Raw genomic sequence first — 72,089 nt, forward strand, 5'->3', positions numbered from 1 at the left:
GAAGTAGACCTATATTAACAACCAAGTACCCATCGTATCTTTCATGTCTTAATGATTCTAACTTACTGGTTGGGTTCCTTGTTAAATATCAAACTGGGCACATAGAATAGTTAAAAGTTACGCTTACATCAAAGATTGCCTCAGCAATCACCTCAATGTAACATGTCACCATTGTGAAATTATCATGAGTATGTATGATTTCCAAGGCAAATACATATGTTGAACTATTCTCTTTTGTCTGTATTTCAACATGGCTTCATTTTCGATTTAAGCCTTCTTGTTTGCCCATATCAGTGAAGTAATTCAGTAAGGCGTAAGAAATATCTAAAACAATTTGGTAAGATGTTGATTGTCAGTTAAAGATATTAAAAGCAAATTTCTTTACAAAACAAGAAGGTGCTCATTAGACAAGTGGTGCCAAATCTGCTAGTTATGGCAATCTCTTGGACATACAGTAATACAAATCTACAGTATTGTGCAGAAGTTGTAGGCAGGTGTGAAAAAATGCTTAAATCCCCAGAAGATCCATGGTTAGTTCTCTTAGATCTTTGGAACAACTTCCCTCATGAGTGCCTTCAAAAACTGTGTGCAAGTGTACCTAGAAAAATTGATGCTGTTTTGAAGACAAAGGGTGATCACACCAGATTTTGATTTAAAATACTCTTTTGTGCACTCAGTTTGCATTTTAAGTGACAAAAATAAACTATTAAACACTTCTATCTTTGACAGCACTTTTGTATGGCCATTGTCTGCCGTGAGTGGGTGGAGTTTTGGCCATATATGAATACTGCATTGTGGGGCCAGAATTATCACTGTAAACAGTGAATTCAGGTGATAGTGGTCCTGTGTACAGGCTGTGATGACTAGCTGTTCCTCACACAACAACTTAAGGTGAAATGTCAGTGTAGGCGAAGCAAAAAACTCCATATCCCAAAACAGACCTCTTAACTAATACAGACCCTGGACCACTAAAATAAATTCACACCTGAGACCAAACATCGAAATAAATTGAAACGATAGATGCGACCACCTAAACTAATACAGATGTAAGGGAATAAACATATATATATATATATATATATATATACACATATATGGCTTAATTGTGTATATCAACCTGTAAGGCTCTTTGAGAGGTCACATGTCCCTACCAGATTCTGCTCTAGTGCTTTAATCTGCCAGGACTTGGCATCTGTGCTGTTTGGCTATCTGGCTGAGTTTCTTGCACTCCTCTGGTGTGATGCAATAGCTAGAGGGGAGTGAAAAACCAGTACTGCGGAAGTCTTGTCAGTGCATCTCACTATTCCGCTGCATTTCAGTAACAGACCTACCTCCTGGAAAAGGACATTGCTGACAGTGGAAGACAGCAACCACTGGATCATTTTATTAGTAGTCCCAACAGAGGAAAAGCAATGGGAAAGTATATGTCTAGGTAAATTACTGTCGGCAGTGTCTGGTCGTGAATGCATTTATCCCTTCCTCTCACTGGCATCCTTGATATATGCTGACTCAGTAAAACAGGCACCTCAAAGAAAGTACAGTAAAATAATCTAGATGGATAGAACTTTCCTTTATATTAAATCCCTGGCCAAGGTAGACTTTGGGGTATAACTATCAGAAGGTTTAACCCTTTTCAATCCACTGTCTGACGTCTGAAGACATTCTGATTGAAGGCTGTACAGTTCAGATGTCAAAAGACGTCCGGCAGGGTATTCTTACTGTATGTTACTGGATGCTCTGTTGTCAGGGGCCTCTCCAGCATGTCCCATACTGCAGTACTGGCTTTAGCCAGCAGATGGCGCCATTGTATAATGGCAGAAAGAGAAAGCCCCCTAGGAAACCCTGAATCCAAAATTGGATTGCAAAGGGTTAATGTTTCTCACCTTATGAAGAAGATAGGACATTATTTAGGTATAATAATATAATATTTTAGGTATAAAAATATTGTGTAAAGAGTTAGTATCTATGTAATAGGAAAATTAAAGAATTAGGAGTACAATTTTGTAAATGTAATAGCACTAGTTGTCGTTATAATTATCATTTCCATTGTCTCAGTAAATAATTTGTTACTACTATGCTGCCTGTGGCCTCTCCATAACCAGTGTCATATTCTGCACCTGTTACATGGACCCCATGCCAGCCTCCAAAAGTAATTCAGACATGAAACCAGACCCCTTAACCTAATACAGTCCCCTGAGCAGCAATCCAAATTAAATTCAGACCCCAGACCAGGGCACAAAAATCAGTCCAGATCCCTGACCAGGCTTCTACTTACAGCTTCCCACAGATCAACATTGAAACCCAGTGTGGCGGCATCAGAAGGTAAAGAGAACCTGGCAGCAACGTATGATAAGTTATATATTTGCATGATGTACATAAAAAAACCATAAATAACAACCGATTTAAAAAAAAAAAAATATTTCTTGGCACCTTGGAAGGTCTAGACCAGTTTCATCCCTTATTAGTACACTTCTGCTTCCAGAATCCACCTACAAAATGAGGAAAAGCTCTGGAGCAGAACTACCTAACTTGGAAAGAAAAAGCACAAAGAGAAAAGATCCACTTTATAGTCATGCGGCAATAATTGGTAAATGTATATAAATACATTACCTGAAAGCGCTGTGGAATACGTTGGCGCTATACAAAGAACAAGATTTATTTATTTTATTATTTTCCACATTTTCTGGGCAATAGAGGACACAAGTGGTAATGGTATACCAAACCGTTAATTAATTTCAGATTTCAATGGTCCGTGTTTCAGTTGCTTTTTCAACGTGGTTCCGGACATGTAAATGTATGTCAAGTATCCAGTGCAGCTGAGACAACTGTTACCAAGCACAGGAACATATGAACTATTCAATCGCTTTGATTATAATGTGTGATCAAAATTAAACACCGTGAGTCATGCATATTTTATGGGTATTGTGCTTTTGGGAATAGTTTTTGTTGTTGTCATTTGTTTCATCTCAATACAAATAAACAATTTGATTGACGAGCTGATTTATTATCACGTGCCAACTATGCTGTGACTACTCGTTTGAAGTAGGAAGAAGCGAAAATACATACATTAGATCTATGGGATGTATTTACATTGTAAAATAAGTGCTTATGTGCATTTAATGAGTTATCTTTGTACACATTTTGCAACTGGACCTAAGAACTTCAAGCTGCATGGCCTATCTATATTCACAGTACAGATTTTGCCATATGATATCTTTATTGCAAGTGCAATAATTTTAATGCCAAGATGATAGGACAAGAGATCTTATTTTGCTACTACTTATTTGCTGATCAAAGTTTTTTAGACTTCTAAAAACATTATTGAGAAACGAACACTTACTGTGATGTGCCAAAATTAAGTTTTTTTGGCTGTGTTATGAATGGTTTGCAGCTTTCTAGCACATTGCCTTCCACATAGTATTTCAGTATCTGTTAGGTTTAATGGGATGGCCCCATCTCGACAACTCCTTCTTTAACTGAGCACATTCAGGCTGCCAAACCTGCTGGTATATAAAGGTAATGATGAATGGGTTTTAACCGCACTGTCTGGACAAAAGTACACTTGGTCAGCCACAGATGGAATGAATAGTAAGGTAAAATATATTTTACTGGAGAGCGTGGTGCAAGGGTAAACAGCTCCTTTCATCAGGTCCAGTTATATAACACAAACAACATACTTTCATATTTATACATCCAACCCCTCCCTTAAAAGGGGTCAATGGAAAGGGGTGTGTTCATTACATTTAAATTACCACATTTGTAAAAAAATATATATGTAAATCAGTACTCAAAAATCAAACACAGACATAGCAGTAGTATTAAAAAAACAAAGGTGTGTTAAAATACATAACAAAATATATAAATCTGAGCATAGGGCAGTTGTGCCATATATTACAAAGGAGAAGAAATGCACATACAACTGCTGGATTAGCCCTGTGGCTTAGTTGTCTGCTCAGCAAGGTCACTCCTCAGTTACAAGATACATGGTTCAAGCCTGGTATTTTAAATGTAATGAACATCCCCCTTTTCCCTTGTCTTGATCCCCTTAAGGGATGATTTCGATGTATAACTAATCAACCTGTGTTGTTTGTGCTATATGACTGGACCTGATGAAAGGAGTCATTCACTCCAGAAACATGTTGTCTAAAAAAGTATACTTTACCTTACATCTTATTGTATCCATGAATGTCCAAGTGTACTTTTTCGAGGCACTATGGTCACCCTTCCATCTTCATATACCAGTAGATTTGGCAGCTTGAAGGTCCTCTGTTAAGCAAGGGATTGTCCAGATGGAACCACCCTACTAAACCTATTATTTCTGAATCAGTAAATACTAATTTACTTGATTTTATTACAGGTATATAAAGAAATGTGAATGGTAGAAGGTCCAAATTGCTCTTTAAAAAGTCCAGTCTATCAGCAGATTGGAAACTATGCTTTTTATATTTGTGTTCTAAAATGCTATTTTGTGTCTTAACTGTATTATAGATGATGTATCAAAACCAAACATCTTGGAATGCTTAGATCTATAAGCCGGAAATATATGTTGGAAGATAAATGCTATCCCCATGAAAGAAGCTTTGTTTGTGAGTCCAGGATACAATGCTAATGTTTGTTTTTCCATTATTTTTTCTTTTTTTCTGGGGAAATGATTCCATTAATACCATTCCATGTATATATTTCCTCAGAAACTGAAAACTCAATTAACTTAACTGAAAATATCATGAGGGAATTTTTGAGTAAATAACCATTGATGTCTGTATAGAAATAATAAATCTATTTAGTGTCAGCAAAGGCACAATTAGAACATGATATTTTTCTAGGCTTCTTAGCTCAAAGTAATGACTCATAAAACATGACAAACGGGGCATTGCCAGGACAGTACATTTGGGAATGTTTCCTGCCCCAATCTTGATGTCATGTGTTACTGGTACATGACCAAAGGAGCAGAGCTCTTTGAAAACATGAGACGTGTCACATACTTCTACATTAGCATGGCTGTATCTTGATTTTATAGTAACCTGTTCTACAGAAATATGTTTAGACTTTTTCATATTACAGGCTTCGGTTCTTTTTAATTCATTATCTTATGTTGTATAATAAGTAATGCAAAATGGCTGGGTGAGCCTTTGAAATGTGCAGGCTTGTATGCAAATGAGACATACCTATGGTTCTCGGACTGGAGCATTTTTCTTTGATGTACATTTCTGACATTCTGAGATTATAAAGAAGAAAAGAACTTTAATTTTATTAAGAAATCTTAATTGAAGTTAACATAAAAGAAGTTGCATGGTGTTAATTGGTCTGTTTCAGGCATAATTTGGGCCTTAGAGACCCATGTCCCTTACCCCCTGCCAAAGTGTCAAAACTCACATCTTTAATTCAACAATCTTTGTAATAATTACCTCAGGATAAGGTAAGCTTTGATTAGGAGTCCTTTTTAGTAAAAGTACAGTACACGGCTCCTTAAGAAAAATAAAGTAGGGCTGACTAGAAAGACAAACTCATATGACAGTGATTACAGGGGAACGTAGAGAGGCAATCCATCACATGAAAGGCAGCCTTGTCATCTGTGGGTGAATTACGTCCTTTTATTTCTCTCTCTTTGCAGTGTTTGTAACAGAAAAAGTTTATTAATGTTTGATAATGAAGTTGATGAAAAAGGCTTCAGGCATCTGCATTTGGATAACCAAAAGAAATACCTATTGACTTAGCTGGCTTTTAATACATCTATGCAAGTGCCCTGTTGTGTGCCCGCCGGGGTTAATCATACTGTGTACTTCAACAAGGAGCTTCTGCCCAGTGATATGTATGTATCACAACTTTCTGCAAGGACATTTCCTTATTCTTTCTATTCCTTGAAGGGAAGTCTTGTGAAAAGCCCCTTTGTCTCAATACATGGACTTAAAACTAAGAACTCTAGTAATTAGTAGTCATTCAACCGCCAAATAAAACTAAATTTTGACTTAGGAATACTTATTGAAAAAATATCTATACAGCAGCAGAAAAGTAAGCAAATAATACATCTTAGGCACTCACTTTATTTTTCAACTTTATGAGGCAAAGATTTTACAAGCACAGGTCAAAAAGCAAATGTTGCCTCACTTTCCTATTAGAGCATGAATACACAGAATTGGGGTTTATGGATACAGCAATATAGTGTGGTCAGATCTGTAATGTAGTGTTTGGGCCACAATATGGGGACAGACATCGGCATACTTTTAGAGCAGAACAGCATTGTAATAAAGGGGTATTCTAAGGGGTCCATAGATTCCTGTGTCTGGTTACATTTTCGATATGTGATATGGAGCCTGAATATGGCTGCATTCATTGGGCATTAACCCTTTAAGAACCAGAGATTGTTTTTTCTTCATTTTTGTGTCTTCCTCCCCACTTAAACAAATATATAACTTTTTAGTTTTTTTCCATTGGTTTAGCAATACGAGAGCTTGTTTTTTGCAGCACAAGTTGTATTTTTTAATGGCACGATTTATTCTACCATTCAATACATTAAAAAACTTTTGTAAATTTCTAAGTAAGGTGAAATGGAAAAAAATGCATTTGAGACATCTTTAGGGAGGTTTTATCTGTACAATGTTCATGCTGCAGTAAAAATGGCATGGTAATTTGATTCCATGTTTAGTACAATGATGGCAATGCCAAAATGTATGTATTATTTATGTTGTACTACTTTAAAAAATAAAAAAAATATTTTTAATTAAAAAAAATAGTTCTTGTTCTGATAGTACTGTGTGAGAAGTTGTATTTTGTATGGTATGCTGTAATTTCTATTGGTACCATTTTGGGGTGCATACCACTTTTTTGTCTGCTCTTTATTCAGTTTTTTTTAAACCAGGGTGAATAAAAAAGTGCAATTCTGACACTGCATTTTTTTGTGGGAAGTAGTCACACCAACAGCACAATATTCATTCCCTCCAAGGGCAGGCTCCAACAATCGATGCAGCAGTCACAGGGGTCAGGACCAGACCAAACATCATAGAGCAAAGAAGATAAGGTGGTAGCATCAAATGGTGCAAAAGTTCAAACGAGTTTTATTCTCCTCATAACAAAATAAAAAGTTGCGACGTTTCGACCCTCCAATGTGTCTTTGTCAAGCTTGCATTTTTTTTATAGCGTTCACTGTGACGGATAAATAATGTGACATTAATAGATTGGATTTAATAGATATGGTGACATTAACTATGTTAATTTCTTTTATTGGGTTTATTTTTTATGCATATACCTGGAAAAGGTTTTTTGAATTTTTAATAGTTTTAATAGCTTTCACAATATACTGCAATACTTTTGTATACTATTTTAATACTTTTCCGACATCCTATTAGGCCCTGCAACAGGCAGGGCTTAATAGGCTGCAGCTATGATAGCCCCAGGAGCCTTTATAAGGCCAAGTCTACCATGGCAGCTAGACAGCACTCTGCATTATTGTTGCAAGGGGCTGCTGGGGGAACAGAGGGAGCCCCTTCTGTCTGTCAAGGGATATAAATGCATCTGTCAGTGCTGTCCACAGAATTTAAAGGGTTAATGTTGAGATTGGAGGTAACTCTGATCCCTGTTGCTGTGGCCAGGTGTCAGTTGTATTTGACAGCTGAGACCCACTACGTATGGAGCAGGCTCAGTTCCTGAGCCCACTCTATACTAACCCTGTGCACATCTTACATTTATTAATATTGGATTGCATGGGGGGTTAAACTAATTACCTGATCAAGTAAAAGCATGTGCACAAGAAACTCGCTAGGAACCCGGATAATTCTTTTAATGACTGTTTACAATGGAAATTTTAAATAGTTAATTAGTAATTATCTTTCAATATTTAAATTAAAGTGAGACTCCTGTACTGGAACAAAGCTTGAGAAGTAGAAATATTATCTGCCATCTTCCTTTTGCATCATTGTGCCACAAACCCTGCTGATTCCAAGGCTGCTCCTTGGTCTGTGATGACTGCAGCACTTCTCTGACTACTGCATGCACACTGGGAATTGGTAGTATATTACGAGTCTAAAAGCTTATTCACACAAGCGTATATTGGCCACCGTTTTTATGGCCAGCCGATATACACTACCATCTGATGCATTGGATTCCAATGCATCAGATTACACAGGCATATTCCTGCGGCATAAAAGCGCCCGAAGGGCATATATAGCGCCGAGCAGCAAAGATAGTCCCGAAACTATCTTTGTGCCCAGAATACTTCGGTGGCTGCATAGGCTCCTATGGGAGCCAATGACAGAGGACGGAGAAGGTAGGGAGTTTAGCAGCGTGACTTCTAAACTCCATCCCCCTTCTCTCCTCCTCTCTCCTCCCCTCTGGCTGTTTGTAATAGGAGGGGTGGGACTGGGGTGAAGCTAAGCTTAGCTTCACCGTGTCCCGCCCACTCCCAGTACAAACAGCAGGAGTCAAGGAGAGAGGAGGTGAGCCGGCGAGGGGGAGGGAAGGGGAGGCAACGGCATTGCGGCCTCGGCATATATGTGCCAGGCCCGTGCTGTCTGAACGGGTGCTCAAACGTTAGATTTGTGTGCCGATTCACGCGTTTTTACGGCGCCGGCGGGCGCACGTAAAAATGCTTACACTCATGGGAAAGAGTCCTTAAAGGAAATATTACAGGTTACCAATTGAGTTGTGGATTATTAGTTTACTAGAGAGAAGTACATGGAAAGTTCAACAATTTACCAGGTGAGTACTATTTTATGGAATATTTTTTTTGCTTAGATATTTATCCCTAGATGGAAACGTTAGGCATCATGTGGAATGCAATCATTCATAACCACACATTATGCTAAACTCCCTTTCCCTCTCTCCTCCCCTCCCATTGCTGGCTGCCGACAAGGGGCAGGGAGGGTGCTTAGCTCCACCCCATCCCACCCACTCCCATTGCAAACAGACAGAGTGAAGACAAAAGGAGGTAATCTGGTGAGGGAAGGGGAGGCAACGGCATTGCGGCCTTGGCATATATGTGCAAGGCCCATGCCATCTGAACAGGTGCACAAATGTTAGATTTGTGTGCCCGTTCATGCATTTTTACACTGCCGGCGGGCGCCCATAAAAACACCTACACTTGTGGAAAAGGGCCCTAAGACACTGCAAACTGCTCTCTGATTGATGGCCCATCTAAAGGCAGCATGAAGTGTCTAGTAGTGAGAGGAGTGCTGCGATCATCTTAGAAGACTGAACAGAGGTCCTTAAATTTTCTAATCCATTATTTAATATTGAGTATACATTGAAAATTATTTACTATTGATTGATTAAGATGGAATATTAGACATATGAGATGAACCCTCTTGTCCTGAAATTAGTGTATGGGGCAGAGATTTTACCTACAATATCTATATCATTTCACTAGTGCTCTACTAAAACATTTCAACTACCAATCTGAAGAATGATGTCATAACATAGAACTGACTTGCCAAGCTATACAAATTTTTCTAAAGTATAAATATCCACAGGGTGTGATCACATGTAAATTTTCTCAATATCTTTGTTCAGTAATTACTTATACAGTATGTTTTCTTTTAATTCTTCACCTGGAAAATTATTAATCAGTGTCATTGTGCCTATTGGTTGATACTAGCCATAAATGCACATACTATCTAAGAATAGTTAAAAAGTTTTTTTGATAAATAGTTACTCATCAATAAAATGAATACCTGTTTATTATACTTGCACTTTTTATGAGGGGTTTACACAAGCCATAGATGTAACTATCCAACACATTGAATGCAACCAGTGGTATTATGTTTCCAGCAAAGGCAGCTGATTAAAGAGATGAGGGAATTTCCCCTTCAATTAGCCATTGCAAGGTCTGTGACCTTCTGTAATTGATGTGATTGCTTAATTGGCTTTTGAAAACAGACAGAATAAAATGCTTGAAGTGCAGTTCAAAAAAGTGTAGAGAACACCTGTTTCTGTAAACTCTTGTAAAATGTCAATTGCTACTGCTACCATTACTAAGCCATTACACTATTTGTACATCTGATTTTAACTTCCAACTTCTCTATGGTAATTCACATAATTGACTAAAATTGAGTTTAAGTGCGTTATTATTTAACTGCTTTGAAGTGGGATAAGTGGAAATGTATTATTCCATCTACATTAAACAATATAATACATTGCTTGATAATAATTACTACAACAAGAACTATCATAATAATATAATTGTATATTGCACGCATGGACTACGATATTCCTGGATTAGTCATTGCTCCGTACAAAAAAAGAATAAAAGAAACTACTTTCCATAGGAATCCATTGAGTGCTTAAAAATATTTTAAAAAACTTCACTGCACTGAAGCAAATTGCTAGGGATGTATGTAGAAACTATACTAAGTAATAGCTATTTTTTTCCTCCATAGACTAAGATAGAAATTGCTTAGAAATCTATTGCAAATTTTTGAAAATCACTCAATTTTTGAATTACACTGTAGAAAAAGCTCTTATTACAAAAACTCAGGTTTAGCTCTAACCTTTTATTGTAAGGCCACAAGCACATGGCCATATTATGACTCAATGTTGTACTGAGCTGTAATACGGCGCACATAAATTTATGCATTGATTACGGTTAATTTTTTGGACTTGTACAAAATCGTGGCCTTCTCCATTTGATTCCATACGTTTAGAGTTAACTTGTGGCATCGTCAAAGAATTGTATGGGAGTATATGAGCAGCTCGAACTCGGGACATAAATGCTTATTGCCTTATCTATTTTTTATTCTGAAGCATTGCAGCATTTCAGAAAAACATGCTTTGAAGTTTAACTCGGAGCTGAGCTCCAAGTCATGGGGTTGGGCTGTGCTGGCGTCTACCTGCCCACAGCTTGCAGAGTGACAGCTCTCTCTCCTTCTATGTATAGGGTGAGAAATCTGAATTAAACTTCAAAATATCTTTTTGTGAAACGCAACAGTATTTCAGTATAAAAAATACATGGAGGCATTAGACATTCCTGTTCTGGGTTCATGATGCCCAAGGTTTAGGAAGGATGAACCTGATGACACAATCCCCCTTAAAGTGCGGATACCTGTATCTGACAGGTATCTGTTCTGGCTATCTTATTTCACCACGTGGAATCCGATTTGATCAATTTTGTATAACTAAATGCAATTTTTTTCCTTTTTAACTAAGCACAAGGTAAAATGACCTTCATACTCAGCATTACTCATTTCATAGTAAATAATCAGGAACTAATTCTGAATGATCAGATTTAATCATTATAACAAACAGAATATTAAAGTATAGTAAAAGTAGTAATAATAGTAATAGTAATCCTGATCTGAGGAACAGGTCGAAATGGGCATCCCAAGGTTTAATGCTAACCCTGCATTCTACACTTTGCCCTAGGACTGATCTTGTATTTAATACCGACAAGTATAGACTAGCAGATAGATGAAACATAGAAAATTGGTGATGAATGGTTCTATGAATAATATTCCACTGTCTGACAGATATGAGAACTACTGTACTTAGTTTGAACCTGGCATGTGTCAGTCTTGAAGATTGCTGGATACAGTGAATAATCTAAGTGACAATAATTATTAATAATTATTGAGAACTATCTTCAGTTTGAGATGGGTTGCTATCCATAGCATGTGCTCTCTTAATTGCCCTCTAAATGCAAGTAGAGATCTCAGTGGATCTGGGACATGTCATTAAATAAGTGAAGTAACACACAGAAGCCTAAGCTCTCCCACTAACCACAGGTTTCTATTACTGCACACAGACATACTTGCCTTTGCAATATAGCTTCACTTAATCTCTGTGGCATTTATTAAAAGAATTAAATGTAAACCCAAGGGATACAGAACACATGTCTGTAATATTATACTGAAGAAAACGAATTGGTTCGCTTATGAGGAAAGTGCATTAGATGTTTTCAAACATTGAGCTGTACAGCATATCCTACTGAGAATGCTTTTAACATCACCAGTCTAGTCACTTGTATCCAGTAAATGTAATGTAAAATATTATTCAAAAATGATCAATGAAATGAAATGACTCTTTCATGCTTAAATGCAGGAAAGGGAATAGGATATTTTTTTGCATAAAATAGGTAGCAGCATTTGGCAAGTACAACACACAACTTTATCCATAGGTCATTTTTGGATCATACATGTTTGGAGTATAATAAGATGTTTATCAGGTACACATGCAACATAGAAATATATATGCTATATATATGCTTGATTTGGCTTTGTAAAATGGCAACAGTATTGTCAGGCAGAGGGACACCTAAAGATAGTAGTAAATAGCAATGTCCTCCAAATTCACATCTACATTTAAAAAGTTTTTTTTTAATCCAAAGCTGGTCAGTAATAAAAAAAGTAACTCTGTAATATAGACTTTCTGTTCATTTTTGTTTTGCGCTGTTCACGCCTTTATTTTAACTGCAGTCAGCAATATAAACAATAGATGATTTCTTTCTGGTGTCTACGAACATGTAAATATATCTACATTAGGCTTCAATGCAGTTAAAGCCAATTTTAATGCGCCTAATAGCTGTTAAAGCTACAGTATAGTTACAGTAACTTCCTTATGGTGACATATACCGTAGATTCGTTGAAAATCAAAATCTTGAAAAATCCCTTTGCGTCAACCCTATAGAGAACATACTGTTCTTCCCTAATGATCAAATGTAAACACCAGCAACTTTGGTGTTGTATAAAATGCCTTCTTACCATTTAAACATGATGATTAGATATACCACAAATATGTAATTGATGAGGTCTGACTATTGAGACATCAACCAATTCCAAGAACATGGAGTGTGGAGATATGCCATAAATGTCCGAGATGAGAAGAACCATTGAAGTCAATTTTTTTGAGCCAAACACAAGTGGTCAAGTTCTACCGTGAATTCTAGGTTATTTGCATTATGTAAATTTACTTTTCATCATTCTGCAGGAATTTTAGGGTCATTAAATGCTCAGGTTTGTACGATGCACAATGAAGACAGTTTTAATGTTCAGTGAGTAAAAATATAGAGTTATTTTGAAATCTGAGATAACATATACACGAGTGCCATTTTTATTATGCAGCTCTTTCACTAATTGTATTTACCAGTGTACTACTTGGGTGTTCAGATCTCTAGGTACCATGCAAATGTGTAGCAGCTGCCCAGCCAGATGTCCAAAACCTACTATACTGTGAGGCAGCCTCTAGCATTTGACTGCCTTGGGCTTCCCTATCTGAGAGTAATGGAATGTATCATTATTAGTTTGTTATTAATAAGTGCTCTATTAATTACTTTTAATAAATATTTAGGAAACAAGGCAGCAGTTGGTGGTTTTGGAAAAATCTTAGTTAATCATCTGCCTGGACTGTGAATAATGTAGCATTTCAGAGAGCTGAGTTCAATGTGTCCAAGTGTGGGCTACATGAAGTCTGAGTCTTGCTGTGTAAAGCCTATTAGCATATGTCTCTGCAGTGGGTTTTCAATGGCAGAGCTCCAGTAATTACTGTTCATTAGTATTCATTAGTAACCAGGCTTGCCTGGTATAGAGTTCATGTTGAATCATTTCTGCTGTAACATGTTTGATATGGGCTGGATGCAGAGGTCAGTGTGCAGACATTAATTAGACCTGATAGTCAAGAAGTATTTTATTTTTTCACATGCAGATTTGAAAATAATGTTTGTTTTCCATTCTTCCATAATTTATCTTCAAAACTGAAAAATAAGGACCATAAATAGACTGATACATATAATAATAATACTAAAATTATTCCATCTCGGTGTGCTCAGCAGTGATGTTATACTTAATTGAGATGAGTTAATGGAATGTGTTTTTTTGTTATATTTATTATTGTCTCTTAGTTAGCTTTACATATATTATCTATCATTTATTACTGTATTTTTTACTGTTAGATTTAAATGTTTCCTCTATTTGCCTGTGTCTGTCTATATTGTGTCATTGTCTATATTACTCATCTATTTGGTAGTTTTAATAATCAAAATTATACTTATGATGATTATTAAAAATTATGTAAAGAATGTCTGGTTATGAATGATTGCATTCCACATGATGCCTAAAATTTCCACCTAGGGATAAATGTCTAAGCAAAAAAAATATTCCATAAAATGGTACTCACCTGGTAAATTGTTGAACTTTCCATGTACATCTCTACAGTAAACTGATAACCCCCAACTCAATTGGTAACCTGTAATATTTCCTTCAAGGGTTTTTTCCCACGAGTGTAAGCATTTTACGTGCGCCCGTAGGCACGGTAAAAACGTGTGAACCGGCACACAAATCTAATGTTTGTGCACCCGTTCAGACAGCATGGGCCCGGCCCATATACACCTACGCCGCAATGCCGTTGCCTCCGCTTCCTCCCTCCTCGCCGGCTCACCTCCTCTCTTATTCCCTCCGTCTGTTTGTAATTGGAGTGTGCGGGACACGGTGGAGCTAAGCTTAGCTTCATCCCAGTCCCACCCCTCCTATTGCAAACAGCCAGAGGAGAGGAGAGAAGAGGAAAGAAGGGGGAGGGAGTTTAGAAGTCACGCTGCTAAATTCCCTCCCACCGTCCTTCTCCGGATGCTGTCATTGGCTCCCATATGAGCCTATGCAGATGCCGACGCATTCCGGGCACAAAGATAGTTCCAAGACTATCTTTGCTGCCCGGCGTAAAAGTGCCCAGCACTATATTTGCCAGCCGAGCGCTTTTACCCCACGGGAATACACCTGTGTGATCTGATTTATTAAAATCCAATGCATCAGATGGTAGCGTATATCGCCCGGCCGTGAAAACAACGGCCAATATACGCTCATGTGAATAAGCCTTAAGAGAGAAATAACTAGCAAACAGAGCTACTCAGGTTAGCAGCTCATACGGACTGCAGGTTTTCGCCCTATAACCCATCCAAGTGAAATGTGGTCTGTAGCTACTATGATCCTCAGGTTACATCCTCAGAGTAGCCACTACTTGGTGGAGGAAACAAGCAACAGAGTCAAACAAGCCAGGGATCAGTATCTGGAAGAGAGCACATCAATGCAAAAGCATATATGATAATCAGACTTAGGTACAGAGCAGAATTAGAACCATGAAGACTACAAGATGGCAGGCAAATGGAAAGTCAAGCAAGTCAGAATCCAGATAATAAAACAGATGGAAATGCAGATTTAACAGGCACGATGTTCGGGAGAACAGAACAGAAATGTTAATCAGGTTCAGGTACAAAAACAGAACAGGTATATAGGATCAGGTCAGAAGAAACAGACAGACCAAAAAATTGAGTACATAAAAATATACAATAACTCGCAGGGTTTCCAAAGTAGAGCAGATCCATAAAATAATAATAATAATCATCTTTATTTGTATAGCGCAAACATATTCAGCAGTGCTTACAAAAACAGTGGGATACAGAAAGACAAAGTATAAAAACACAAAAACCATGGTTACATATAGTAATCAGTTATTGGAAACAGTTGGGATAAGGCCCTCTGTCCACGGGCGCTGCGAAGTCCCGCTGCAAATCTCAGCCGCGGGAGCTGCCGCCGAATCTCCGCCGGTCAGCCCTATCTGATAGATAGGCTGGCTGCGGAGAATCGGGGCAATTCGCAGCATGATTCTCTGCTCGTGGACATGGAACGGTGCTTTCCATAGCAATGCTATGGAAAGTGTCAGCCGGCGTGATTTGCCGGCGGTTTACCGCCGGCGAATACACGCCCTTGGACAGGGGGCCTAAGAGTCCTGCTCCAACAAGCTTACATACTACAAATAATGGGGTGATGCAGAAGGTAAGGGGGCTAAAGATGTGCACGCTATGGTGAGGTGGAGAGTGAGGGATGCTATACACATAGACAATGGTCAGACTAAAGCCGTGTGGTGGTTGAATCGGTAAAACTGCAGGGGGCAGTTGATGGTGGCTAGCAGGGATTGCAGTCACTAGGGCAGGAAACATATCATCAGGCTGAGTGCAGAAGGGTTTGGATTAGGAGATATGGTATGCCTCCCTGAAGAGGGGCATTTTTAGGGCACGCCTGAAGTTTTGTGAGTCAGGGATTGCCCGCATAGTTTGGGGTAGTTCATTCCAGAGGACTGGTGCTGCTCTGGAGAAGTCTTGGAGGGGGAAATGAGAGGTTCGAATTAAACGGGCACTCAGTCTGATTTTGTTAGTGGAGCTAAGGGCCCGGGCTGGGTGGTGGATTGAGATAAGGGAGGCAATGTAGGGTGGGGCAGTGCTATGGAGAGCTTCATGGATGAAGGTAGTAAGTTTAAATTGAATTCTGTATTTAATGGGCAGCCAATGCAATGACTGGCACAGGGCAGAGGCGTCAGAGTAGCGGCTGGACAGGAAGATGAGCCTGACTGCCGCATTCAGGATGGATTGGAGGGGGGAGAGTCTGGTGTGGGGGAGGCTGATCAGCAGCAAGTTGCAATAATCGAGCCAAGAGTGGATGAGGGCAATAGTGAGAAAAGGGTGGATTCTTGTGATGTTCCTGAGGTGCAGCTGACATGTTCAGGCCAGAGATTGGATATAGAGGGTAAAGGAGAGATCAGAGTCGAATATAACCCCAAGACAGTGGGCGTGCTGTCTGGGAGTTAGGGTGGTGCCACACACTGAGATGGAGATGTCAGGGTGAGGTTGGTTAGTATAGGGCAGAAACACCAGTAGGTCAGTTTTTGAGAGGTTTTGGTTTTAGGTAGAGAGAGGACATAGTGTTAGAGACAGACTATAGACAGTTGGTGATGTTTTGGAGGAATGTTGCTGTGATGTCACGGAAAGAGGTGTATAACTGGGTGTCATCAGCATAGAGGTGGTATTGGAGGCCAAATCTGATGGCTTGTCCAATAGGGGCTGTGTAGATGGAGAAAAGGAGGGGGCCAAGGACTGAGTCCTGGGGCACCCCAACAGCAAGGGAAGGGAGAAACTGAATGAGTGGTCAGATAGGTAGGAGGAGAACTAGGAGAGAGAGCAGTGTCCTTTAGGCCAATGGAAAGAAGAATACTGAGGAGGAGTTTGTGGTCATCAATATCAAATGCTCCGGAGAAATTGAGGAGGATCATATAGCAAGCCCTGCTGTTCTGTTGGTGAAACTAACTCTCCCCGCTGCTTGGTCTACTGACCTAGACTCCTTATTGACCAATCAGCTAGAGTTCTGTATTAGCTGAAAAGTTGGGTACTCTGATTAGTCGAGTGATAATGTTTCCAGAATGCTAGTTGCATGGCAACAATTAGCACAGGAGCATTGGCAGGGAGGTGTGTTATACAGACCTCCAGAATTGGAGTACTTAGCTGCAGCATGAAATAAAGCAATCCAAAAAATAATTGTCTATTTAGTAATTGAAGAATATGCAACATGGTTTGCTGAACAGACTCTGGTCCACTTGATAGCTGCTTCAGGGCTCAATTGGTCCACATTGCAGACTTCTAGATAGTGGTCTGAGACCACCCTAATTATCCAAAAATACTTACAGCTAAGTCCCAAGAAAGGCCATGGTTGGTTCAGTCAAGAGACCATCCACATGGTTATAGAGTCTATGGTATAGCAATACACTTGCTAGAACCTATTTTGTCTCTCATAGACTGACTAATATGACTCTTGCACTCTGCAGTTGGTCCCAGATACTCACAATGGATACCACTGACACTTGTTGCACTTCTCCCTGCTGCTAGTCATAGCATGTGATATGTGCAAAGCAGCCCTTATATTAGTCTCAAACTCCACCCTTGATGAAGCTAATGTGGGCCACACACCAGTTTCTACACTGATGCTGAGGTTGCATAACATGAATAATAACATAACTAGCAATTAAATGGATATTACAGTCAGTGGGTTACATTACAAGTTTTCACCCATCCACTGCATGGGTGAAAACTGATGGATCGGTGGGTGTCTGACTGTTGGGACCCCCATCAATTCTGAGAATGGAGGATCCGTGCCCCCCCATTTCACAGTTCATAGTCCCTTAGCTCATTTCTGTGGTGTAGTGGCACATGGGCCGCTAGTCACACATATGTAGTAGAGCTCCATTCTTCTCAACAGCGCAGACATATAGTTGAGCGTCATGCTCGTCTATTTTTGTCAGCCTCATTGAAATGAATGGAGCGATGTTGCGCTGAACATGAGCAGTTCCACTTGTATCACTAGGACCATTGCAGTCTAGTAAGAGTAACACCGTCTGGATGATTCCAACTCCCATTAAAGTCAATGGAAATGAAAATCGGGTTCACTAATTTGCCTTCCAGAAGGTCGCCAATGCAGCCAAAGCCCCCCAAACTGAATGCGAATATAGCCACACATCTGAGGAACATTGTGCCCCTCCCAAAACTTGGTCAAAATAGTGTACAGGGGTGTATGTGTCAATTGAAGCACACTGTAAGGACTGGCAGTTCGCGGGTCCGTTGTGCCCGCACCGCCGGTCCTGTCACACGCGCGGCTGCTGTGCGGCGCAGGGGGGCCCCGGTCCTCGTTACCTCCCCTGGCCGCCAGGCTCCGCCTCGCCGCCGGGTTGCCAGGGACGCGGTGGGTGTTGCCCCGCGTCGCGTCCTAGGTATCTTGGCAACCAAACATGTGTCTCCTGTCCTGCCTCCTGCAGGGCAGGGCGCGGGTTCCTCAGTGCTGCTGGGTGCACTCAGCTGCTGTCAGGCTCCCCACCCCAATCAGCTGCTGGGGCGGGAGCTCTGACAGCATTTAAACCTGCTGGTGTCTGCAGACCAGTGCCAGTGTTAGTTTGGGATTTCCTGCTACACCAGCATACCTTGTATTTCTGACTCCTGATACTGACCCTCTGCTTTTTGACCTGACGTTGCCTTTGCCTGACCCTCTTGCACCACGTACCCTCTCGTTGCTGACCCGGATTGTCTGACTCTCCTTGCTGTTGTTTGTTCCAGTGTCTGTCTGTTTGTTAGTCCCAGTGTTCCCCTTCCTTAGTGAGTGTAGGGACCGTCGCCCAGTTGTCGCCCTGGGGCTTAGCCCAGGGGGGCAAGTAGGAAGGGACAGGGGTTGCGGGTATTTTCAGGGACCTCCAGTTTCCCGGACCCCGAGTCCTGACAGTAACACTGGCCGAACGGAAGTCGGATCCCTACATCCGACCAGCAACCTTGAACCCCGCTATGGAGGCTGTGGCGGCCTTAGCCAACCAGGTACAGGTTCTGACGGACTTGGTCCAGGACCAGACTGCTCGCCTGCAGCATCAGGAGCAGCGAGGGGCTTCTAATATGATGCAGCTCCCTGCCACTCCTGGTACAGTTTCTGAACCCCGAGCAACACCTCCTGACTTCTTTTCTAGGGAGAGAAGTCAGTTTTTTGTGTTCAGAGAAGGCTGCAAGCTTTATTTTGACCTCCGACCCCACACCTCTGGCACAGAATACCAAAAGGTGGGTTTCGTGATGACTCGCCTGAGGGGAGAACCTCAAAATTGGGCCTTCTCCTTATCAGCTGACTCCACCACCTGACAGTCACTAGACGCCTTTTTTTCTGCTTTTGGCCAGCTGTATGACGAACCTGACCATGCTGCCCTCGCAGTCTCTAAACTCCTGGCCTTGCGACAGGGGCTGAAGGTGGCTGAGGACTATTGTTCACAATTTCGTCAACACTGCACGGAGTCTGGGTGGAATGACGCGGCCTTGAAGGATCTGTTCTTGGCCGGTCTGTCGGAGGGCCTCAAGGACCTCTTGGTGGCGCACCCGGAGCCTAGAACTTTGGAACAAGCCATGTCTCTGGCCATCTGGGCTGCCCGACGCTTGAGGGCCAGATGCTCGACTCAGACCAGCCCTGTCCGTATGTCTACATCCTCGGTGGTTCCGACCTTAACCCCTCCCTCCACAGAACCCATGGAGCTGGGAACCCTGACCCTGAAGCAACGTCGGGAATATCGTCTCAGGATGAACTTCTGTCTCTACTGTGGGGAGCCAGGTCATCGTATTGGGACCTGCGAGAAAAAGCCGCGGTCAGGAAAACTTCCGCTCCTAGGCAGTTGTCGGGAGGACTATCTAGGAGCTAAGGTACTCCCTGTAAGGTCTAAAATGTTGCTGCCCTGCACCTTAGAATTCCGGTCTTTCTACCGTGCTGGGCAAGCGTTTCTTGATTCTGGAGCTGCTGCTAATTTTGTTAATTTCGATTTTGTTGCTAAACTGTCTGAGTATTTTTTCCGTGTAGACCCCCCTATCCTGGTCTCTGGTGTCGACTCTACTCCCTTGCAGGCTGGTCTTGTAAATCTGGTTACCCTGGAGTTACAGTTCACTATTGGGGCCTTACATACGGAGTTCTGTACATTTTTCGTTATGAAGAACCTGTCTGTGGATGTTGTGCTGGGGCTACCCTGGCTAAGGGAGCACAACCCTGTAATTAACTGGGACACGTTGGAACTGGTCAAGTGGGGTTCTCGCTGTGACAGCCACGTGCGCCCAGTGGGGGTGGGTGTCTCCACCTGCGAGGGAGTTGAACTACCTGACTACCTCTCCAAGTTTGCGGACGTCTTTTCTAAACAGCTATCAGAAGCCTTACCTCCCCATAGAGAATGGGATTGTAAGATAGAGTTGATTCCAGGGGCCAAACATCCTAAAGGTCGCATCTATAATGTTCCGGTTCCGGAGAGGGAGTCTATGAAGGAGTATATCCAGGATAGTTTGTCCCGGGGGCACATCCGGCCCTCCGAGTCTCCAGTAGGGGCTGGTTTCTTCTTTGTGGAGAAAAAGGATGGGGGTCTCAGACCCTGTATTGATTACAGGGAGCTAAACAAAATCACTGTCAGGAACCAGTACGCCCTTCCGCTCATTCCTGACCTCCTCAACCAGGTCACCGGTGCCCAGTGGTTCTCTAAACTCGACCTAAGGGCAGCTTACAACCTCATTCGTATTCAGGAGGGGGATGAGTGGAAGACAGCATTCAATACGCCCCTCGGTCACTTTGAGTACCTGGTCATGCTTTTTGGGTTGTGTAACGCCCCTGCTATATTTCAAGGGTTCATGAACTCAGTTTTTCAGGAAATCATGGGGGTGTTCGTCGTAGTGTATCTAGATGATATTCTGATCTTTTCCTCCAACTGGGAGACACGCCAGGTACATGTTCAAACGGTCCTGACTCGACTCAGGGCTAACCAGCTGTTTGCTAAGCTTGAAAAATGTGTTTTTGGGGTGCAGAAGATAACCTTTTTAGGGTATATCATTACTCCATGGGATATCCAGATGGATCCGGGGAAGGTGAAAGCCATCACAGAGTGGGCCCAACCAGTCACTTTAAAGGCCCTCCAGCGCTTCTTGGGCTTCGCTAATTATTACCGGAAGTTCATTAAGAACTTTTCTGTGGTGGCTAAACCCTTAACGGATCTCACTAGGAAAGGGGCAGAGGTCAGTACCTAGTCTCCAGATGCGCTGGCGGCCTTTGCTACCCTGAAAGCTGCCTTTTTCTCCGCACCTGTTCTTGTCCAACCAGACCTGTCGTGCCCGTTTGTGGTGGAGGTGGATGCCTCTGAGTTTGGAGTAGGGGCGGTACTTTCTCAGGGGCCGTCTACACTCACAAATCTTAGACTGTGCGCTTACTTTTCTAGAAAATTTTCCCCTACTGAACAAAATTATGATATAGGCAATCGTGAGTTACTTGCTATAAAATGGGCGTTCGAGGAGTGGAGGCATTTTTTGGAGGGAGCACGCCATCAGATCATGGTACTCACAGACCATAAGAACCTTATATATCTAGATTCTGCTAAAAGGTTGAATGCTTGACACGCTCGTTGGGCTCTTTTCTTTTCTCGTTTTAATTTTCTGGTTACTTACCGACCCGGTTCAAAGAATGTTAAGGCAGATGCCCTATCTAGGAGTTTTGGTATTCCGGAACCTCCCAAGTCGGAGCCTGAGACTATCTTTTCCCCTGGGGTGGTTCTTGCAGCTGTCTCCTCTGACCTCTTGCCGCTAATTCAGGCTGCGCAGCAATCAGCTCCTGAAGCACTTCCAGAAGCCAAACTCTTTGTTCCCTTACCATTAAGGTTGAAGGTGCTAGAAGAGACGCATGCCTCGGTCCTTGCGGGGCACCCCGGTATCCGGGGAACTCAGGAATTACTTTCCAGAACTTATTGGTGGCCTCATATGAGTAGGGATGCTTGGGCGTTTGTCACTGCTTGTCCGGTGTGCGCCAGGGGGAAGAGTGTCAGGAGACGTCCTGAGGGGCCTCTTCTTCCCTTGCCCATTCCGTCCAGGCCCTGGACACACCTGTCCATGGACTTCATCACAGATTTGCTGCCGTCACAGGGGAATACGGTCATTTGGGTCATTGTAGTTCGGTTCTCCAAAATGGCACATTTCGTTCCTCTGAGCAAGTTACCAAACGCCAAACTGTTATCTGACATGTTTATTAAGGAGGTGGTGCGGTTGCATGGGGTTCCTGAGGACGTGGTCTCAGATAGAGGTGTACAGTTTGTCGCCTGCTTCTGGCGAGCTTTCTGCAGGAAATTGAATATTGGTTTGTCCTTTTCGTCTGCTTTTCATCCCGAGTCGAATGGGCAAACTGAGAGGATGAATCAAGAATTAATCCAATACCTACGACTGTTCGTTTCTGACAATCAACATCTGTGGGTTAACTTCCTACCTCTCGCTGAGTTTGCCATTAACAACCATGTACATTCGTCTTCTCATGTGTTGCCATTCTTTTGTAATTATGGTTTCCATCCTCTATTTTCTTTTTCTGCGCCCTCAGTTTCTGACACGCCATCTGTGGACTCTGCCATTAATGAACTGTGCACAGTTTGGGCCCAGGTTCGTAAGAACCTTCAGGGTTCCCAGGATAAACTTCTTGGTCAAGCTAATAAAAGACACACGATCTCTGCACCATTCGTGGTTGGGGAGCAGGTATTGCTGGCCTCAAAAAATTTGAGACTCAAGGTTCCATCCCTAAAGCTGGCTCCCCGCTTTGTTGGTCCGTTCACCATCTCCCAGGTGATCAATCCTGTTGCGTACAGACTATCTCTTCTGCAGTCGTGGAAGATTCATGACGTCTTCCACAAGGGGCTGCTGAAGAAATATGTAACCCCAGTTCTGCCTGCCCAGAGCCCGCCCTCTCCTACTCTTGTACAGGGGGAACTGGAGTATGAGGTAGAGCGTTTGATTGATGCTCGGCGTGGGAGAGGTATTTTGCAATATCTTGTACATTGGAAGGGTTTTGGCCCTGAGGACCGTACATGGATTCCTGCCCGGGACGTACATGCACCCCTATTGGTTCGACGGTTCCACAGAGCCTTTTCCCTCAAGCATGCTCCGGGCCGTGGGGGTCCAGTGTCCCCCTGTAGAAGTGGGGGTACTGTAAGGACTGGCAGTTCGCGGATCTGTCGTGCCCGCACCGCCGGTCCTGTCACACGCGCGGCTGCTGTGCGGCGCAGGGGGGGCCCCGGTCCTCGTTACCTCCCCTGGCCGCCAGGCTCCGCCTCGCCGCCGGGTTGCCAGGGACGCGGTGGGTGTTGCCCCGCATCGCGTCCTAGGTATCTTGGCAACCAAACATGTGTCTCCTGTCCTGCCTCCTGCAGGGCAGGGGGCGGGTTCCTCAGTGCTGCTGGGTGCACTCAGCTGCTGTCAGGCTCCCCACCCCAATCAGCTGCTGGGGCGGGAGCTCTGACAGCATTTAAACCTGCTGGTGTCTGCAGACCAGTGCCAGTGTTAGTTTTGGATTTCCTGCTACACCAGCGTACCTTGTATTTCTGACTCCTGATACTGACCCTCTGCTTTTTGACCTGACGTTGCCTTTGCCTGACCCTCTTGCACCACGTACCCTCTCGTTGCTGACCCGGATTGTCTGACTCTCCTTGCTGTTGTTTGTTCCAGTGTCTGTCTGTTTGTTAGTCCCAGTCTTCCCCTTCCCTAGTGAGTGTAGGGACCGTCACCCAGTTGTTGCCCTGGGGCTTAGCCCAGGGGGGCAAGTAGGAAGGGACAGGGGTTGCGGGTATTTTCAGGGACCTCCAGTTTCCCGGACCCCGAGTCCTGACACACACGAGTGTCACTGAAAACAAAAGAAGTCCGACATTGGTTTTCCTAGTTTAAAAATGTCACCAAGGAAGACCGTAGGTGTTCTGCCAGTTTTAGAAGCAGTGTCATAAATTTTACAAGGAAAAATTTCTGCCAGGTGAACACAACACTTAAACATGGGCTTCCTATTCCTCCTCCTAAGAAAAGCAGTGCTTTCAGGTAATTTATATATCACTCCCCCCCCCACCCCACCAAGCTGGGTACTCATTTTATCGACCTTGGAAGGATGGAAGGCTGAGTAAACCTTGAGCCAGCTACCTGAACCAATCTGGGATTGAACTTGCAACCTTCAGGTCATGAGCAAGAGCTTAGGACTGCAGTTCTACTGCCTTCACACTATGTGGCACTCAAGTTACCAAAAGGACACCAGAAACAGGTGTGGTGCTTTCTTTTTTTTAATAGAACAGCCAAACACAGGCCTTCTCCAAGATAAAGCTGTAAAGCTTTAATACACTGACCCATCCTCATCTTCCTCTTTGGAGGAAAAAAATGGTTAGTCATCAGTGTATTAAATGTCTTGGTCTTCTCCCTCTGTTTTTTTTGGACTGCCCCGTTGACATCTATAACACTGAATGATCAAACAGTTTCTCAGACTTGGCATGGGCTGAAGTAGAGGGAAAATGCTCATGGCTGACCGGTGCAGACTGACTGCTGTGTGCCTGCGACTAGGAGGAAAAGGAGGCAGTAGTACTCGAGGCATGTTGTGTCATCCACTCTACGACTTGCTCTACATGCTGCAGATGTAACGTACGAGCTGAACCACTTCTAAGGAATTGTAGTGGGATTGCCTTGCCATCTGCAGAACATGGAGCTGTTGAAGTGCCAACTTGGCCCGTCCTCCATCACCATCGCCACATCCCCTACTCCTTGCTTTCTTCATGTTTCCTTTTTATTTATTTTTTTACCTAGTCCTTTTTTTCATTTATTTTTAGTGTAGTTTTATGTAACGTTTGAGCTAACGTTGTAGTTTGCAGAAAAAAACACTGCTAGTTATATAAGGCCTGCAAATAATTTGTAGGGGCCAGACTCATTACTGAATGACATCTGAGACCTCTGACACGCACTGTGTGTATTTGCTGCTCCCCTGTTTGGTTTTCTTTTTGTTTTATATTAACACAAAACACAACCATCAACCAAATAAACCGGAATTGCTGGAAGGTATGATATGTGAGAACAGAGGGCCATGCAATACAGTTTGTATATTTGTACACTGGCCCTGTTTGGTGTTGCGTAATTTAATTCCCCAAACCCCACTACTAGCTGCGTAAGGTTTGCAAATAACTTGTAGTGGCCGAGCTGGTGACTTTAAATGACTTCTGTGGCTACAGAGAACTGCAATGTTCCCCATGCCAGAACGTAGTTTGTCTGCTTTGTGGTTATATACATTGACAGCAGCAGAAATATATACACTCTCTGTCCCAGACAAGCAAAAAAAAAAATATATACACTCTCTCAATGTACTGACCACTTTTCGTATATAAACGCAACCGCCAGCTAAATAAAGTATGGCGTCTTTCTCTGCGCCCTCCAATAGATCCCTGTTTATGTTCTCTGGTGTATACAAGCTTTCACACTAGCAGCAATAAATCTTCTGTAGAAAATCTGGCCCCAACAGCAGACCAGGTGTTTTATAGGCATATTAACATGATGCAGCTTCTTTCTCTGGTCCTTCCAGTATAACCCCAGTATGCAATCTTTCACACCAACACAATGTATCCTCTATAGAATTTCTTTCGCTAACAACAGACCAGGTATTATATAGGCATAAAAATGGGATTCAGCTTCTCTGTTCTGTACTCAACTGTAAATTGGCTGCTGGTTACACTGTACCTATGTCATCTATGGCTAGTTCATGTGATGTAGGTGTCTAATAGAACTGCTGTCCATGTTCAAGATGGGGGACACATTTGCGAATTTATCACGATGCCCTGGCTGCTGATTGGCTGCAGACTAACCTGTGCGGCAGGCATAATTGGAAATTACATTTTCCTAAGATCTTGCCAGAAATTGGTTGCGATTTATTCGAAATAATCTGACAAAAAGTTGAACAATTTTTTCACCCGACTGATCAAGACGAGCAACACTAGTCATTTGCAGATTAGTTAAAGAAAAGCAGCGTTTTCGGTTTTGTCCAGTTTCTTAGTGGCGCTCACATTCATCAGTCTAGTTACTTTCAGCACAACTTGTTTAACAATGTAAGATAGTGATAAGCACGAAAGACTTGAGCCTAGTTCTCTCTTCTTGTTGATCACAAATCAAATTTATGTGTCATGATCTACCCCTTTTGCCTTACTCTACTAATTATCTTAAAATGCTTGAAAAAGATATTTTATGCTCAATATGGTAAAAGAGGGTCAGTATATGACAAGAGCGATGACAGTCTAGCCAAGTGCCAAGAAGAGAGATAGAGAATGAAGATTATTTCCTTACATCTCAGAAATAGACTGGAGAAAAGAGAACACTGGAAAATGTTCAGGTTTGCCTGGAGTTTTTCTTTAATGTTTTACATGGATAGGAGTTGAAGTTAAATTACATTTTTGTCCATAAATGATTGACTATAAATATAAATACAGAATATTAACATCTGATTTATGGGTGTTTTCCTTTTACATTACCAAATCTTTTTTTAATTCTGCATTTTTATAGTTTTTTCATTTAATTCCAAGTATTCCAGTCTGCAATAAGTTTTAGCTTTGACATATATATTATAAATAGATATGTCTTAATAGAAGAACAACAGTGAAGAAAAAATAATTCTAAGGTAACACAGAGAGATGGCTTTGCTCAAAATGCTATGACAGCAAATAGATAGCTGACATACAGCTGACAGACATATGTACTGCATCAATTTGTGGTGCTTATGTCAATAAACTATCCAATAAAGACACTAAGTACGTAGAACTACTCACAATTCCAGTACACTTTCCATTGTTCAAACTTTACTTGACCACTTACCAGCTTATCAAGAGGATCTTTACCTAATGCCAAACAACATTGTAGGCTTTCTCAGGCATCAGCTATCTAGATGTATTAGAAAGTCCAAGTGCAGCAGTCCTCTAGGGAAGAAGAGCTCACTTTTAAATATAGGAGTTACTTGAATGATTTTTCAGTGATGCCAATTTTCTTTCTTTTGGGAGCTCTCTGCTTTTTAAACAATTTTGAAAAACCTAAAAGAATACATTGTAAGGGCTAAATTTACAGAAAAATCCATCATTTTTTGCTTTGATCTTACAACAAAAAGACTCATTTTTTATTAGCACAAATTACATTTTATTAAAAATTTTGTGTTAAAACATTTTTGTTAGGTAATATGAGATTTTAAGCTATTTACAGTTTGCATAGTTGTGGTTCTATTAATATCATAGGGGATGTCACCATCACTGGGCTCAGTCATATTGCTAAAAATACATTTTGATTCAGTACTGCGATTCAAGTTGCAAGCAGTGCAACTACAAAAAGCCTCCATATTTGCGAAACCAGATTTGAAATGAACCTACTTCATGTCTTTTGTTCATCTCTGTTTTGCCTTACTGTGTCAAATGTCTTTATAAGAGGGAAATACACAGGACAAAAAGATAGCAGCTATTGTTACATTTCTAGTTGCCACTTCTGCCGTTGTACTAGCCTTTCTGTGGAGCAGCAGACATGCATTCTCATCTGTTGGTTGATGCAATAAGACAGTAACCCAAAGCACACAAGGAAATCAACTAAAAAATGGTTGAAAAAGGAAGATTTGTGGTTTAAAATTGCCAGGTCAGAGTTCTGATCTATCGAGATGCTGTAACAATTATCAATGAACTGAAACAGTTTTGCAGAGAGGAATAGTCCATGGTTCCTTCTCAACATTGTTCAAATCTTCTTTATAGGTACAGGAAAAATTTGGTAAAGGACGATCAATAGGTTATTAAATTAAAGGGTTCACTTACTTTTTCTCCCTGCGCTGTGGATATTTTACTCTATGCGCTCAATGAAAGACATGAACGGTACAACTGCTTGTGTGTTATTAATTTAGTTAGATTGTGTTTATCTATTGTTACTTAATTAGCAACTAGGCCCCATTTTATTTGCAATCAAAGCAGAAATGTAGACACCTCCAAAGGGTTCACTTACTTTTTGTTTCAACTATATTTGTAGAAAACAATTTTTACAGTATTGTGTTAGTATTATACTGTATTTAGGAATACATACACAGTGTTGGAGTAATATCTTAATTTCGGTGATACTCAATGGGTATCGAAGGCTCATCAAGCAGGTATGCCCTATTGTCTGTACAGTGCACCAGAGAAGAACACAGTATAGGGTAATTTGGTATTGTTCCAAAGCCCTTCGGAAGGAAGTAGCCCATTCAAAAGAACAGTGGAACAAAGAAGTCTATAATTGTCCAATAACAGCTGACAACGCTTTAAGTAACACCTTTTTGCAGTAAAATAATAAAACATTATAAATAGAGATGAGCGAGCATACTCGATAAGGCAAACCACTCGATCGAGTAGTGCCTTATTCGAGTACCTGCCCGCTCGTCTCTAAAGATTCGGGTGCGGGCAGGGGGCGAGGAGTGGCGGGGGAGAGCAGGGAGGAACGGAGGGGAGATCTCTCTGTACCTCTCTCCCCCCGCTCTTCCTGCTCACCGCCGCAACTCACCTGTCACCTGCGCCGGCAGCCGAATCTTTAGACATGAGCAGGCAGGTACTCGAATAAGGCACTACTCGCTCGAGTAGTTTGATTTATCGAGTACGCTCGCTCATCTCTAATTATAAAGTTTAATACTGATGAATGAATATATAATCCCAACATGTTGCTTACATTATCTTACACTGTTAAGGGTGAAAGAATGCAAAAACAATGACTAAATATGGTCTCTAGGAAATGCTCAGGCTCCCCCATAAGGATAGCTCAGTCAGAATTATGCTATATTAACACTTTGAATAACAAGTGTAACACAGATACAGGCTCATGAGGGAGACTTCAGTGTTTCATCTTCCTGGAGCTAGCCTCCATGGAGGACTTGTTTTCACTTCATTCCCGAATTTGAGGACTCCTCTAGGTTAGAGAAACCCTGAGTACTTGTTGATGCAAATTCTAATTATGACAGGGGGCGAGCATCTTCACATGAGCGTTCCCTAGGGCATACAACTTTTGTAACTCGTTTGGTTTGTTTCTTACACATTTTAAGCAAGTTAGGTATAGAAAACATCAACATTTTAAATGCACCAGAAACAGCTAAGCAGAACAATAATATTTAGAATAAAGCCTGAGCTATATCCATAATCCATCCTCTGATGGATATGAACCAATTACTAGGATTGAATACTGCAAATGTGTCACTGCCCCATGCTTATGCCCATATTCTTTTAGCCATTTACTCTCATCTCACCTCTATCTGCACACTAGCTTTAATTTACATATTACCTTCAGGATCCACATAATGGCAACAAGTTGGTCCTATAATTTGTCACAATCCACCGTGGGCAGCTGTAACATTATCCAGTACTGTGGTATGTTGATTGGTTACCACAATGAACTGAGCTTGTACCACATTAGTTTGGTTGGCTAATCCTAATACTGCAAATATTTGGTCATCGAAATAGTCAGCAGCCTTTACTAATTTGTCCCGCATCTGCAGGATAATTGGATAAACAAACAATGTACTAATAACTAGAGATGAGCGAACGTACTCGTCCGAGCTTGATACTTGTTCGAGTATTAGCGTGTTCAAGATGCTCGTTACTAGAGGCGAGCACCACGCGATGTTCGAGTTACTTTCACTTTCATCTCTGAGACGTTAGCGCGCTTTTCTGGCCAATAAAAAGACAGGGAAGGCATTACAACTTCCCCCTGCGACGTTCAAGCCCTATACCACCCCCCTGCAGTGAGTGGCTGGCGAGATCAGGTGTCACCCGAGTATATAAATTGGCCCCTCCCGCGGCTCGCCACAGATGCATTCTGACAGAGATCAGGTAAAGTGCTGCTGATGCCGGAGCTGCTATAGGGAGAGCGTTAGGAGTGATTTTAGGCTTCAAGAACCCCAACGGTCCTTCTTAGGGCCACATCTGACCGTGTGCAGTACTGTTGAGGCTGCTTTTAGCAGTGTTGCACAATTTTTTTTTTTTGTATATCGGGCGTGCAGAGCATTGCGTCCTCAGTCTGCAGTCATTGTACAGAGTATAGGGCCAGTACTGGTGAGGCAGGGAAAGAGATATACAGGCTATATAGGCAGTGGGCTTTTTCAAAATAATTGGGGAAAAATACTATATTTGGGCTGCCTGTGACCGTCTTCAGTTTACTGCGTGTCTGCTGGGGGTAGTAGTCCTAATTAATACGCAGCTAAGCGTTACAGCAGGCTTGCGCAAAATTGTTTCCTTGCTCTGCTGTCTCCGTTACATCACCGCCGTCATCCCGGCAGAGGGAAACAGTATACATAATATTATACGCTGCCTACAGTATCTGTCTGCTGTATCAGCTCAGCATTTTAAAAAAATAGAAGCAAAATACTTAAGGCCTACTAGTGGCCTTTGGCCACTTGACTGCTTCTGCGCTGTGAATTCCACTAGCTCAGTCATACGCACCTACGTCTCACTACAGGCGTGCGCAAAATTGTTTCCTGGCTCTGCTGTGCGTTCCGTAAGGGAAGTCAGTCTCCAACCACAGGCCAATAAGCGGCACATTAAATTACAGCGTCCTGTTTCTGCACTACTGGTAATACAGCATGCTGAGGGGTAGGGGTAGGCCTAGAGGATGTGGACGCAGGCGAGGACGCGGAGGCCCAAGTCAGGGTGCTAGCACAGGCCGAGCTCCTGATCCAGGTGTATCGCAGCCGACTGCTGCGGGATTAGGAGAGAGGCACGTTTCTGGCATCCCCACATTCATCTCACAATTAATGGGTCCACGCGGTAGACCTTTATTAGAAAATGAGCACAGTGAGCAGGTCCTGTCGTGGATGGCAGAAAGTGCATCCAGCAATCTATCGACCACCCAGAATTCTGCGCCGTCCACTGCTGCAACTCTGAATCCTCTGGCTGCTGCTCCTCCTTCCTCCCAGCCTCCTCACTCCATTACAATGACACATTCTGAGGAGCAAGCAGACTCCCAGGAACTGTTCTTGGGCCCCTGCCCAGAATGGGCAGCAATGGTTCTGAATCCTCTCCCACTGGAGGAGTTTGTCGTGACCGATGCCCAACCTTTGGAAAGTTCCCGGGGTCCGGGGGATGAGGCTGGGGACTTCCGGCAACTGTCTCAAGAGCTTTCAGTGGGTGAGGAGGACGATGACGATGAGACACAGTTGTCTATCACTCAGGTAGTAGTAATTGGAGTAAGCCCGAGGGAGGAGCGCACAGAGGATTCGGAGGAAGAGCAGCAGGACGATGAGGTGACTGACCCCACCTGGTTTGCTACGCCTACTGAGGACAGGTCTTCAGAGGGGGAGGCAAGTGCAGCAGAAGGGCAGGTTGGAAGAGGCAGTGCGGTGGCCAGGGGTAGAGGCAGGGCCAGACCGAATAATCCACCAACTGTTTCCCAAAGCGCCCCCTCGCGCCATGCCACCCTGCAGAGGCCGAGGTGCTCAAAGGTCTGGCAGTTTTTCACTGAGAGTGCAGACGACCGACAAACAGTGGTGTGCAACCTTTGTCGCGCCAAGATCAGCCGGGGAGCCACCACCACCAGCCTCACCACCACCAGCATGCGCAGACATATGATGGCCAAGCACCCCACAAGGTGGGACGAAGGCCGTTCACCGCCTCCGGTTTGCACCGCTGCCTCTTCCCCTGTGCCCCAACCTGCCACTGAGATCCAACTGCCTCTCAGGACACAGGCACTACCGTCTCCTGGCCTGCACCCACACCCTCAACTCCGCTGACCTCGGCCCCATCCACCAATGTCTCTCAGCGCACCGTCCAGCCGTCGCTAGCGGAAGTGTTGGAGCGCAAGCACAAGTACGCCGCCACGCACCCGCACGCTCAAGCGTTAAACGTGCACATAGCCAAATTTATCAGCCTGGAGATGCTGCCGTATAGGGTTGTGGAAACGGAGGCTTTCAAAGGTATGATGGCCCCGTGGCACTCAGTTCCCAGTCGCCACTACTTTTCCCGATGTGCTGTCCCAGCCCTGCACGACCACGTCTCCCGCAACATTGTACGCGCCCTCACCAACGCGGTTACTGCCAAGGTCCACTTAACAATGGACACGTGGACAAGCACAGGCGGGCAGGGCCACTATATCTCCCTGATGGCACATTGGGTGAATTTAGTGGAGGCTGGGACAGAGTCAGAGCCTGGGACCGCTTACGTCCTACCCACCCCCAGAATTGTGGGCCCCAGCTCAGTGGTGGTATCTGCGGTGGTGTATGCTTCCTCCACTAAACCACCCTCCTCCTCCTCCTCCTACGCAACCTCTGTCTCGCAATCAAGATGTGTCAGCAGCAGCACGTCGCCAGCAGTTGGTGTCGCGCGGCGTGGCAGCACAGCGGCGGGCAAGCGTCAGCAGGCCGTGCTGAAACTACTCAGCTTAGGAGAGAAGAGGCACACGGCCCACGAACTGCTGCAGGGTCTGACAGAGCAGACCAACCGCTGGCTTGCGCCGCTGAGCCTCCAACCGGGCATGGTTGTGTGTGACAACGGACGTAACCTGGTGGCGGCTCTGCAGCTCGGCAGCCTCACGCATGTGCCATGCCTGGCCCCCGTCTTTAATTTGGTGGTTCAGCGCTTTCTGAAAAGCTACCCATGCTTGTCAGACCTGCTTGGAAAGGTGCGCCGGCTCTGCGCACATTTCCGCAAGTCCCACACGGATGCTGCCACCCTGCGCACCCTGCAACATCGGTTTTATCTGCCAGTGCACCGACTGCTGTGCGACGTGCCCACACGGTGGAGCTCTACGCTCCACATGTTGGCCAGGCTCTATGAGCAGCGTAGAGCTATAGTGGAATACCAACTCCAACATGGGCGGCGCAGTGGGAGTCAGCCTCCTCAATTCATTACAGAAGAGTGGGTCTGGTTGGCAGACATCTGCCAGGTCCTTGGAAACTTTGAGGAGTCTACCCAGATGGTGAGCGGCGATGCTGTAATCATTAGCATCACCATTCCTCTGCTATGCCTCTTGAGAAGTTCCCTGCAAAGCATAAAGGCAGACGCTTTGCGCTCGGAAACAGAGGCGGGGGGAAAAGACAGTATGTCACTGGATAGTCAGAGCACACTCCTGTCTATATCTCAGCGCGTTGAGGAGGAGGAGGAGGAGCATGAGGAGGATGAGGAGGAGGGGGAAGAGACAGCTTGGCCCACTGCTGAGGGTACCCATGCTGCTTGCCTGTCATCCTTTCAGCGTGTATGGCCTGAGGAGGAGGAGGAGGACGAGTAGGATCCTGAAAGTGATCTTCCTAGTGAGGACAGCCATGTGTTGCGTACAGGTACCCTGGCACACATGGCTGACTTCATGTTAGGATGCCTTTCTCGTGACCCTCGCGTTACACGCATTCTGGCCACTATGGATTACTGAGTGTACACACTGCTCGACCCACGGTATAAGGAGAACCTTTCCACTCTCATACCCGAAGAGGAAAGGGGTTCGAGAGTGATGCTATACCACAGGACCCTGGCGGACAAACTGATGGTAAAATTCCCATACGACAGCACTAGTGGCCGAAGGCGCAGTTCCGAGGGCCAGGTAGCAGGTGAGGCGCGGAGATCAGGCAGCATGTACAGCACAGGCAGGGGAACACTCTCTAAGGCCTTTGACAGCTTTCTGGCTCCCCAGCAAGACTGTGTCACCGCTCCCCAGTCAAGGCTGAGTCGGCAGGAGCACTGTAAAAGGATGGTGAGGGAGTACGTAGCCGATCGCACGACCGTCCTCCGTGACGCCTCTGCCCCCTACAACTACTGGGTGTCGAAGCTGGACACGTGGCCTGAACTCGTGCTGTATGCCCTGGAGGTGCTTGCTTGTCCTGCGGCTAGCGTCTTGTCAGAGAGGGTGTTTAGTGCGGCTGGGGGAATCATCACAGATAAGCGTACCCGCCTGTCAACCGACAGTGCCGACAGGCTTACACTCATCAAGATGAACAAAGCCTGGATTTCCCCAGACTTCTCTTCTCCACCAGCGGACAGCAGCGATACCTAAACAATACGTAGGGTGCACCCGCGGATGGAAGCATTGTTCTCTATCACCATCAAAAACGTGGACCTTTTAGCTTCATCAATCTGTGTATAATATTCATCCTCCTCCTCCTGCTCCTCCTCCTAAAACCTCATGTAATCACGCCGAACGGGCAATTTTTCTTAGGCCTACAAGGCTCAGTCATATAATTTTTGTAAACAATTTTTATACGTTTCAATGCTCATTAAAGCGTTGAAACTTGCACATGAACCAATTTTTATTTTAACTGGGCTGCCTCCAGGCCTAGTTACAAATTAAGCCACATTAACCAAAGCGATTAATGGGTTTCACCTGCCCTCTTGGTTGGGCATGGGCAATTTTTCTGAGGTACATTAGTACTGTTGGTACACCAATTTTTTGGGGCCCTCGCCTACAGTGTAATCCAATAAATTTTTTGCCCACCTGCATTAAAGCTGACGTTACATCAGCTGTGCTGGGCACTGCAATGGGATATATTTATGTACCGCCGGTGGCTTCCTGGCACCCACCCATGCTGTCGGTCCACACGGAGTTGTAACTGCATGTGTCCACTTCTAAAGAACCCCAGTCTAACTGGGGCATGCAGTGTGGGCCGAAGCCCACCTGCATTAAACATGACATTACCTCAGCTGTGCTGGGCACTGCAATGGGATATATTTATGTACCGCCGGTGGGTTCCAGGGAGCCACCCATGCTGTCGGTCCACACGGAGTTGTAACTGCATGTGTCCACTTCTAAAGAACCCCAGTCTGACTGGGGCATGCAGTGTGGGCCGAAGCCCACCTGCATTAAACATGACATTACCACAGCTGCGCTGGGCAATGCAATGGGATTTATTTATGTACCGCCCGTGGCTTCCTGGGACCCTCCCATGCTGTTGGTCCACACGGACTTCAAAATAGAGAGTTGTACCTGCCTGTGTCTACTTATAAAGAACCCCAGTCTGACTGGGGCATGCAGTGTGGGCCGAAGCCCACCTGCATTAAACATGACATTACCTCAGCTGTGATGGGCAATGCAATGGGATATATTTGTGTACCGCCGGTGGCTTCCTGGCACCCACCCATGCTGTCCGTCCACAGGGACATCACAATAGGGAGTTGTACCTGCCTGTGTCTATGAATTAAAAACCCCGGTCAGGTTGGGGCATGCAGTGTGGGCCGAAGCCTACCTGCATTTAATCTGACGTTAGCTCTGCTGTCCAGGGCACTGCAATGGGATACATTTATGTACAGCCGGTGGGTTCCAGGGAGCCACCCATGCTGTGGGTGCACACGGAATTCCCATTGCGGAGTTGTACCTGCCTGTGACTATTTATAAAAAACCGCGGTCTGACTGGGGCATGCAGACACCTTGACATAATGAATAGTGTGTGGCACATAGGTTCCCCATTGCTATGCCCACGTGTGCAGCTCCTGATGGCGGTGGCACAGGATTATATTTCTCATTGCTTCTGTACAGCATTGTGGGCTATCGCCCCGCCCCTTTTAAAGAGGGTCGCTGCCTAGCCGTGCCAACTCTCTGCAGTGTGTGCCTGCGGTTCCTCCTCATGGCAGACGCACTTATAAATAGACATGAGGGTGGTGTGGCATGAGGGCAGCTGAAGGCTGCGCAGTGACACTTTGGTGTGCGCTGTGGACACTGGGTCATGCGGGGGGGGGGGGGGGGGTTGGGCAGCATGTAACCCAGGAGAAGTGGCAGCGGAGTGTCATGCAGGCAGTGATTGTGCTTTGTTGGAGGTAGTGTGATGCTTAGCTAAGGTATGCATTGCTAATGAGGGCTTTTCAGAAGTAAAAATTGTTGGGAGGGGGGGGCACTCTTGCCGCTATTGTGGCTTAATAGTGGGACCTGGGAACTTGAGATGCAGCCCAACATGTAGCCCCTCGCCTGCCCTATCCGTTGCTGTGTCGTTCCCATCACTTTCTTGAATTGCCCAGATTTTCACAAATGGAAACCTTAGCGAGCATCGGCGATATACAAAAATGCTCGGGTCGCCCATTGACTTCAATGGGGTTCGTTACTCGAAACGAACCCTTGAGCATCGCGAAAATTTCGTCCTGAGTAACGAGCACCTGAGCCAAAATAGCATCTATAGCCTTTAGTAAGACTCTTTGGTAAAGTTTTTCACTAATGTGAGGGCTAATTAAAGTGGTTCTTGATCACAACATAATCTCATCCCTCTCTCAATCACCAAGACCCCTATGCACTCAGGTTTTTGACTTATGTTCTCCAAAACAAGTTTTATATGGAGTGTGTTTAAAAAGTGGGCTGACTGAATAATCATCTTTAATCTGGACACATGGACCCACACAGAAACTTGACTGTGGGTTGGCAAAGCTAAAGTGTAGTCTTAGATGGCATGCAATCATTTTCAGCAATAAATTGCAACAGACTGATGTTGTTGTTAGTCGTTTAGTTGTTCACAAACCTTAGCGACCCTAAAGGCGAGCTCCATATTAAGGGCTCAGTTACACAGGCGCATCGGCACCCGTGTTACTGCAGCCAGCAGATGGCTGTACCTGAAGAAAGACATCTCTCTGCAGCGCCGGGAGGAAGAACATGTGACTGGCTTCATTGCAGGTCATGTGTTCTTTCATCAGTGCTGGAGAGAGACATCTGTCTTCAGGTACGGCCGTCTTCTAACTGTCAGTCACACGGGCGCATTGGCGCCGGTGTACGGGTGCCGATGTGCCCGTGTGACTGAGCCCTGAAGCAGTGAGGTGCTGAGATATTTTGCGACCTAGTTTTGAAAAACTGTTTGTATTGCCTCAGAATAATGTCCTGGGGAGTTTTCTGCTCCTTATGGCAACACACAGCAGCAATATTGCTTGCCATGATGTGTGAAAGTGAACAAGAGCTGGGCACACCCTTGTAAGGGCACACTCAAAAACGCATTTGTGAGATCCACTACTGTGAAGAAAATGGAGCTGTCTGGCACCTGAGAGAGTAAAAGATTTGAGGTTGCTATGATACCATTCGTAGTGTATTCGATTGTCGCTTGCATTGTTGTAAATATGATTGCCCCTAATAGATTAACTGGACAGGTTTCTGCCACCAAAAACCTTCTCTTGAGTGTCATGTAAAGTTGTAGTCAGTTGTTTTGTCTCTTGCAACTTCATCTCTTTCCCTCCTAGTCCTATCAAATAGACCACTACCCCCTAAAACAACCTTTTTAGATGCGGAGAGGTCGAATCTGCAATATCTGAATTGTAAATTTAGGGAACCAATTGAGATTATATGCAAATTTAACTGAAAAACTGACTTTGCTAACCGAAAGTGTCAACTGCAAAGTATCCTTTAGAAATTCCAATATACAGATAGTCCCCGACTTGCGAACATTCGAGTTACGAATTTTGGAAGATACGAACTATCTGTTCTGCACAGTATGATGTAATGCTATGGCATTACATCATACTGTGCAGGGACCAGACAAGCTTCTATCAAGCCTGATAGAAGCCTGTCCGGTCAGATCGCGGTTGCTAGGCAGCTGGGGGCCTTCTGAAAGGCCCTAGGGCTGTCTATGAAGAGTGCCTATCAAGCCGTGCGCTTGATGGGCACTCTGCATAGGCAGCCCTGGGGCCTTTCAGGAGGTCCCCGGCTGCCTAGCAACCACACAGCGTCCCGTAATCTCATCGTGGGACGCTGTACGGGCCCCCTGAACGTCGGGTGCAGGCTGTTTCTTACAGCGGGCTCCCGGCGGTAGCAGTTCCGACGAGCCGCGCGACTCGTCAGAACTGTTAACACTTTAAATACCACTGTCAGAGCGGTATTTAAAGTGTTAACAGTACCGACAAGCGGCGCGGCTCGTCGGAACTGCTGCCGCCGGGAGCCCGCTGTAAGAACAGCCTGCACCCGACGTTGTATGGAGCGGGATCCACCCGCGATCCCGCTCCATACAACCATTTGTTCGACTTGCGAACAAAATGGACTTGCGAACAGGTTCCTGGAACGGAACCTGTTCGCAAGTCGGGGAGCACCTGTAATCTAAAGGAAAGAAAACACAAACAGTTCACCAGAGATTTCCAGGATTTCAAAGAAAATAGAGTTTATAATTTTATTGAGTATATCTCCAAATGCAGAGAGTGAGATATTGACCTCTCTGCGGCTGAAACTGAAATTTCAGATAGTGATTGTGAGTTGAACAGCAGTACTCCACATGGTGGCAAGAAGTCCAGAAGCTATAATGGCAGAGGGAGTGGGAAATACCTACATCCCCCATGCAGCTCAAAAGAGTGGGGGGTTATTTTTTAGAAACTGCATACCCGTCTGGCCAGACCATCACAAAATTAAATACATATTTCCAGGTTTTTAATCTGTCAATCAAAACCTGTCATAGAGGTGGATTCATCATCAGTTCTGGGCATGGGCCTTTCTTTTGTCCCTACCAGCAAATTAAATTTAGTCAGTTGTATTAAGGATCTCCATCTGTATGCCTTCAAATTACATTGGCACAAATACTTCAAACTCCTAGATAAGAGACAGGGAAGGGAGCTTGGCATCTCTTCCAATATTTTCCCAAACATGCATGTCTTATTTGAAATTTTTATATCTACCAATATGGGTGAGGGAATTTGTCCATTTATGTCTTCGAAAAAAAAAAAGTAACAAAATGCCCCTTCTAGGTAACATCTTTTGCATAGACATCTTCCTTAATTGAGTCATACATGATTTGGAAACAATGGAAGAACCACAAAAACTGTTTAATTGTACAACAAAGGAAATTAATGCAATCAGGGCATTAGAAGAGGATGTGTCCATCACCATCAAGCCTCCAGACAAGTGGAGCAATGTGGTGGTGATGGAAACACAGACATACCAACTGATCTGCGTGTCATTATTGAGTGAACCAGAGAGATATGAGACTTTACCTTCCAATTCCACACAGACATATCAATCAGAATTGTGGGATTCACTTATACAGGCTAAGAGGGATTATTTAATTAATTTGAATTTTAATATCACTTAGTGAAATCTTGGTCCATGCAATTTTTTATAGCCTTCCAAAAATCCAAAAGGGTTTGACCAGTTTACAGGGGAGCCCCATCATTTCAGGGGCCAGAAATCTATGCTGTCCTATATGGGAATACATTGATAGGATTTTGTCTTTTTTTGTCTCATCTCTCCCATCATTTGTTAAATATACAGGTGACTTCCTGAGTTGCATTGAAAGTATTTCTATTGACTCCTCTACTTGGCTGGCATTGATTGATATCAAAGCACTGTTTTCCTCCATTCCACATAGTTGAGGATTGCGTGATGTTGAACATGTTTTAACAGCCAGGGAACATCAATATCAAGCACATAACCACTTTGTTTTGCAGTTACATGAATTCAACTTGACTAGGAACAGTTTCCTATTCAACAGACATGTCTTCCACCAACTCAGTGGCCCTGCTATGGGGAGCCCTGTGCTCCATCATATGCCAACCTGCTCCTGGGCTAGTAGGAGGAGACACATATTTTTGGTGACCCAGCTGCCGAGGATACCAAGCACAGAAGTCTATGACTATGTTACATAGACAATATTCTTGTGCTCTGACAAGGCAGCAAAGATACTTTCCTTTCATTTGTATATACGCTCAACAGTACCAAAATTGGTCTGAGATTCATCTGTGAAAACCATCTGTATAAGTTCGCTTTTCTGGATATCTGTGTCTTCAAAATATCAAACGGTGACTTACAGACACAGCTATTCCCTATAGGGACTCGGCTACCAATTCCCTTTTTCACTGGGGCAGTTGCCATCTTACCGCACTGAAGAGTAGAATCCCCTACAGCCTAGACATCTGTTTTAGGAGAATTTCTTCAGATGCAAATTATTTTATTTCAAAGGTGGCTGATATGCGTCAATGATCTCTGGTCTGGGGCTATCCTGATAGTGTGCTGAAAAGTGCTTTTCAGATGGCTCCACAACAAAACGGGTTAGAGTTATTATATAACATAAGACCATAAGAAGAATCCAAGCAATCCGTCAGATTAAATAGTACCTTTGATAGAGCCTTGGACTAAATCAGGAAGGTTGTCTCTTAAAATTGGGACATTTTTTGTAATGACTCTGACCTAGTTGGAGCAATTGGTACAGCCCCTATGATAACATACTGATGGGGAACATTACTACAGGATAGGCTAGTACATTGTCACTTTACTTCTTAGAAGTCAGGCTCAGCATGGCCAGGGTCTAAAGTCACTGGATGTTTTTATTGTAGTGGCTTTGGGGCATGTCCACAAAATATAGAGGGATGTACATTCACTAGCCATAACACTAGCCAGCAGCTAATAGTGAAATGTTTTAGAAATTGTAAATTTAAGGGAGTAATTTATTTTGCCACATGTGGATGTGGAATGCAATATGTAAGCAAAACTATAAGAGAGTCCCACAGAATAATCGGAGAGCTTTGGACAACATCACATTTTTGAGTATTGAATTGGTTGCACTGCCTAAACATGTTAATAGTTGGGATATTAAGTTGCTACTGAGAGAGACATACTAGATTTATGTTTTGCGTACCATGGACCCTTATGGTCTTAATTAGCAGCTGGACTTCTACTATTTAGTTTAATTTTGTCTGACAGTCATGGTTATTATACTAGTATTAGGTTCATGAAGTGGATAGTCTGAAATCAGCCACAGAATATTCTCAGGTGTCTATGAGAGCAGGTCATGTGACCTCTGTATTCAACAGCATATTGAGACTTGCCTGGAAAATGGTAGAGGCATGTTACTTGTTATTATGTGTCTCCTTGGTTACTGACAGCACTCATCCAGACTGGAAGTGGCACTACAAGTAGGATTAGGTAAGAGCCTGTGATATTATACACAGCATTCGCTTAATTTTTAACCTTTGTAGTTTGCGATATGCATGTCCTTTGTCCCTGCTACATGCAGAATAGGACCCAATAAGCTGGTGATTATGGAAAGAATGCTTACTATGTTTGTGAGGTATGGTGCAGCTACTTTGGTCCCATGTGATTTTTCAACACTGCTGTGTAGTTTGTAAGTGGAAGGGTTAAATGCTTTTCAGCATCTAAAAAAGCTGAGTTCTGAAAGGTGGCTTTGAAGCCTCTCAACAAGCAGGTTTCAAAAAGACTGTCACAACTCCACAGGGGGTCTGTAATGTACAACAGCCCTGCTAAACCAGAGTAGAAACTATTTACAATACCAGATAAGGACAGGAACAGCCCTTCACAAGCCAATGACTTCTCCTCCCCACTTTGGAACTGGCCACCGCCAGACCTGCTATCTTTTTGGAGCCAATTTTAACAAAGGAACTTCTGCCAAACAAAGAGGAAAATGTAATTTGGAAATTATGATTGATCTGTACGTTGCAGCCTGTCGACCAGGATATTTTGCAGAACTTCAAAGAACCACAAACTAGACACAGGTACTCCTATCCTTGCAAGATGCTCAAAAAACCTGGAATCGCATATCTATGAAAATATGTATCTGAACACATTTGCGTGTGTGCTCAAACCATATCTAAAATTATGAGAGGAAACTTAGCTGTCATATTTTCATTGTGGACCCCACCCACATGAAGTTATGAAGGAAATATGGATTTTAGTGGCCATGTGCTCCGGTGTAAGCCAAACCCCAATGGGGGCTGGAAGGAGCTGATTGGGAGTTACCTTGCCAAGGGTTTAAAAATCGCACATGGACTCATATTCAGGGTCAGCTTCTTGGAGTGCACTATGTGTGCAGACTGTCCTGTAATTCTGTTTTGCTTCAGACAAAGACTGGTAACACTCTTTACTTTCATCCTTTTATTTTAATACTGTCCGTGAATATCTTATGCATGTCTCTTGCCTATTACCTTGTAATATCATTTTATGTATTTTTCTGTAAATAAGCACTGCTATCTTTTTAGAATTAAACTTTCAATTAGTTAGTGAACCTCATCCGTGTTAACACAAAACCATATCTCTAAAGACATAATTGTTGATAATTAGCATTCGGGTCCAATTCCCGTGAACGTTGATGGTGGCAGTGATATTGAGCACAGGGCTAGGCGGATTGCTGTTGAATTGTGGCTGGAGGTGACGGCTGCTTGTCCGGTTGACGTGCAGAGTCCTGAAAACATGGGCACCAATCACTCCACAATCTAAGCCTCCCCTTGCCTACATCACAATGTTGTTCCCATATACACCCTTTTTTTTCTTTACATGTCTTTCCACCTACTATATTTTGTGATTAGAGTTATACTGTTTCCCTGATAAGTCCATCGATGGATGAAACGGGTTGGTACAGTACTGGAGTTTGGACCATTTAGTAGGATTATACCAGGGTCCCTCGCATAGGGATAGCATGGATCCGCTTTCTCTTTTCATGGCAATTAACCCACTTTCTCCATTGCTATAGGGTATTTCAGTTGATAGGGACATCTAGGGCCAGACATCTTTTTTACTCCACAGATGATGAACTTCTACAGTAGTCATGTATGAACACACAATGGCAACACTGATGATATTGACATGTCACAGCATGTGGCAAGGTCACTCATTATATTCCTTTGTCGTTGTTTTGGTCATGATTTGTGGTCTGTGTTATCATATGAGTCTTCTGGCACCATATATATTTTGAAAGGATTTCTTGTAAAAGTTAAGTTTTAATCTATGAACATTCTTCACTCTTTCCTTCAATGTCTATATGTTTGCAGCTCAATGTTCTTAGTGCAGCAATTTTTTTGATTGTCAGATGGTCTATAAATGTTACCTTTATAAACATGGAGAGATATATGCTGCACCATTTTGTCTGAATATCAGAAAATGTTTTTAATTTTGCTTTATAACTATTAATTAAAGTGTTGTTTTGTTGCCAACATTCACATATTGCATTAGAGACAAACAATACAAAGCTAAATTGTAAAAGTCATAATCCGCCAAATACCTTCTAGAATAGGAAAACACAATGCAACACATTATGACTCTCAAAACTATCCAAAATAATACCTAGGCATATGAAGATAATACATATTTATATTTTATTGTCCCAGTACCACAAATGAGAAATAGAAAAATGCAATTATGATATCCAACCCATATGTTCACATACTGAATATTGAATTAATTACTAATATTAAATAAATATGGCTCACTGTGGGCTTTTATTGACTTCTTCAAATCTAATTATTGTTTAACTGACATTGATTTTATTCATGAGTTCCAAAGTATGCATTAATAAGGCCATTTGTAAACATAAACTACAGCTTACTTCTTTTTTGCTTTCAATGGTTATTGCCGATCTCTGACCTGACAAGGTCGCAGAGTAGAGTGTGTTTGTAATCCATTAACAAAATATTTCAGCACTAATAGTAGTATTTACCAACATTTCTTGATAGAAGACATTGCTAATGTTTTCATTTTACATTACTAGTACTTTTTATGGGAATCATCAAATAAGGGTCATATTTCCTTTTGTCTTTGTATAAGGAAGGCATCTATGTTTCAAGGAATCATTTACGTGTGTTTATATTAGCACAGATACACTTCAAAAAAGAAAGAAAGGAGGGCACAAGTTTAACCCATTCCGATCGCAGCTAGTTCTTGTTTTTAAATTTTCATTTCTTCATCCTGCCTTCCAAGAGCTTTAGGCCTCATGTCCACGGGGAAAATCAGGCCATCTTCTCCATGGAGAATCCGTAGCGGGTCCCTCCTGCCCCGCAGACATGAGGCATAAAAATAAGAATAAACTCACCTCTCGTCCGCTCCGGATCTTCCCTTCGCCGCAGCTCCATCTTCTCTGCGTCACGGCCGGATCTTCTTTCTTCAGCCCGGCGCATGCGCCGGCCCGAAGAAAAAAGGTCCGGCCGTGACGGAGAGGAGATGGAGCCGCGGCGAAGGGAAGAACCGGAGCGGATGAGTAAATTCCGATTTTTGTCTCCGGCGGATCCGGACGGCTTCCATAGGCTTCAATCGAAGCCCGCGGGAGCCGTCCCCACGGGAGACCTGCACGAAAATGGAGCATGGTCCAGATTTTTTCATGCTCCATTTTTAAAAAAATCCCTTTTATTGACCATCCGCGGGTATTTATCTACCCCGTGGGTGGTCAATGCATCCCTATGGGGTGCGGATCCGCGTGCAGGAGAAGAGTTAAAATCCGCTGCGGATTTTTATTCTTCTTTTGCCCGTGGACATGAGGCCTTAATTGTTTTGTTTTACCATAGGTGTAGCCACATGAGGACCTGTTTTTTTTTTTGCCAGTTGAGTTGTTTTGGACGAGCATAAATTTAAAAAGTTCAAAATAGTTTTTTTGTTATTTGGATTGTTAAAAAAACAAATTGTGACATTCTTTTTGGGGTTTTAGTTTTACAGCATTCATTGTACAGTATTAATGTCATGTTAACTTTCTTCTATAGGTCAGCATGATTATGTGAAAATGCTAGATTTGTATAGTTTTTGTCATGTTTTACTACTTTTACAAGATAAAAAGTATTTTTGTATTGCTTTATTCATTTTGGGGTACATATATCTTATTAATGACTTTTTATTTCCTTTTTCGGGGAGCTAGGTGACCAAATAACATAAATTCTGGCATTGTGTATATTTTTTTTAAAGAGTTTACTATGTCGAAAAAATTATATGATATATTAATAGTTCAGCCATTAATGGATACAGCAATACCAGTTGAGTTAAATTTTTTACTGTTTATATTCTTCTATATAAAAAATAGACTCATTTTAACTTTTACTATTTGGTGTTTTTAAATATTTAAAAAAATGTAATAAACTTTTATTTACTTTTTGAAGTTTTACAAGGGGTCTATAAATATACCATTGCATGATTGAATATATAATACATAGTAATACTTCTGTACAGTGATGCTTCTAGCCACCCTTTGTACAGAAAATTTTAGCACAGCTCTAATTAAGTAAATGGGGCCATGATGCAGTTCCCTACATAACAGCTGGGCAACATTTGAACTAGAAAAAAACTTAGAAGGGGCTGCATTGCTAAACTAGCCCTAAAATCCCTTCAGTCTGAAGTTCATATTATAAGGGTCATGACAGTTGGATACCCACTGATCAACAAGTGGAAGTGTATCCAAATCTTCCAACTAATCTTTCTGATTGTAAAATTACAATTCTATTCACATTTTCTAAGCATTATGCAAACAACTGGAAATTCAAATAAGTTGACAAGAGAATGTACATTCAAAATAAAGGCATAGCATTAAAAGGTCTACAGTATCTGGAGAATAATTCAAAGCAAGTAAGTATACATAAGGAAAATAAAAGGAAAGTTGAAATTTTAGTTAAGTTTAGTTATGAGAGATTTAGAGTCAGCTTCTTAGTGGCATGGGCTTAATAGGCTAAGATTGACAGGGACTGTAGAGTGCAGTGTAGATGTATTGCAGTTTATTGTATGAGTGATCATATAATTCCATGTTCAAGTTACCTATAGAAACTAAAAAAGTTTAAAGGGAATGTGTCATGAGAAATTAGATATTGTTTAAATCTTAAGTTGAGTTTTCATGTTAAGCAAGCATATTTAAAAAAACTGGTGATTTTTTCAATTTCCCATGTCACTGTGTATATTTTTAATAATCCTAAAATCTTGCAGTTTTCACTGTCCCTACTGTGCCTAGTAATATCCTGCCACTTCCTGTTCTATAGAGATATAGGCATGGTTGCAATGAAAAAAACAAAACACCTTTCTACAGATGACGTAAGATTAGAGATGAGCGAGCATCAAAATGCTCAGGTGCTCGTTACTTGAGCCGAGCCTTTTTTTTAATGCTCGAGACCTCGGTTCGAGTAACAAACCCCATTGAAGTCAACTGGAGACTCGAGCGCTTTTCAAGCTGACCCATGCTCTGCATAGGGAAGGTCCTTCTCTCTTTCTCTCTCTCTCGAGCACCGCATGGTGCTCGCTCGAGTAATGAGTTCTTTGGAGTATACTAATGCTTGATCAAGCATCAGGTTCAAACGAGCATGCTCGCTCATCTCTACATAAGATCCATCGTTCAAAATAAGCGATTGTCACAGCTCACCTCCTCCACGTCCCTACAGAGTGACTTCTGCACAGATCAAAGAGCATGCTATGAACACTCTTCTATAGATGTTACTCTTACCTGTTCTTACCTATTGTGAATGTAGCTACTGTATAAACGAATGTTATTAAGAGCAGCTCAGACAAGATGACTACCTCCTAAGACATAGAATTTAAAAAAAATGAAATTGAAAACAGATTAGAAAAAATGAATATGGTTCACTATCTGATTTTAATTAGTAGAAAATAGAGGTGATATATTCTCTTTAGTACAATTCGTAAAAATATAGAATAATATGTTAAAAGTTAAAATATTAATATTATACTGCATGATGAAAGCTGTAAAAAATACACAATGCCAGAATTGTGATATTCATCACCCCTGGCTATCAAAAACCTGAACTGGAAGTGATCAAAAACCTTTTTTGTGCACCAAAATTATACTAATACAAACTACACTTGCCCTAGCAAAAAAACAAGCCATCATTTTTACTGCACCATGAATCCAAAATCCAATGGTACAAGTGCAAATGGGAAACCATTTCATGTTCAAAAGTTTTTCAGTACGTTAAAATCGCACTATGGTTATATGATATGACTATGAAATACAGCTCATTCCACAATTATGTTAACAGAAAAATGAAAGCTCTTGAAAGGCAAGGGTGTAAAAACAAAAAATGGCTGGTCCTTAACCCCTTCCTGCTCCACGACGCATAGGTACATCATGGAGCGGCGGGCTATGTATGAAGAGAGGTTGCGGGGCAACCTCTCTTCATACAGTGTGGGCGTCAGCTGTTTATTACAACTTACACCCGCGGGCAATAGCAGCTATCGGCCGATCGCGGCTATTAACCATTTAAATGCCACTGTCAATTCTGACAGCGGCATTTAAATCGTTCGGGGGTCCCTCACGGCCCCCCCCCGCGGTGAGATCTGGGGAGCCGTGCAGGTGTCATGGCAGCCGGGGGCCTTCTGAAAGGCCCCAGGGCTGCCTTACCAGACTGCCTATCGAGCCATCCCCATGGGGTGGCTTGATAGACTGCCTGTTAAATAGCAGTATGACGTAATGCCATAGCATTACGTCATACTGCAGAAGCGATCAAAGCATCGCTGGTTGTAGCCCCCCAGGGGGACTTTAAAAAAAAGTAAAAGAAAAATCAATAATGTTTTTTTATTGTAAAAGAAAAAAAAAGTTATAAAAGTTTAAATCACCCCCCGTTTGCCATGTCTATTATTAAAAAATCTAAATCATAAAATAAAAATATGTATTTGGTATCGCTGCGTCCGTAAAAGTCCGATCTATCAAAGTAGTGCATCACTTTCCCTGCACGGTGAACGTCATCTAAAAAAAAATAAAGAATGCCAGAAATCCACTTTTTTAGTAACACTGTCTCCGAGAAAAAAACGCAATAAAAAGCGATCAAAAAGTCGTATATATTCCAAATTGGTACTATCAGAAACTACAGGACATCCCGCAAAAAATGAGCCCCTGCTCAACTACGTCGACGCACAAAATGACCGCAGAAAATAATTGAAAAAAATTAAATGTCTTTGAAAAAAAAAGAGTAGTACAGTAAAAAAAAACCTATACAAGTTTGGTATCGTAGTAATCATCCCGACCCATAGAATAAAGTTATCATGCCACTTTTGTTGCTGTTTGTGCGCCGCAGAAACAAGACGCACTGAAAAATGGCAAAATATCGTTTTTTTTTCATTTTACTCCACTTAGAATTTTTAAAAAGTTTTTCAGTACATTATATGGTACTATAAATAGCACCATTGAAAAATATAACTCATCCCGCAAAAAGCAAGCCCTCATACAGTGACGTCGATGGATAAATAAAGGAGTTACGATTTTTTTGAAGGGGGGAGGAAAAAACGAAAATGGAAAAAGAAAAAGGGGCCGTGTCATTAAGGGGTTAAATGATTATTAGCAAACCTATGCTTATTGATAATAGTAAAGGTGCAAATCACTTTAGTAACCTAAAATGTTGTTTTTGTGCTGAAAAAAATTGCTCTAAAGTGCTGATCATTAGGATTCTCATTGTTTTCTAACTTGCTGTCCACTACCTGTTACCATGTAAAATCCATCTCTAGTAAGAGAGACTCCAAGACCGATAACAGGAAGTCAGAGTGAGGCTATGCTTGCTGCTGGCTGATGCTGTTCATGGAAGCCCATGTAGTTGGGCAAACCTGCAGGAGGGAGACAGAAGCAGAGAGGTTCACATAGATCTGCTGCTGCAGCTAACAGTAAGCGTTTACTAATTCACAGTTACTGGAATTACAGCTATACTGCTCAGTAATGTAATATAATGTCATCTATGATACTGTTACTTATGAGGGCATGTTACAGAGAGGGAAGATATTCTGCTCTCCTATATGTGCAGTGTATAGGAAACATCATAACAGCTAATTTCTACCCACCAGCTCAGGTAAAGTTGTGAATTAGAGATGGAGTAGAGATAGCACTGCTCATCATGTACAAATTCTGAAAAGTCACCTGAAAAGTTAGATACACTTTAAAGAGTTTTTAATAAATTAGCAATCATTCTACAATTTACACATTGTAAGTAAAATACTGACGTTAAGGCCATGTTGGCAGTTGACTTTGAGAATCAGTTATTTGATAGACATAAAAGCTTCTGCTGAAATAAAGAGATAATATATTATGACCTTGTAGTTTTTAATGAAAAAAATCATCCTGAGTTAAAGAAAAAGATAAGATGACAGCATTTAATTTTGAATTACCTGAGATCTCTTTTCACTTAGGATGCTAGTGTAGCTAACAAAGATTATGTCTAGATAAACAATGAAAGCTGCCCATCAGAAGCTACTAGAGATGAGCGAGCGTACTTGTCCGAGCTTGATGCTCGTTAGAGTATTGGGGTACTCGAGATGCTCGTTACTCGAGACGAGCACCACGCGGTACTTGAGTCAATTCCATTTCCTTCCCTGCATGTTAAGCGCCATTTTCTGGCCAATAGACATGCAGGGAAGGCATTACAACTTCCTCCTGTGACGTTCCAGCCCTATCCCACCCCTCTGCAGTGAGTGGCTGGCGAGATCAAGTGACCGGGGGCCAGCCCGCGGCTCACCACAGACACACGCTGGCAGAGATTAGGGAGAGTGCTGCAGCTACTATAGGGAGAGTGTTAGCGTCTACAAGAACCCCAACAGTCCTTCTTAGGGCCACAGCTCACCTAGTGCATTACTGTTGCGGCTGCTGGGAGCAGTTTTTCACTTTTTTTATATCGGGCGTGCAGGCTATAGCGCTCTCAGGCTGCAGTCTGTACTACATAGTATAGGGAGACTGGTGGTGTAGAATAGTATAGGGACAGTGGTAGTGTAGAATCCTGTCTACAACAATCCCAACGGTCCTTTTTAGGGCTACCTGTGACCGTGTGCATTTAACTCTGTGGCTGCTGGGAGTTGTAGTACCTTAGTATTGCACAGCTAGGCATGCTTGCAGCCTTCTGTTACATTTTTTTCTGGGTGCAGTTTGCGTAACATAAGCGCTGTCTGCCTCCAAGTGCACGCCAAGAAACCACCAATTTTTTACACCGCTCTGTGTTTGCCGTCAGCTGCCCGCACAGCGTACGGTGACAGACACCCATAGAGGGAAAGTCCGATACACGCTCTATAGCCTGCATTGCATTGAAAAAAATATATTTTAAAAGATAAATCCTTCTTACGCCTACCTATGACCTAGTGCATTTCACTGCGTGGCCTGTGGGACTTGAGGTGCATCACAACTGAATATTGCACAGCAAGGCCTGGGTGCAGCCTTCCGTTTAATTTATTTCTGGGTGCAGTTTGCGTAACGTAAGCACTGTCTGCCTCCAACTGCACGCCAAGAAACCACCAATTTTTTACACTGCTCTGTGTTTGCCATCAGCTGCCCGCACAGTGTACGGTGACAGACACCCATAGAGAGAAAGTCCGATACACGCTCTATAGCCTGCATTGCATTGAAAAAAATATATTTTAAAAGATAAATCCTTCTTACGCCTACCTGTGACCCAGTGCATTTCACTGCATGGCCTGTGGGACCTGAGGTGCATCACAACTGAATATTGCACAGCAAGGCCTGGGTGCAGCCTTCCGTTTAATTTATTTCTGGGTGCAGTTTGCGAACCATAAGCGCTGTCTGCCTCCAACTGCACACCGAGAAACCACCAATTTTTTACACCGCTCTGTGTTTGCCGTCAGCTGCCCGCACAGTGTACGGTGACAGACACCCATAGAGGGACTTGAGGTGCATCACAATTGCATATTGCACAGTTAGGCCTGCTTGCAGCCTTCCTTATAATTTATATCTGGCTTCATTTTGCGTTATATAACCGCTGGCAGCCACCAACTGCGCAGTAATAATTCACAAAATTTTTTACACCGCTCAGTGTCTGCTCGATTCTTAATCCACCATGCTGAGGGGTAGGGGTAGAGGATGTGGACGCGGACGAGGATGCGGAGTTCCATGTGAGGGTGTGGGCATAGGCCTAGTTCCTGGTCCAGGTGAATCGCAGCCGGCTGCTGCGGGATTAGGAGAGAGGAAAGTTTCTGGGGTCCCCAGCTTCATATCATAATTTTTGGGTCCACGTCGTAGACATTTATTAAAAAACGAGCAGTGTGAGCAGGTCCTGTCGTGGATGGCAGAAAGTGCATCGAGCAATGTATCGACCACCCAGTCTTTTACGCCGTCCACTGCTGCAACTCTGAAACCTCTCGCTGCTGCTCCTCCTTCCTCCCAGCCTCCTCACTCCATGAAAATGACACATTCTGATGAGCAGGCAGACTCCCAGGAACTGTTCTCGGGCCCCTGCCCTGATTGGGAAAAATGGTTCCTCTCCCACCTGAGGAGATTGTCGTGACTGATGCCCAACCTTTGGAAAGTTCCCGGGGTCCGAGTGATGAGGCTGGGGACTTCCAGCAACTGTTTCAAGAGCTTTCAGTGGGTGAGGAGGACTATGACGATGAGACACAGTTGTCTATCAGGGAGGCAGTAGTAAGGGCAGTAAGTCGGAGGAAGAGCCGCTGGACGATGAGGTGACTGACCCCACCTGGTTTGATAAGCCTACTGAGGACAGGTCTTCAGAGGGGGAGGCAATTGCCGACGCAAGACAGGTTGGAAGAGCCAGTGGGGTGGCTAGGGGTAGAGGCAGGGCCAGAGCGAATAATCCCCCAGCTGTTTCCCAAAGCACCCCCTCGCGCCAAGCCACCGTGCAGAGGCCAAGGTGCTCAAAAGTGTGCACTTTTTTACTGGGAGTGCGGACGACCAATGAACAGTGGTGTGCAACCTTTGTCGCGCCAAGATCAGCCGGGGAGCCACCACTACCAGCCTCACCACCACCAGCATGCGCAGGCATATGATGGCCAAGCACCCCACAAGGTGGGACGAAGGCCGTTCACCGCCTCCGGGATGCACCACTGCCTCTCCCCCTGTGCCCCAACCTGCCACTGAGATCCAACCCACCTCTCAGGACACAGGCACTACCGTCTCCCGGCCTGGACCCACACCATCACCTCCGCTGTCCTCGGCCCCATCCAGCAATGTCTCTCAGCGCTGCGTCCAGCTGTCACTAGCACAAGCATTGGAGCGAAAGCGCAAATACGCCGCCATGCACCCCCATGCTCAAGCTTTAAATGTCCACATTGCCAAACTGATCAGCCAGGAGACGCTCCAGTACAGGCTTGTCGAAACGGAGGCTTTCAAAAACATGATGGCGTCGGTGGCCCCGCGCTACTCGGTCCCCAGTCACCACTATTTTTCATGGTGTGCTGTCCCAGCCCTGCACGACCACGTCTCCCGCAACATTGTACGCGCCCTCACCAACGCAGTTACTGCCAAGGTCCACTTAACAACGGACACGTGGACAAGCACAGGCGGGCAGGGCCACTATATCTCGCTGACGGCACATTGGGTGAATTTAGTGGAGGCTGGGACAGAGTCAGAGCCTGGGACCGCTCACGTTCTACCCACCCCCAGAATTGTGGGCCCCAGCTCGGTGGTGGTATCTTCGGCGGTGTATGCCACCTCCACTAAACCTTCCTCCTCCTCCTACGCAACCTCTGCCTCGCAATCAAGAGGTGTCAGCAGCAGCACGTCGCCAGCAGTCAGTGTAGCGCGGCAGCACAGCGGTGGGCAAGCATCAGCAGGCCGTGCTGAAACTAATCAACTTAGGAGAGAAGAGGCACATGGCCCACGAACTGTTGCATGGTCTGACAGAGCAGATCGACCGCTGGCTTTCGCTGCTGAGCCTCCAACCGGGCATGGTCGTGCGTGACAACGGCCGTAACCTGGTGGCGGCTCTGCAGCTCGGCAGCCTCACGCACGTGCCATGCCTGGCCCACGTCTTTAATTTGGTGGTTCAGCGGTTTCTGAAAAGCTACCCACACTTGTCAGACCTCCTCGGCAAGGTGCGCCGGGTCAGCGCACATTTCCGCAAGTCCCACACGGACGCTGCCACCCTAAGGACCCTGCAACATTGGTTTAATCTGCAAGTGCACCGACTGCTTTGCAACGTGCCCACACAGTGGAACTCTATGCTGCACATGTTGGCCAGGCTGTATGAGCAGCGTAGAGCTATAGTGGAATAGCAACTCCAATATGGGGAGCATAGTGGGAGTCAGCCTCCTCAATTCTTTACAGAGGAGTGGGCCTGGATAGCAGATATCTGCCAGGTCCTTGGAAACTTTGAGGAGTCTACCCAGATGGTGAGCGGCGATGCTGCAATCATTAGCGTCACCTTTCCTCTGCTATGCCTGTTGAGAAGTTCCCTGCAAAGCATAAAGGCTGATGCTTTGTGGTCGGAAACGGAGGTGGGGGAAAACAGTATGTCGCTGGATAGTCAGAGCACCCTCATGTCTATATCTCAGCGCGTTGGGGAGGAGGAGGGGGAGGAGCCTGAGGAGGAGGAGGGGGAAGAGACAGCTGGGCCCACTGCAGAGGGTACCCATGCTGTTTGCTTCTCATCCGTTCAGCGTGTATGGCCTGTGGAGGAGGAGGAGGATCCTGAAAGTGATCTTACTAGTGAGGACAGCGATGTGTTGCGTACAGGTACCCTGGCACACATTGCTGACTTCATGTTAGGATGCCTTTCTCGTGACCCTCGCATTAGACGCATTCTGGCCACTACGGATTACTGGGTGTACACACTGCTCGACCCACAGTATAAGGAGAACCTTTCCACTTTCATTCCCGAGGAGGAAAGTGGTTCGAGAGTGATGCAATACCACAGGGCCCTGATGGTAAACTTCCCATCCAACAGCGCTAGTGGCAGAAGGCGCAGTTGCGTGGGCCAGGTAGCAGGGGAAGCGCGGAGATCAGGCAGCATGTTCAGCGAAGGCAGGGGAACACTCTCCAAGGCCTTTGCCAGCTTTATGGCTCCCCAGCAAGACTGTGTCACCACTTCTCAGTGAAGGCTGAGTCGGAGGGAGCACTGTAAAAGGATGGTGAGGGAATACGTAGCCGATCGTACGACCGTCCTCCGTGACGCCTCTGCTCCGTACAACTACTGGGTGTCAAAGCTGGACACGTGGCACGAACTTGTGCTGTATGCCCTGGAGGTGCTTGCTTGCCCTGCAGCTAGCGTCTTGTCAGAGAGGGTGTTTAGTGCGGCTGGGGGAATCATCACGGATAAGCGTACCCGCCTGTCAACTGACAGTGCCGACAGGCTTACACTCATAAAGATGAACAAAGCCTGGATTTCCCCAGACTTCTCTTCCCCACCAGCGGAGAGCAGCGGTACCTAAAGATTATTTTCGCTGCAACCGCGGATGCAAGCATTGTTCTCTATCACCGTAAAAAACAGAGACATTTACCTTTGTCAATCTGTGTATGATATTCGTCCTCCTCCTCCTGAAACCTCACGTAATCACCCAGAACGGCCAATTTTTCAGTGGGCCAAAATGCTCATATAACTTTTGTAAACAATATTTATACGTTTCTATTCTAATTAAAGCATTGAAACTTCCACCTGAACCAATTTTTTTAACTGGGCTGCTTCCAGGCCTAGTTACAAATGAAGCCACAGTAAGCTCAGCGAGTAATGGGTTTCACCTGCCCTCTGGGTTGGGCATGGGCAATTTTTCTGGGGTAAATTTGTACTGTTGGTACACAAATTTTTTGGGCCCTCGCCTACAATGTAATCCAAGTAATTTTTATGGGCTTCGCCCTGCACTCATGGTACACCAATGTGTCAGGGGTTGGCCTACACTTTTGCTACAGAAATGTAACTCGGTTCTGCCTGCCTATACTTCTGCCACAGTAATGCCACAGGGGTCTGCCTATACTTCTGCAACAGAAATGTAACTTCGGTCTGCCGATACTTCTGCTCCTGAAATGTTACCGTGGTCTGTGTATACTGTTACTACTGTAATGTTACTAATACTGGGCTCTGCCTATACTGCTGCTGCGGAAATGTTACTGGGGTCTGTCTATACTGTTACTACTGAAATGTAACTAATACTGGGCTATGCCTATACTGCTGCTACGGAAATGTTAATGTGCTGCTCTGCCTATACTGCTGCTACGGATATGTTACTGGGGTCTGTCCATACTGTTACCACTGAAATGTAACTAATACTGGGCTCTGTCTATACTGCTGCTACGGAAATGTTACTGGGGTCTGTCTATACTGTTACCACTGAAATGTTACTAATACTGGGCTCTGCCTATACTGCTGCTACTGAAATGTTACTGGGGTCTTCCTATACTGTTACTACTGAAATGTTACTAATACTGGGCTCTGCCTATACTGCTGCTATGGAAATGTTACAGGGGTCTGTCTATACTGGTAATACTGAAATGTTACTGGGCTCTGCCTATACTGCTGCTACTGAAATGCTACTGGGGTCTGTCTATACTGTTACCACAGAAATGTTACTAATACTGGGCTCTGCCTATACTGCTGCTGCGCAAATGTTACAGGGGTCTGTCTATACAGTTACTACTGAAATGTTACTAATACTGGGCTCTGCCTATACTGCTGCTACGGAAATGTTACTGGGGTCTGTCCATACTGTTACCACTGAAATGTTACTAATACTGGGCTCTGCCTATACTGCTGCAACTGCAATGTTAATGGGCTCTGCCTATACTGCTGCTACGGAAATGTTACTGGGGTCTGTCTATACTGTTACTACTGAAATATTACTAATACAGGGCTCTGCCTATACTGCAGCTACTGCAATGTTACAGGCTTGTGGAAACGGAGGCTTTCCAAAAACATGATGGTGGCGGGGCCGCGCTACTAGGTCCACAGTCGCAACTATTTTACTGGGAAGGTGCATATAACCACGGACACGTGGACACGTACTGCCTCAAAAACATCCCCCTCCTCCTCCAACAATGAAAACATTCTTGGCAAATGCTTTCGCAGTGGTCCGTCTTGCAGCAGTCCAAGAATTTCACCTAAAACGCCACAATAGGAATTCCCCCCTACCCCTGCCCCGGCCCTCTTAATCCTGGCCAAGTAAATAAAACTGGGGTGCTAGTCCATTATCCCTAGCTGAAGCTTTCAGCCGACTGGTAGAGCAGTGGTGGCTTAAAACTTGTTGGTACTGCTAATTACAAAGATAAGTGTACAGCTGAGGTAGGAATAGAGCCGACTATAGAATACAGCATCATCCCTGCAGGGCTAGAGACAGAGTAGCAGCAGGCACCGATCCTTGGTGGAAGCAGGCCAGCTGAGAACCACATACTCCCGGAATGATTTTGGACTGACTGATGACGAGGCCTTTACTTGTGATCATCTTTGGTAATTCCTAAAAGAATGATGCGTGGTATAGCCAGAAACTTGGATTGCTATTTGCTAAAACTTTGAAATGGTCAACTGAAAACATATGAATGAAGCCTTTCTATATTTCAGCTTGAGATGAGGAGGAGTTCAGACTTTCAGTACCGTGAATATCCTTTTCATTGCAATCAAATGCCCCTCTTGTCTCATAAAATACTAGCTTTTTCACATAGCTGTTGTCTATCTGTCTGTACTGTAACTACTACTGAAATGTTACTAGGGCTCTGCCTATGCTGCTGTAACGGAAATGTTACAGGGGTCTGTCGATACTGTTACTACTGAAATGTAACTGATACTGAGCTCTGCCTATACTGCAGCTACTGAAATGTTACTGGGGTCTGTCTACACTGTTACTACAGAAGTGTTACTAGGGTCTCCCTAGACTTCTGCAACATAACTGTTGGTGGGGTCAGCTTATACCTTTGCTACAGGAGTATTACAGGGGTTTGTGCATACTATGGGTGCACTAAGTTTTTCCATTGTTTTTCAACGTACCTGGCCCCCCAAAAAAACACAGACTGACTAGGGCATGCAGTGTGGGCCGAAGCCTACCTGCATTGTATCTCACATTACCTAAGCTATTCGGGGCACTGCAATGTTATGAATAATTCACAGAAAAAGCCAAAAATCCAATACCCCTTAGTCTTCAAAGCAGACACGGTCGCCATAGGCACTATCGCCACAAGGAAGGCACAATCGCCATCGGCAAAATCGCAGTAGGTCAGGCGCAACCGCCATAAACACTACAAATATGCCGTCAGCCAGACAATGCTGTGGAGGACAAACTTGTCCATGGCAGGCTAATATGCTGGCACTCACTCAAGCCACCGCGTCGGGGGGTTCCAGGGAGCCACCCATACTATGGGTGCACACAGACTTCCCATAGCAGAGTTCTACCTACCTGTGACTATGAAAATAACCCAGACTGACTGGGGCATGCAGTGTGGGCCGAAGCCAACTTGCATTTCATCTCACGTTACCTCCGCTTTAAGGGAGGCACTGCAATGGGATTTATTAATGTACCGTCGGTGGCTTCCTGGGACCCACCCCTGCTGTGGGTGCACACAGATTTCCCATAGCAGAGTCCTACCTACCTGTGACTATGAAAATAACCCAGACTGACTGGGGCATGCAGTGTGGGCCTGAAGCCAACCTGCATTTTATCTCACGTTACCTCAGCTGTCCGGGGCACTGCTATGGGATTAATTTATGTACTGTCGGTGGCCTCCTAGGACTCACCCCTGCTGTGGGTGCACACAGACTTCCCATAGCGGAGTTCTACCTACCTGTGACAATGTAAAGTACCCAGACTGACTGGGGCATGCAGTGTGGGCCGAAGCCAACCTGCATTTCATCTCACGTTACCTCAGCTATAAGGAGGCACTGCAATGGGATTTTTTAATGTACCGTCGGTGGGTTCCAGGGAGCCACCCATGCTGTGGGTGCACACATACTTCCCATAGGGGAGTTGTACCTACCTATGACAATGAAAATTACCCAGACTGACTGGGGCATGCAGTGTTGGCCGAAGCCAACCTGCATTTTATCTCACATTACCTCAGCTGTCCGGGGCACTGCTATGGGATTAATTTATGTACCGTCGGTGGGTTCCAGGGAGCCACCCATGCTGTGGGTGCACACAGACTTCCCATAGCGGAGTTTTACCTACCTGTGACAATGTAAAGTACCCAGACTGACTGGGGCATGCAGTGTGGGCCGAAGCCAACCTGCATTTCATCTCACGTTACCTCAGCTTTAAGGGAGGCACTGCAACGGGATTTATTTATGTACCGTCGGTGGCTTCCTGGGACCCACCCATGCTGTGGGTGCACACAGATTTCCCATAGCGGAGTTCTACCTACCTGTGACTATGAAAATAACCCAGACTGACTGGGGCATGCAGTGTTGGCCGAAGCCAACCTGCATTTCATCTCACGTTACCTCAGCTTTAAGGGAGGCACTGCAATGGGATTTTTTTATGTACCGTCGGTGGGTTCCAGGGAGCCACCCATGCTGTGGGTGCACACATACTTCCCATAGGGGAGTTGTACCTACCTGTGACAATGAAAATTACCCAGACTGACTGGGGCAAGTAGTGTTGGCCGATGCCAACCTGCATTTCATCTCACGTTACCTCAGCTTTAAGGGAGGCACTGCAATGGGATTTTTCTATGTACCGTCGGTGGCTTCCTGGGACCCAACCCTGCTGTGGGTGCATACTTTGTTCCCATCGCGGTGTTTGACCTGTCTGGCACAAAGACACTGACTGACTTGGGTAGGGGGCAGAGTGCGGATGGCTTTCCCCTTGCGGTGTGGATTGAGCTATCCGACACCTAGACAGAATGAAAACTGTGTGGGCACATGGATTCCACATAGCTATGTAACTCATGCCCACGTTTGCAGATCCTGACGGAGGTGACACAGGTTTGTAATGAAGATCGAACGTCAATTTCTCATCGATTCTCTACAGCATTGTGGGCTATCACCCACCCCTTTTAAAGAGGGTCGCTACGTGGCCCTGCCAACCCTCTGCAGTGTGTGTCTCTGGTTCCTCCTCATGGCAGACGCACTTATAAATAGACATGAGGGTGGTGTGGCTATGCAGCCAGCGTGTGGCATGAGGGCAGCTGAAGGGTGCGCAGGGACACTTTTGTGCGCGCTGCGGACGCAGGGTGGTGCGTGTGCGCGCGCGCGCGCGGGGGGGGGGGGGGTTGGTCAGCATGTAACCCAGGAGAAGAGGCAGCGGTGTGTCTCGCAGGCGGTGCGTCTCGCAGGCGGTGCTTGTGCTTGGTTGGAGGTAGTGTGGTGCTTAGCTAAGGTGTGCCTTGCTTATGAGGGTTTGTCCGAAGTAAAAATTGTTAAGGGGGGGGGGGCACTCTTGCCGCTATTGTGGCTTAATAGTGGGATCTGGGAACCTGAGATGCAGCCCAGCATGTTGCCCCTCGCCTGCCCTATCCGTTTCTGTGTTGTTTCCATCACTTTCTTGGGTTTTCCCGATTTTCGCAAATTAAAACCGTAGCGGAGCACTGGTCATATACAAAAATGCTGAATTCGCCCATTGACTTTAATGGGGTTGTTACTCGAAACGAACTCTCGAGCATCGCGGAAAGTTCAACTCGAGCAACGAGCACCCGAGCATTTTGGTGCTCGCTCATCTCTAGGAGCTACCCATCATAAAAGATAAAAGTTCGAAAATAAATATTTCCTAGTTTTGCTATTGTATAGTTATTATAGCTATTGGAACTGCTCCAGAGTATTGCATCCTTTTTATTATTATTTTTTTAGTAGAGTACATCTAAAAAGCGGTTTTGTAGCACCTTAATGGTTGGCGGCAGTGGGGCAAACACATAATGTATTAAAAAATGTAATCACTTGTAACTGCACTCTGCTCTTCCACCACCACTTGCTGCTGCTCCGGTCTTCTATTTACATTGTCTACAGCGGTCACATGGGTTGCTTACCTATGTTACTGCTGTAGCCAATATGAGGCTGGACAGGAACATCACCAGCAATGTCTTGTAAACTTGCTTTGGGGCTTCTACAGTAGAAGGCCCATGACGTCACTGAACTGTCTGGTCACCTGTCAATTGCTGTGATGAGCAGTGGAGTATATTACTTTTATATAGTTTTGGACATGGGAGGGGGCCCAAAATCATATAAAAGAAAAAACTTGGAAAACCCTTTAAGGATTCACCCAAGAAACCAAATGTAGGCATCACCTAATTAACTGTACAGCACCTAAAGAAGTTTTATATTTTTGTAACAGCAGGAAGCGTTTGAATATATTAAGTAAAGCAAAATGCAAGTCTGCATGATATTATTAACAATATCTTATGTACCTAATGATTCTCATGCATTTTTTATTTATCTTCATCTTTAAAGGTTGTTACTGCCACATCATCTGAAAGAACAGGAATTAATCAGTTTCTCCTGTTTGCCTGTTGCAAAGGAAAAACTAAAACTATAATTTTAATATTATGGTTTAATTGATATCTTAGACTACAGAACAGTCATTTACTTGATTTTTTTTTTCAAAACATTTGGCACTCACTGGTAAACTACAGTGTTCTACATCTTACGAGGAGTTGTCATAAAGGACAATCTAACTATTTCATCACAGCCTGGTAGATAATGTTTACAGCAGGAGGGCAATACCATGCTTGATGAAGCCATGGTGTCTCAAAGGAAGGCTATTTCATACCCTTTAATTTATTCCAGTTTATTCTATAGCATTACGTCATACTGCATTCTGACAGGCAGCCTATCAAGCCAACCTACGGGGATGGCTTGATAGGCAGTCTCTCAAGGCAGCCCTGAGGCCTTTAAGAAGGCCCCCGGCAGCCGTGACACCTGCACGGCTCCCATGATCTCACCGCTGTTGCGGCATTTAAAGGGTTAATAGCTGCGCCTGCTGGTGTCAGCTGTACTAAACAGCTGACGCCCGCGCTGTATGCAGAGAGGTAGCCCCGCGACCTCTCTGCATACATACCCCAACGCTCCAGGACGTAAATGTACTCGAGTATTAGCCGACCCAAGTATAAGCCGAGTCAATAAGTTTTATCACAAAAGAACTGATAAAAGTTATTGACTCGAGTAGAAGCCTAGCTATTTTTGAGTATATACTAGGTAAAAAAAAAACCACAATACCCACCTCCCAGCAGGTGTCTGTGTCCCCGGCACGATGGTCTCCCCGGCGGTGCGGCAAGCTGCTTGAAAATTCTCCCCATTGTCATCTTCCTGGCTCGGCTTTGAATTCCTCTGCTGTCAGTGCTGGATTGGATCAAGCACCAGCCAATCACAGCCGGCGCTCGATAAACAAATCACAGCCATTCAGTGATTTCATTCACTGAATGGCTGTGAATGATCGAACACTGGGTGTGATTGGCTGGTGTTCGATCCAATTACAGCACTTACTTACATATTGCTGATGGCGGGGCAAATCAAAGCCGAACCAGGGAGATGACAGCGGGGAGAATTCTCAAGCAGCTTGCTGCCCTGCCGGGGAGACCATCGTGCTGGGGACAATGGGTTCGTGGCTTAAAGGGGTTGTCCCGCGCCGAAACGGGTTTTTTTTTTCTTTCAACCCCCCCCCCGTTCGGCGCGAGACAACCCCGATGCAGGGACTGAAAAAAAGAACAGCACAGCGCTTACCTGAATCCCGGCGCTCCGGTGACTTCTATACTTACCGGTGAAGATGGCCGCCGGGATCCTCTACCTCCGTGGACCGCAGCTCTTCTGTGCGGTCCATTGCCGATTCCAGCCTCCTGATTGGCTGGAATCGGCACGTGACGGGGCGGAGCTACACGGAGCTACACGGAGCCCCATAGAGAACAGGAGAAGACCTGGACTGCGCAAGCGCGTCTAATTTGGCCATTAGGCCATTTTAGACGGCGAAAATTAGACGGCAACCATGGAGACGAGGACGCCAGCAGCGGAGCAGGTAAGTGAAAAACTTTTTATAACTTCTGTATGGCTCATAATTAATGCACAATGTACATTACAAAGTGCATTATTATGGCCATACATATATGTATAGACCCACTTGCTGCCGCGGGACAACCCCTTTAAGTGACTTGGCCAATTCATGAACTAATCCCTCATATTTATTACAGCAATTCCATTTGTTACGTGTGCTGGTATGCAAGGTGAGTGTTGGTTTCCTGTTGGCAGTCTATATCCCTAGTAACATTTCTGTGGGCCCGGTGCTCACTTGCCCACACATTACACAAACAGCTCTGCTGCATCCATGGTGATTCCCATACATGACACACACAGCTGTGGTACATCCATCTTGATTCCCACAAATGACACACACACAGCTGTACTATATTCATTCTGATTCCCACACATAACACAAACAGCTCTGCTACATCCATGGTGATTCCCACACATGGCACACACAACTATACTACATTCATCCTGATTCCCACACATCACACACACAGCTCTACTACATCCATACTGAAGCCCAGACATTACACACACAGCACTACTACATCCATCCTGATTCCCACACATGACACACACCGCTCTAATACATTTATTATGATTCACACAAATCACACACACAGCTCTACTGCATCCATCCTGATTTCCATACATTACACACATAGCTGTGCTACATTCATTCTGATTCACACACATCACACACACAGCTCTACTACATTCATTCTGATTCACACACATCACACACAGCTGTACTACATCCATCCTGATGTCCAGACATTACACACACAGCTCTACTACATCCATTCTGATCCCCCACACATCACACACACAGCTATGGCACATCCACATCCATCCTGATTTCCAGACATCATCAGGACAGCAGACTCTGGGATATAGTAATCAGCCTCTGGTTATGTAATCCCTAACTCCACACACAGGTGATCACATGATGTTGACATCATCACAGGCCTTGGTGGCTGCTATCGGCTTATCCGGTATACAGTACTTTCTCCAAACTCCAGAATGGCTCCTCCCACAGCAGTGATGTCACCGCAGGTCCTTCAGCACTCTGGATCTCTGTGGTGGTGGTAGGTCAGTTTCTCTTGTCAGGACCGCTGAGTTGTGTCTGAGATGATAACAGCTTAGTTCTACTGTATTCTCATTTTGTTATTTTTGTCCTTCCCTTCCAAGAGCCCTAACTTTGTTCTTCTTCTGTCGGTCAGGCTCTGTGTTTTATATACGCTGTAAGACCTGCAATGACATCACTAGGGGCGGAGCATGAGAAGCTGTACATCCTGTATATAGCGATATCAACAGCATGGTGGATATCACTATATACAGAATGTATAAGTTATACCAGCTGTACATATATAATTATATACAGAGGATATCGGGGTTAGACCAGCATGCTCCATATCACTATATACAGTAGATATACATCCCCCTGTATATAGTGATATGGAGCATGCTGATGTAACCTTGAGATCTCCTGTACATAATTATATACGTACAGCTGGTATAACACATACGAGCTATACATAGTAACATAGTATGTTAGGCTAAATGAAGACAATGTCCAATATTTTTCAGCCTGTTTCAACCCCTCCCTTGTTGGTCCAGAGAAAGGCAACCTTCCTATCTCCATAATGGCAGCCAGAGTAATCCCTGGATCAACATTTGAGATCAACAACCCCGCTGGTCACCTAATATCCTGTAATATCATAGTGTTCTAGAAAGACATCTAGTCCCCTCTTAAACATCCCTGTGGATTTTGGCATCACCACGTCCTCAGGCAGAGAGTTCCACAGTCTCACTGCTCTTACAGTAAATAACCTCTTCTGTGTTGGTGATGAAACCTGCTTTCTTCTAGATGTAGCGGATGGCCTCTTGTTACCGTCACAGTCCTGGGTATAAGCAGATCATGGAGGAGATCCTTGTATTGTCCCCTAATGTATTTATACATAGTATTTGATCGCCCCTTAGGCCTAATGCCCACCGCCGGGTTTTTGCCACGTAAAATGCGGTGGAAATCCATGGCGTTTCACTGCAGCTATTAGGTTCTATTAAACGTAATAGCTCAATGTACATGCTACGGAATTCCACCGCGGAATTCCGCAGCATGAAATTACCCGCAGCATGTCCTATTTGCCGCGGGTATACGCGCGGACGGCTTCCATTGTAGTCAATGGAAGCCGCCCGTCACGCTATACTTCCACTGTATCACAGCGGAAGCACAACGTGAATACTCGCCCCGCCCACCGTCATATGACACTGCCGGGACGTCATGCGCTGTACTGCGCATATGCACCAGAGCGTCATGCGGGACTTCGCTCAGTGGACCCAGAGATAAGTATGGGGTCTTTAGGGCGGCGCCTAATGGACTCCGCTACTGTATTCCTCTTGCGGAGCCCGTCACGGCCGTGTACATAAGGCCTTAACCGTCCTTAACCAGGGTAAATAATGCTAACTTTGATAGCCTCTTTGGGTATTCTAGTCCTCTCATTCTGTTTACTAACTTAGTCACTCTTCTTTGAACCCCCTCAAGCACTGCAACATCTTTCCTGAGCACCAGTGTCCAGAACTATACACAGTTTTCCATGTGAGGCCTGACAAGTGCCTTATATAGTGGAAGAATAATGTTCTCATCCCTCGCCCCTATGCCTCTTTTAATGCACCACAAGACTTTATTTGCTTTTGCAGCAGCTGACTGGCATTGATTGCTCCAGTTAAATCTACAGTCTGCTACTACCCCCAGGTCTTTTTCCATATCACTTTTCTCTAGAAGTACCCCATTTAGTGTATATTGTTGACATCCATTTCTCCTCCCCATGTGCATAACCTAACATTTATCAACATTGAACTTTATTTGCCACTTTTCTACCCAAGCCTCCAGTTTATTTAAAAAACAAAATATCTTTGGAAAAAAATAACAATACTTTCTGCTGACATCTTCTGATTCCCATAACTGTTTTATTTTTCTGTTGCCATAGTTGTGTGAGGACTGATTTTTAGCAGGATGTTCTTTGGTTTCTATTGGTACCATTTTGGAGTGCATATGATGTTTTGATCACTTTTTAATTAAATATTATTTTGGTGATGCAGTGATCAAAAAAGTGGAATTCTGGCATTTTATTCATGACAATGATCAACGGGAATACAGGAAAAGGCAGTTTTTTTTTCAAATTTTACTCCCTTTTATTTTTTCTAACAATTAATACATTTCTTTTTACTAATGCTAATATTTTTTTAGTTCCCACAGGGGACTTCAACTTACAGTCGTTTTATCACTCATGCAGTATAATATAATAACATAGTATTACATATTTTCCTGATCTGACAGGCATTCTATAACAATTAGCCATGACAGTGCTGGGGACTTTCAGAAGGCCCCCAGGCTGCCTTTGCAACCAAATGGCACCTTGTGATCACATTGCAGGGGGTTGTTCGAGACCCCCAAACTCTATTCAAACCCCGAATGCGCAGGACTTGAATGTTAAGGGGTTAAGCACTATACAATAGAGATGAGCGAACGTACTCGTCCGAGCTTGATACTCGTTCGAGTATTAGCGTGTTCGAGATGCTCGTTACTAGAGGCGAGCACTACGCGATGTTCAAGTTACTTTCACTTTCATCTCTGAGACGTTAGCGCGCTTTTCTGGCCAATAAAAAGACAGGGAAGGCATTACAACTTCCCCCTGCGACGTTCAAGCCCTATACCACCCCCCTGCAGTGAGTGGCTGGCGAGATCAGGTGTCACCCGAGTATATAAATCGGCCCCTCCCGCGGCTCGCCACAGATGCATTCTGACATAGTTCAGGGAAAGTGCTGCTGGTGCCGGAGCTGCTATAGGGAGAGCGTTCGGAGTGATTTTAGGCTTCAAGAACCCCAACGGTCCTTCTTAGGGCCACATCTGACCGTGTGCAGTACTGTTGAGGCTGCTTTTAGCAGTGTTGCACAATTTTATTTTTGTATATCGGGAGTGCAGAGCATTGCGTCCTCAGTCTGCAGTCATTGTACAGAGTATAGGGCCAGTACTGGTGAGGCAGGGAAAGGGATATACAGGCTATATAGGCAGTGGGCTTTTTCAAATAAATTGGGGAAAAATACTATATTTGGGCTGCCTGTGACCGTCTTCAGTTTACTGCATGTCTGCTGGGGGTAGTAGTCCTAATTAATACGCAGCTAAGCGTTACAGCAGGCTTGCGCAAAATTGTTTCCTGGCTCTGCTGTCTCCGTTACATCACCGCCGTCATCCCGGCAGAGGGAAACAGTATACATAATATTATACGCTGCCTACAGTATCTGTCTGCTGGGGGTAGTAGTCCTAATTAATACGCAGCTAAGCGTTTCAGCAGGCTTGCGCAAAATTGTTTCCTGGCTCTGCTGTCTCTGTTACATCACCGGCGTCATCCCGCCAAAGGGAAACAGTATACATAATATTATACGCTGCCTACAGTATCTGTCTGCTGGGGGTAGTAGTCCTAATTAATACGCAGCTAAGCGTTACAGCAGGCTTGCGCAAAATTGTTTCCTGGTTCTGCTGTCTCCGTTACATCACCGCTGTCATCCCGCCAGAGGGAAACAGTATACATAATATTATACGCTGCCTACAGTATCTATCTGCTGGGGGTAGTAGTCCTAATTAATACGCAGCTAAGCGTTATAGCAGATTTGCGCAAAATTGTTTCCTGGCTCTGCTGTCTCTGTTACATCACCGGCGTCATCCCGCCAAAGGGAAACAGTATACATAATATTATACGCTGCCTACAGTATCTGTCTGCTGGGGGTAGTAGTCCTAATTAATACGCAGCTAAGCGTTACAGCAGGCTTGCGCAAAATTGTTTCCTGGTTCTGCTGTCTCCGTTACATCACCGCTGTCATCCCGCCAGAGGGAAACAGTATACATAATATTATACGCTGCCTACAGTATCTATCTGCTGGGGGTAGTAGTCCTAATTAATACGCAGCTAAGCGTTATAGCAGATTTGCACAAAATTGTTTCCTGGCTCTGCTGTCTCTGTTACATCACCGCCGTCATCCCGCCAGAGGGAAAGAGTATACATAATATTATACGCTGCCTACAGTATCTGTCTGCTGGGGGTAGTAGTCCTAATTAATACGCAGCTAAGCGTTACAGCAGGCTTGCGCAAAATTGTTTCCTGGCTCTGCTGTCTCTGTTACATCACCGCCGTCATCCCACCAGAGGGAAAGAGTATACATAATATTATATGCTGCCTACAGTATCTATCTGCTGGGGGTAGTAGTCCTAATTAATACGCAGCTAAGCGTTACAGCAGGCTTGCACAAAATTGTTTCCTGGCTCTGCTGTCTCCGTTACATCACTGCCGTCATCCCGCCAGAGGGAAACAGTATACATAATATTATACGCTGCCTACAGTATCTGTCTGCTGGGGGTAGTAGTCCTAATTAATACGTAGCTAAGCGTTTCAGCAGGCTTGCGCAAAATTGTTTCCTGGCTCTGCTGTCTCCGTTACATCACCGCCGTCATCCCGCCAGAGGGAAACAGTATACATAATATTATACGCTGCCTACAGTATCTGTCTGCTGTATCAGCTCAGCATTTAAAAAAAATTGAAGCAAAACACTTAAGGCCTACTACTAGCCTTTGGCCACTTGACTGCTTCAGCGCTGTGAATTCCACTAGCTCAGTCTTACGCACCTACGTCTCACTACAAGCGTGCGCAAAATTGTTTCCTGGCTCTGCTGTGCGTTCCGTAAGGGAAGTCAGCCTCCAACCACAGGCCAATAAGCGGCACATTTAATTACAGCGTTCTGTTTCTGCACTACTGGTAATACAGCATGCTGAGGGGTAGGGGTAGGCCTAGAGGACGTGGACACGGGTGAGAACGCGGAGGCCCAAGGCAGGGTGTGGGCACAGGCCGAGCTCCTGATCCAGGTGTATCGCAGCCGACTGCTGCGGGATTAGGAGAGAGGCACGTTTCTGGCGTCCCCACATTCATCTCACAATTAATGGGTCCACGCGGTAGACCTTTATTAGAAACTGAGCAGTGTGAGCAGGTCCTGTTGTGGATGGCAGAAAGTGCATCCAGCAATCTATCGACCACCCAGAATTCTGCGCCGTCCACTGCTGCAACTCTAAATCCTCTGGCTGCTGCTCCTCCTTCCTCCCAGCCTCCTCACTCCATTACAATGACACATTCTGAGGAGCAGGCAGACTCCCAGGAACTGTTCCCAGGCCCCTGCCCAGAATGGCCAGCAATGGTTCCTCTCCCACCGGAGGAGTTTGTCGTGACCGATGCCGAACCTTTGGAAAGTTCCCGGGGTCCGGGGGATGAGGCTGGGGACTTCCGGCAACTGTCTCAAGAGCTTTCAGTGGGTGAGGAGGACGATAACGATGAGACACAGTTGTCTATCACTCAGGTAGTAGTAATTGGAGTAAGTCCGAGGGAGGAGCGCACAGAGGATTCTGAGGAAGAGCAGCAGGACGATGAGGTGACTGACCCCACCTGGTTTGCTACGCCTACTGAGGACAGGTCTTCAGAGGGGGAGGCAAGTGCAGCAGCAGGGCAGGTTGGAAGAGGCAGTGCAGTGGCCAGGGGTAGAGGCAGGGCCAGACCGAATAATCCACCAACTGTTTCCCAAAGCGCCCCCTTGCGCCATGCCACCCTGCAGAGGCCGAGGTGCTCTAAGGTCTGGCAGTTTTTCACTGAGAGTGCAGACAACCGACGAACAGTGGTGTGCAACCTTTGTCGCGCCAAGATCAGCCGGGGAGCCACCACCACCAGCCTCACCACCACCAGCATGCGCAGACATATGATGGCCAAGCACCCCACAAGGTGGGACGAAGGCCGTTCACCGCCTCCGGTTTGCACCGCTGCCTCTCCCCCTGTGCCCCAACCTGCCACTGAGATTCAACACCCCTCTCAGGACACAGGCACTACCGTCTCCTGGCCTGCACCCACACCCTCACCTCCGCTGTCCTCGGCCCCATCCACCAATGTCTCTCAGCGCACCGTCTAGCCGTCGCTAGCGCAAGTGTTGGAGCGCAAACGCAAGTACGCCGCCACGCACCCGCACCCTCAAGCGTTAAATGTGCACATAGCCAAATTTATCAGCCTGGAGATGCTGCCGCATAGGGTTGTGAAAACGGAGGCTTTCAAAAGTATGATGGTGGCCGTGGCCCCGTGCTACTCAGTTCCCAGTCGCCACTACTTTTCCCGATGTGCCGTCCCAGCCCTGCACGACCACGTCTCCCGCAACATTGTACGCGCCCTCACCAACGCGGTTACTGCCAAGGTCCACTTAACAATGGACACGTGGACAAGCACAGGCGGGCAGGGCCACTATATCTCCCTGACGGCACATTGGGTGAATTTAGTGGAGGCTGGGACAGAGTCAGAACCTGGGACCGCTCACGTCCTGCCCCCCCCCCAGAATTGTGGGCCCCAGCTCGGTGGTGGTATCTGCGGCGCTGTATGCTTCCTCCACTAAACCACCCTCCTCCTCCTCCTACGCAACCTCTGTCTCGCAATCAAGGTGTGTCAGCAGCAGCACGTCGCCAGCAGTTGGTGTCGCGCGGCACGGCAGCACAGCGGTGGGCAAGCGTCAGCAGGCCGTGCTGAAACTACTCAGCTTAGGAGAGAAGAGGCACACGGCCCACGAACTGCTGCAGGGTCTGACAGAGCAGACTGACCGCTGGCTTGCGCCGCTGAGCCTCCAACCGGGCATGGTCGTGTGTGACAATGGCCGTAACCTGGTGGCGGCTCTGCAGCTCGGCAGCCTCACGCACGTGCCATGCCTGGCTCACATCTTTAATTTGGTGGTTCAGCGCTTTCTGAAAAGCTACCCACGCTTGTCAGACCTGCTCGGAAAGGTGCGCCGGCTCTGCGCACATTTCCGCAAGTCCCACACGGACGCTGCCACCCTGCGCACCCTGCAACATCGGTTTCATCTGCCAGTGCACCGACTGCTGTGCGACGTGCCCACATGGTGGAACTCTACGCTCCACATGTTGGCCAGGCTCTATGAGCAGCGTAGAGCTATAGTGGAATACCAACTCCAACATGGGCGGCGCAGTGGGAGTCAGCCTCCTCAATTCTTTACAGAAGAGTGGGCCTGGTTGGCAGACATCTGCCAGGTCCTTGGAAACTTTGAGGAGACTACCCAGATGGTGAGCTGCGATGCTGCAATCATTAGCGTCACCATTCCTCTGCTATGCCTCTTGAGAAGTTCCCTGCAAAGCATAAAGGCAGACGCTTTGCGCTCGGAAACAGAGGCGGGGGAAGACAGTATGTCGCTGGATAGTCACAGCACCCTCCTGTCTATATCTCAGCGCGTTGAGGAAGGGGAGGAGGAGGGGGAAGAGACGGCTTGGCCCACTGCTGAGGGTACCGATGCTGCTTGCCTGTCATCCTTTCAGTGTGTATGGCCTGAGGAGGAGGAGGAGGAGGAGGAGGATCCTGAAAGTGATCTTCCTAGTGAGGACAGCCATGTGTTGCGTACAGGTACCCTGGTACACATGGCTGACTTCATGTTAGGATGCCTTTCTCGTGACCCTCGCGTTACACGCATTCTGGCCACTACGGATCACTGGGTGTACACACTGCTCGACCCACGGTATAAGGAGAACCTTTCCACTCTCATACCCAAAGAGGAAAGGGGTTCGAGAGTGATGCTATACCACAGGACCCTGGCGGGCAAACTGATGGTAAAATTCCCATCCGACAGCGCTAGTGGCCGAAGGCGCAGTTCCGAGGGCCAGGTAGCAGGGGAGGCGCAGAGATCAGGCAGCATGTACAGCACAGGCAGGGGAACACTCTATAAGGCCTTTGACAGCTTTCTGGCTCCCCAGCAAGACTGTGTCACCGCTCCCCAGTCAAGGCTGAGTCGGCGGGAGCACTGTAAAAGGATGGTGAGGGAGTACGTAGCCGATCGCACGACCGTCCTCCGTGACGCCCCTGCTCCCTACAACTACTGGGTGTTGAAGCTGGACACGTGGCCTGAACTCGCGCTGTATGCCCTGGAGGTGCTTGCTTGTCCTGCGGCTAGCGTCTTGTCAGAGAGGGTGTTTAGTGCGGCTGGGGGAATCATCACAGATAAGCGTACCTGCCTGTCAACCGACAGTGCCGACATGCCTACACTCATCAAGATGAACAAAGCCTGGATTTCCCCAGACTTCTCTTCTCCACCAGCGGACAGCAGCGATACCTAAACAATACGTAGGCTGCACCCGCGGATGGAAGCATTGTTCTCTATCACCATCAAAAACGTGGACCTTTTAGCTTCATCAATCTGTGTATAATATTCATCCTCCTCCTCCTGAAACCTGACGGAATCACGCCGAACGGGCAATTTTTCTCAGTCATATAATTTTTATAAACAATTTTTATTCGTTTCAATGCTCATTAAAGCGTTGAAACTTGCACCTGAACCAATTTTTATTTTAACTGGGCTGCCTCCAGGCCTAGTTACAAATTAAGCCACATTAACCAAAGCGATTAATGGGTTTCACCTGCCCTCTTGGTTGGGCATGGGCAATTTTTCTGACGGACATTAGTACTGTTGGTACACCAATTTTTGTGGGGCCCTCGCCTACAGTGTAATCCAATTAATTTTTTGCCCACCTGCATTAAAGCTGACGTTACCTCAGCTGTGCTGGGCACTGCAATGGGATATATTTATGTACCGCCGGTGGCTTCCTGGCACCCACCCATGCTGTCGGTCCACACGGAGTTGTAACTGCATGTGTCCACTTCTAAAGAACCCCAGTCTGACTGGGGTATGCAGTGTGGGCCGAAGCCCACCTGCATTAAACATGACATTACCTCAGCTGTGATGGGCACTGCAATGGGATATATTTATGTACCGTCGGTGGGTTCCAGGGAGCCACCCATGCTGTCGATCCACACGGAGTTGTAACTGCATGTGTCCACTTCTAAAGAACCCCAGTCTGACTGGGGCATGCAGTGTGGGCCGAAGCCCACCTGCATTAAACATGACATTACCTCAGCTGTGATGGGCAATGCAATGGGATATATTTATGTACAGCCGGTGGCTTCCTAGCACCCACCCATGCTGTCGGTCCATAGGGACTTCACAATAGGGAGTTGTAGCTGCCTGTGTCTATGAATTAAAAACCCGAGTCAGGTTGGGGCATGCAGTGTGGGCCGAAGCCCACCTGCTTTTAATCTGACGTTAGCTCTGCTGTCCAGGGCACTGCAATGGGATACATTTATGTACAGCGGGTGGGTTCCAGGGAGCCACCCATGCTGTGGGTGCACACGGAATTCCCATTGCGGAGTTGTACCTGCCTGTGACTATTTATAAAAAAACCCCGGTCTGACTGGGGCATGCAGACACCTTGACAGAATGAATAGTGTGTGGCACATAGGTTCCCCATTGCTTTGCCCACGTGTGCAGCTCCTGATGGCGGTGGCACAGGATTATATTTCTCATTGCTTCTGTACAGCATTGTGGGCTATCGCCCCGACCCTTTTAAAGAGGGTCGCTGCCTAGCCATGCCAACCCTCTGCAGTGTGTGCCTGCGGTTCCTCCTCATGGCAGACTCAGTTATAAATAGACATGAGGGTGGTGTGGCATGAGGGCAGCTGAAGGCTGCGCAGGGACACTTTGGTGTGCGCTGTGGACACTGGGTCGTGCGGGGGGTTGGGCAGCATGTATCCCAGGAGAAGTGGCAGCGGAGTGTCATGCAGGCAGTGATTGTGCTTTGTTGGAGGTAGTGTGGTGCTTAGCTAAGGTATGCATTGCTAATGAGGGCTTTTCAGAAGTAAAAATTGTTGGGAGGG

The sequence above is a fragment of the Eleutherodactylus coqui genome, chromosome 1 (genome assembly GCF_035609145.1).
Source record: "Eleutherodactylus coqui strain aEleCoq1 chromosome 1, aEleCoq1.hap1, whole genome shotgun sequence".
Lineage (NCBI taxonomy): Eukaryota > Metazoa > Chordata > Amphibia > Anura > Eleutherodactylidae > Eleutherodactylus > Eleutherodactylus coqui.